General features: G+C 40.3%; 12 protein-coding genes and 1 pseudogene across 28 annotated transcripts; 7 read left to right on the top strand and 6 right to left on the bottom strand.

Moving 5' to 3' along the window:
• Positions 1-1,870: 1,870 nt before the first annotated feature.
• On the bottom strand, positions 1,871-4,091 carry LOC135594456 (transcription factor BEE 1-like). The gene is made up of 6 exons (XM_065084838.1): positions 3,741-4,091; positions 3,526-3,639; positions 3,291-3,356; positions 3,142-3,210; positions 2,974-3,051; positions 1,871-2,260 (listed from the first exon to the last, which is right to left on the bottom strand). Exons 1-6 carry the CDS (start codon positions 4,089-4,091, stop codon positions 2,192-2,194), a joined length of 747 nt encoding a protein of 248 aa, XP_064940910.1. The 3' UTR covers positions 1,871-2,191.
• Positions 4,092-7,155: 3,064 nt separating this feature from the next.
• Positions 7,156-15,275, bottom strand: LOC103996585 (uncharacterized). Of its 10 annotated transcripts, none has more exons than XM_065081601.1 (12): positions 14,504-15,272; positions 14,292-14,355; positions 14,055-14,189; positions 12,333-12,772; positions 11,786-12,242; positions 11,180-11,224; positions 10,953-11,100; positions 10,816-10,885; positions 10,663-10,711; positions 9,995-10,092; positions 8,112-8,250; positions 7,156-7,526 (listed from the first exon to the last, which is right to left on the bottom strand). In XM_065081601.1, exons 5-12 carry the CDS (start codon positions 12,152-12,154, stop codon positions 7,368-7,370), a joined length of 1,077 nt encoding a protein of 358 aa, XP_064937673.1. In that variant the 5' UTR covers positions 12,155-12,242; positions 12,333-12,772; positions 14,055-14,189; positions 14,292-14,355; positions 14,504-15,272; the 3' UTR covers positions 7,156-7,367. The 10 variants fall into 10 exon arrangements, with proteins under 10 accessions (XP_064937673.1, XP_064937676.1, XP_064937678.1 ...); XM_065081604.1 differs by having other exon boundaries at positions 14,117-14,189; XM_065081606.1 differs by having other exon boundaries at positions 10,816-10,855; positions 14,117-14,189; positions 14,504-15,270.
• Positions 14,293-15,145, bottom strand: LOC135594455 (uncharacterized). Its single transcript, XM_065084837.1, has 2 exons — positions 14,504-15,145; positions 14,293-14,355 (listed from the first exon to the last, which is right to left on the bottom strand). Exons 1-2 carry the CDS (start codon positions 15,143-15,145, stop codon positions 14,293-14,295), a joined length of 705 nt encoding a protein of 234 aa, XP_064940909.1.
• A 954-nt stretch (positions 15,276-16,229) lies between the features above and the next one.
• On the top strand, positions 16,230-20,345 carry LOC135592253 (uncharacterized). 7 transcript variants are annotated; one of them, XM_065081592.1, is made up of 6 exons: positions 16,230-16,803; positions 18,649-18,725; positions 18,936-19,127; positions 19,427-19,494; positions 19,778-19,829; positions 19,939-20,261. In XM_065081592.1, exons 3-6 carry the CDS (start codon positions 19,021-19,023, stop codon positions 20,054-20,056), a joined length of 345 nt encoding a protein of 114 aa, XP_064937664.1. In that variant the 5' UTR covers positions 16,230-16,803; positions 18,649-18,725; positions 18,936-19,020; the 3' UTR covers positions 20,057-20,261. The 7 variants fall into 7 exon arrangements, with proteins under 7 accessions (XP_064937664.1, XP_064937670.1, XP_064937667.1 ...); XM_065081598.1 differs by lacking the exons at positions 18,649-18,725; positions 18,936-19,127 and having other exon boundaries at positions 16,230-16,599; positions 16,716-16,803; positions 19,427-19,499; XM_065081595.1 differs by lacking the exons at positions 18,649-18,725; positions 18,936-19,127 and having other exon boundaries at positions 16,230-16,647; positions 16,716-16,803; positions 19,427-19,499.
• A 335-nt stretch (positions 20,346-20,680) lies between these two features.
• On the top strand, positions 20,681-21,524 carry LOC103996584 (18.1 kDa class I heat shock protein-like). Its single transcript, XM_009417511.3, has one exon. It carries the CDS (start codon positions 20,710-20,712, stop codon positions 21,277-21,279), a length of 570 nt encoding a protein of 189 aa, XP_009415786.3. The 5' UTR covers positions 20,681-20,709; the 3' UTR covers positions 21,280-21,524.
• Positions 21,525-24,444: 2,920 nt separating this feature from the next.
• Positions 24,445-25,353, top strand: LOC135592252 (16.9 kDa class I heat shock protein 2-like). The gene has a single exon (XM_065081591.1). It carries the CDS (start codon positions 24,648-24,650, stop codon positions 25,119-25,121), a length of 474 nt encoding a protein of 157 aa, XP_064937663.1. The 5' UTR covers positions 24,445-24,647; the 3' UTR covers positions 25,122-25,353.
• A 5,162-nt stretch (positions 25,354-30,515) lies between these two features.
• Positions 30,516-31,323, top strand: LOC103996582 (16.9 kDa class I heat shock protein 2). Its single transcript, XM_009417509.3, has one exon. The coding sequence runs from the start codon at positions 30,688-30,690 to the stop codon at positions 31,159-31,161; it is 474 nt and encodes a 157-aa protein (XP_009415784.2). The 5' UTR covers positions 30,516-30,687; the 3' UTR covers positions 31,162-31,323.
• Positions 31,324-32,028: 705 nt separating this feature from the next.
• Positions 32,029-40,638, top strand: LOC135592251 (putative metallophosphoesterase At3g03305). Of its 2 annotated transcripts, none has more exons than XM_065081590.1 (4): positions 32,029-32,887; positions 37,220-37,461; positions 38,674-40,215; positions 40,312-40,638. In XM_065081590.1, exons 1-4 carry the CDS (start codon positions 32,587-32,589, stop codon positions 40,444-40,446), a joined length of 2,220 nt encoding a protein of 739 aa, XP_064937662.1. In that variant the 5' UTR covers positions 32,029-32,586; the 3' UTR covers positions 40,447-40,638. The 2 variants fall into 2 exon arrangements, with proteins under 2 accessions (XP_064937662.1, XP_064937661.1); XM_065081589.1 differs by having other exon boundaries at positions 37,190-37,461.
• Positions 40,639-40,936: 298 nt separating this feature from the next.
• Positions 40,937-45,083, top strand: LOC103996580 (uncharacterized). The gene is made up of 8 exons (XM_009417504.3): positions 40,937-41,237; positions 41,386-41,511; positions 41,591-41,749; positions 42,688-42,806; positions 42,921-43,112; positions 43,196-43,286; positions 44,199-44,315; positions 44,710-45,083. The coding sequence occupies exons 1-7, from the start codon at positions 40,986-40,988 to the stop codon at positions 44,289-44,291; spliced, it is 1,032 nt and encodes a 343-aa protein (XP_009415779.2). The 5' UTR covers positions 40,937-40,985; the 3' UTR covers positions 44,292-44,315; positions 44,710-45,083.
• A 3,025-nt stretch (positions 45,084-48,108) lies between these two features.
• On the bottom strand, positions 48,109-52,942 carry LOC135592249 (protein cornichon homolog 1-like). The gene is made up of 4 exons (XM_065081588.1): positions 52,663-52,942; positions 49,494-49,675; positions 48,495-48,617; positions 48,109-48,410 (listed from the first exon to the last, which is right to left on the bottom strand). The coding sequence occupies exons 1-4, from the start codon at positions 52,726-52,728 to the stop codon at positions 48,377-48,379; spliced, it is 405 nt and encodes a 134-aa protein (XP_064937660.1). The 5' UTR covers positions 52,729-52,942; the 3' UTR covers positions 48,109-48,376.
• Positions 52,943-55,251: 2,309 nt separating this feature from the next.
• LOC135592248 (uncharacterized) lies at positions 55,252-57,988 on the bottom strand (annotated as a pseudogene).
• A 51-nt stretch (positions 57,989-58,039) lies between these two features.
• On the top strand, positions 58,040-61,164 carry LOC135592247 (probable ribosome biogenesis protein RLP24). Its single transcript, XM_065081587.1, has 5 exons — positions 58,040-58,175; positions 58,583-58,691; positions 60,409-60,522; positions 60,621-60,757; positions 60,876-61,164. Exons 2-5 carry the CDS (start codon positions 58,611-58,613, stop codon positions 61,045-61,047), a joined length of 504 nt encoding a protein of 167 aa, XP_064937659.1. The 5' UTR covers positions 58,040-58,175; positions 58,583-58,610; the 3' UTR covers positions 61,048-61,164.
• A 2,306-nt stretch (positions 61,165-63,470) lies between these two features.
• LOC135592246 (uncharacterized) lies at positions 63,471-64,691 on the bottom strand. Its single transcript, XM_065081586.1, has one exon. It carries the CDS (start codon positions 64,594-64,596, stop codon positions 63,625-63,627), a length of 972 nt encoding a protein of 323 aa, XP_064937658.1. The 5' UTR covers positions 64,597-64,691; the 3' UTR covers positions 63,471-63,624.
• Positions 64,692-67,659: the final 2,968 nt, after the last annotated feature.

The following is a 67,659-nucleotide window of genomic DNA, read 5'->3' as shown; positions in this document are numbered from 1 at the left end:
GAACAAAGTTTGGGGTCCCCAAGAACATTCCTGCCAACACTAATTGCTCCGTGAAGCAGCACATTGGCTCACCTAACAACAAGACCTCTCACTCTTATCCCGATCCATCCTTTCCTATTGGATTCGAAATAGTGGCTTTATAGATGTAGCTCTCGGTGACAGCAATTAACGACGCGGCTTAAAATATTGTTCTTAGCGTACATCGGTGTCCTTTATGTAATAAAAGCATTAGTGTGCATTGGTGTCCTTTCTCTAGAGGAGGTGGAAGTTCCCTTGGATGCAATTCAACATCGGTTTCCATCAGAATTGTGCTCGCTTTACCGTTTGGTAAGACCGACTGCAACGAAGGGCAACCCTGTTGCTTTATTTTCCGAGATCACCATGTTATGAAATGATATGGATCCAAATAGCATTCACGTGTGACGTGCGAGACGGAGCGATAGCGAAGAGGATCTTTTACATACAGTCTTCGTTGATGCAAAGAGTGTACATACAGTCTTTTAGGTGAGCAGGTATAGCGATGAGAGGTAAAAAGGACAACGCAGAGTAGCTCATACATCCGATGCCTTGGAGTGCTTCGCATTATAACCAGCTTTTGCTGTGAATTTAATCGACACGGCAAGAGTTCCACGAACGCGAAGCTTAATGGGCCTTTGCAAAGCATAAAATAGGCTTTAATTGACACAAAGGTGACAAGCTATTGATGGATCAGCGCAACCGGTTTCCGATGATACAACATTAGTCTCCAATCATATGATCGATCAACACCACGTTGGCAAGAAAATTTTGTTGAGAAAATGACCCAAAGCTTCGCATTACATGAAATATTACGCTGCATATCATACAAAGGCTTTATTGTGCATGCCAAGGACAAATTACTTAACCATTTCTGGCATATCAACTACTCTCAAGCTAAGAGTACCACAAATTAAAGATGTACCAAAAAAGTTGAGTTACAGTATTCCTGGAAAGAAAGACAACATGGCGTGGCGCTCTTATGTGAATAAGACCTCATGCTTTGGATTCTAGTGTAGTCCAAAATAGCATGTTGACGCTCTCTTGACTCGGTCTCCAGGATTAATGAATAAATCTGGAATTGCATTCATGATGTACTGTGTTGGAGCAGCGACAACAGAGTGCTGTCTTCCTCACCGCGCGTTCCCCACCGCGGCCCGCGCGCCTGCACTCGTGCCGCCCCGTCCACTATGCTCCCTGCCGCAGTGTTCATCGCTGTAGCCGTCCGCGTGCTGCTCGCCGCAGACCGCCCATATGCAGCCGTACCTCTCCGCTCGCGGGTAGCGAACCCTCCAGCTTCCCTCACTCCAATAAATAGAGCTTTGGGCGGAACGGCAGAGAGAAGGAAGTGGGAAAGAAGACGCAAGGAAGAGTGCAGGAAGACTTGAAAAGGCTGTGTGAAGTCTCACTTCATCACCCAAAATCGACCAAAGTTTCTAGTCCTCGTTTCCAAAGTCCGGTCGTCGATCTCCGTCGCCGACCGGCCATGTGCTCTCGACAATAACCGATAAGAGAAAGAAGAGAAGTTAACTAGTCAACAGGTCAACATTAGTCAATAGAAATAATTATGTAATTTTCTGTTTTATTATATTTGAATAAATTTTTAGATTTTCTTCGGAAAAATCATTATCGACTCCCTTATTGCTGTATAATTTAAAATTTTTATTAAGATTTTTTTCTTTTCATAGATGTAGGAACAATATTTGTGTCGTAATTTGAATCACGTTAAATTACATATGTTTGTTTTGTATTTTATCATCGATTCGATAATATTTAATCTATGAATTTTTTATTATATATATTTATTTAGAGAGAGCGAGAGATAGAGAGGGCGGTCGTGGGTGGGTGGAGAACGACGATGACAAGAAAGAAGATGAAACACAATCAGATGAAACCGACGGAGAGATTGACTACAATGATAGACTGACAAGACGACAAAGGAAAGAAAGGAACAGATTGGGTAGTGTTCGTATTTGGCTGAGCCCCACACATGTGCGTAGGGAGAGCATATAGCCCATATGCACGTGCGCCATGCATGGGTGCCTGCCGGGGCACACACTTCCTGAGCTGGATTTGGGAAGGGAGTGAGAGGTGCAATGTATGTGGTCAGAGACATGGCAAAGCCAAGAGCCGAAAGCATGCATGCAGCTGTGTCAAAAAGGAGGCATCGACCAGTCTACTGCAATCCCCATATCCCTCCCTCACCACCTTCTCTGCCACTCGGGCAAGCTTCGTATGCTTCTGCCTGCACAATCATGAGAGACAAACATGACATGATGATCCCTCCAATTATTGACCTCCGTCACAGATAAACATATTGACATTTCAAACATTTCATCATATATATATATATATATATATATATATATATATATATATATATATATATATATATATATATATATATTCTATTTTTTTTTCTTTTTCTATTAAGGCAAAGTGCTGTTGTACCTTTTTTTTTCTCTACTTTACATCTTCCACGGATCTTCTTTCTTTAATACTTTTGGCTTAAGGATACATGAAAGAGAATAAAGCATGATCGAGAACTATGTGTGTATCGTGCAAGCCCCATCTTCCATGGTGTTTGCTAGGCCACAGAAGAGTTGTGCCGTGTCCATTCAGCTTCAGGTCCAGTTATGCTTCCTCCTATGGATACTCGCAAGATTTGAGGATTCACAACCTCCATAAGTTCACTTTTCAGCATTTAGGTGTTTGGTGATTTCGGAACTAATTCAACTTCCTTCACATAGGATTCTTAGTATAGCAGAAAACTGACAAGACGGTGAGAATCTTTCCCTCTCCGACCATTCAAACTGGACTCTATCTACGCCAGATTTCGTGAAGGAACAGTCCTTCGACTGTTCTATTAGCTTAGGCAGCATAAGAACAAGAACAAGCTCCTCCCCTATCGACATTGCACATGAACAGACAATTTAAATGTTCCGTGCAAGGGTTCACCTGATTTGTTGTGATCGCTTCGACTCCCATGCCGTAGTCATAAAAAGAGCTGGCGGCAGAAAGTCTCATGGAAAGAAACTGTATCGTCAACACCAAGAATTAGATATCTAAATTGTGCCGATCGATTGCGAAGAAAGACGAAAGTTTGAGGAGCGAGAGATGGCTTACCTCAACTTGGTTCTGCAGTGACTGCACATAGTTGATTATCTCATCCAGCACCCCTGCCATGCCCATCGTCTGCAAAGACAAGGGTTTATTTCAGAGAACCGAGGAGGAAATAACCGAAACCTTGGTAACTAAGCCATCGCCAGGAGTACCTTGTAACATCCAGGAACAAGGTCTTGTAAGCATCGCATTCTTTCATTGATCTTCTTCCTTCTCACCTGATACCATATCTCAAGTGTTACATCCTAATGAATTTAGTCTGTTAGTAAAACAAGTTTGTCTCAAGCGAAAAGTTACATTTAATCTTTACGTACGGCAAGAACCGTTGGCACAGACGCGAATAAGATGATCTATCAAATGCAGTCATGTTAGTGTTTGCTTACGTACCCTCTCGGCTAGGCTGTGGCTGTCAGTGGCTTGCCCTCTTCTCGCCCTCACGTGAACCACCTCCTTGGAATTGCTTTTGTGTGTCTTCCCACTCTCCGAGCCCTGAAAGCCGAGCTTCGGTAGAAAATAAGGCAACCTTAGACAGGTATAATCTCCATGTCATCCATCGTATGCAAACAATCAAACCGTTCGCTACGAGATACAACCTTACATACGTTCTTCTTCCTCCTTGTGACCGAGCAGAGACCTGCACAGTTCACGGAACTTGTATCGGGTGCTGCGATCGCCTTCCTTTTGCTGGCTCCATGACTCTGTTCTTCGGTAGGGCCCACAGGCTGCGGCTCCGCGACCGGCTTTTGGCATTCCGCAGGCACACCGGACGAGTCCTCCATAAATGGCACCGAGAAGTATGGCTGATGAGGCAAGTAGTAATCATCGGAGTTGTCCATCAACAATCCCATGCTTGGGCTCTCCGTAGCACACCCGTCGAGCTCTGCAAGCTGCCTCATCAGCTCCAAGTCGGGGTCCATTTCCACGAAAGGGAGGATAGGCGCAAACTCCCCCATGGATGCGGAATAGCAGACTCCTATAACGGAATCAGAAAGAGGGTTTAACGAAGAAATGGATGGGAGGCGGGGGAGGGAAAGACTTCCCCGGAAGATCCCCTATATATCCTGGCAATTCCAACGTGAAGCCGTGAGGTATATGAACCGTATCAGCAGCATCTAGAAATTAAGCGGGGCACGCGGCACCTCCTGCTCGGGTCACTACTTCTCATGCGGGCCCTCCTCGTTCCTCCCCGAGAACGTCCACCACAACCGTCGGATTCATAATATAGCATTTTGCAAGCCACTGTGGAGAGTTGAGGCGGAATGGCCTGTAGAAAATTTCCCAACAGTAAGCATGCAGGTCATAATCCCAAATCGACATATGTATTATCATTATTAGAAAAAAATTATTAAAAATATAAATCATGATAAAATTATCATGATCTTTTTAATATTTTAATAATATATTTGATAGTGTCATGAATACTATCGATCAGTGAGTTGGTCCGATTGGTTCACTGTTGCTAGGGATGATTTTATTCTATGTCAGCTCAACCAAGATCGATACCTAAGTAAGGCTCTAAGTCACCAGCCTCAAATAGCATCGTAGTACGTCCCGATATACCACACATCAATGATTGACGATAATAATTTTTATTAAGATTAGAAATCAGAATGATCAAATGGTTAGCCTGATCTTATCCCCAATCAATCAGTAAGTAGACTTAGGGATTAGGTATAAAAAGCTCACGCTAAAGGGGGGGTTGGGGAAGCTCTCTACACACTAACTTAGTCATATAACTTATACTGTTGTCTTTTCTCCTTCGCTAACTTAAGCATAGGAGGGGTTATGTCGGGCAACCCCTAGCACCGGCCTATCATGTAGGGTTATCGGTCACCTACAGACACTCAGACGACCTAACCCTAAGGAGAAACCTCGCAACCAGGAAGATCCTAGTCCGCCTACGTGGCCATCCTAAGCCGGGTCCTCACCAACAAAATGACTTCCAACTAGGGAGCCTATGCGGTCTCACCTCACCAAGTTTCCCATGTCAGCCAGGAACATACACCCGAATGAGCTTGCACCTTTGGCAGTGGACCAACCGTGCTGACTCAGTAGTCGACAGTACTTATGACATCATCATTTTGACACTAGAAGGATGGCTAAATGTCGTAGGCATACCCTTCTACCGCTCTTCTTAATGAACGTTTTGGACAAGGTGAGCAATATGCTTACCTCATTAGAAGTGCCCCTCAAGCTTCGACGTCAGGCGGCTAGGCATTTGTGACTTTGCGCTCTTGTCGCACCCTTGGCAACGCCAACCCATAACCCCTTCAAGCCAGCACCCAGCCTCCCTCGCCTATGAGAGAGTTGGAGCCAAACCCTTAACAACTCTCCGAGAGATGCTTCGATGACAACCAAGACTTAAGGGCTCCTGCCCCACGAAGTAGTAAGATGAATCGAGGAAAAAAGATTCCAAAAATTATCAACCCTGTTCAAGAATCATTCCAAAGGCAAATAATATATTCCAAAGATGTTTTTATTAAACCTGACAAAACGAGTTATAAGCGAGATGACTTTGATGGGAGAAACTTTTCTAATTACTTATCCTAAACCCTCTACTCTCGTCTATAAATAGATAGGACATCCTAGGGACTAAAGACAAGAAATATAAGATGGAGACATAAGACCACGAGACAGTGGATACGTGTCAGTCATTGAGAGATTATGGTTCCTTTCTCATATTTTTTTTTAATCGATCGATCATTGTGATCCGATGAAAGGATACAAATGTGAGTCTAGTTCTTTTTGCACATCGATATCACTATGATTTTCAAATCCAAGGACGGTGTCCCTGTATATCAAATAAAGATTTTTTGAAATAATATGGAAAGATATGCATCGCCAAATATGATCTATTACTATTTGATTTTAATTTAGATATTAAAACTTTTCAACATATTATAGTTTTTTATAGTTACACAGGTTTGATCTCTATAAAGATACAAGTACAGGTATTCGAGAAAGAAACATGAATCAGTATAAACTCACGAGAAAAAAAATAATTAGAAGGTGAATAGTAACAACTTGTCTTCTTGGGTTTTAATCATGTTCATGAGTTTAGAAGTACTTATTCTGCTCCTCTGTCCGACACACCAGTCAAATGTCTGAACAAGTTGCCCACAATCTTATTCTGGTGGGAAGGGCTCATTACACCCGTAAGACATGCATGTAGTGCCTGAGAATTTGATGAAAAAAAGAGTCCAGTTTGGTGAATCTCAACGAAAAATATTTGCAGAATTCCACACTAGCTAGCTGTTCTCTTTATTTTATTGTACAGAGAGATGCAATTGGAAATTGAGCTCTCACAATTCTGCCATGACTAGCCACTAACTGCTGCGTATCAAACTCGCTTCATCCACATCTAATTTGATGAATGATTGCTTTTATTCAGGTGGATTGAATGGAAAGAGGCAAGCACGAGCGACAGGACTTCCCATAGACTTATTATTGAGTGGGTCCCGTGTGAGTATATGAAACATTTCGGGGTGGGGTGGGGTTCGTCTTGTCACCTAAATGTCATTTTCGATAGCGTAATGCATGGAAAATGACCGCATTACTTACATACACTTACACAGGACGATGTGTTAAAAGTCCGCAGCAGCTTTCACATCTTTTGCACAACCTTTAGAAACCGAGACATTTTCCACAGGACCCGTTTGGCATTATCGTTTATAAGAGCGTTAAATGTTCATAAACTGCACTGGTATGTCTATTTCCATTTTTGGTTATTATATAATTTACTCAATTAATTTATTAATTTTTAGGTGAAGAAATTGTTAAAAAGAATTATTAATTTGTTTGGTGAAAATTGAAAGAGCCAATTAAGAATTAGCTTTTATATATATATATATATATATATATATATATATATATATATATATATATATATATATATATAATCTTATATAGCATAAATGCAAGCAAATAGCAAACTCAATAAAACAGGTGTATACTCTAAATAACCTTATTTTAGCAAAAAACAACCTCGATCATGATAAACATGTCGGCGACTAGAGATTGCAGCTCGAGGTTTGAAAGTATACTAGTCATGGAAATTTTCAACTGTCATAACCACACATGAAACAACAAAAGAACAATAATAGTTTGGCTGAGAGGTTTGAGCACATTTTAAGAGGTACATTGAGGCAAAACTTCCAATAGTTACATTTTTTTAGAAGATTCTTTCAGTGCACTGAGATGAAGAAGCTTCTGAAGATTCATCAAAAGAATCAAGAAATCTGATCTCTTTGCAATTCCTGCAACCACGATAGAAACTTTTGTGCACCTTTCTCCCACCTAGAGTCTAGCATCACATCATGGGCGACCCCTTCCACGCAAACTGCTTGTACACCATAAAACGTAGCCGTCTCCTGGAGCCCTTCTGTGTCCTGCAATTAGGAAGCTTTACTTATAAAAACATAATGGATTCAACTTAATATGTTACTAGTATGACAAGTCACAAATTTTCTTTGTTTTCCTTTACTCTTAAAAAGATTATTCAAGGCTACAGATAACCAGGATCATAAGCCAAAATTTCACTGTTATGTGCTCCTACCCAGTCATAGAACGAAAATATAAATTCAGAACAGATTAATTACAAAGCACTTCTTGTGTAATAATGTGTTTCTAACCTATCATCATCATTGTGAAGTTGTTTCTTCAGAACATCTCCAGGGTAACATTCACTTAATTATCAATATACGATCGAGCCCATGCAACAAACTCCCAATAGGATTCTATTTTCTCATCAATCCAATCACCGTTCACCTTTTTTCTTTTTCTTATCAATGCAATTCATCCCATTGAATTTACAGGAATCAAATTTCTCATCCCTATGGGATTAGATCCTGAGTTATTGCGAAGTAACATGATCCTTCATACGATTTCCTGTTCGAGTTAGTAAAGTTTTATAAAACAGGAAACAAAAATTAACATCCTTCAACAGAATAACATACACAAATCTAATAACTCACAACTATAAAGTCATCACTTGCACCCATTATGAGGAGCTTCACTGTGCCTTTTGCTGGTGGAGATACAGGTAATGATGCATTAAGCTTCCTCAGGTCAAATAGTGGTAGCTTTGAGCTAGCTTTCATGAGCTCCTGATACCTGTAATACTGGGCCAAATTACAATACGGAACTAGCAGCAGAAGAAGTGTCAGAAATTTACATTACTGATAAATGACTGATATTCCTATTCTTTGTAGAACTTGAATTCAACAAGAATATAGACAACCAAGAAATCATGAAACCAATTTAAAAGTTAACATATATTGTCTATTATGCATATTACTCTAAGCTTGTCATTATGCTTATGCTTAATTGATTGTCCAAAATAGTAATATTATGATATCATGATAATTTTTTCTCCTTGTGTCTAAGGAGATGGTTTTCCTGTGTGTGAGAGTTTGTTTGTGGGCATTTGTCAGTGTTGCTATACATGTCCATAATCCAATATTCACTTTAGAATTCGTCATTATTAATTTTCTCTCTTACAACTATGGCAATGCTGTAAAAGAAATGGCATAGAAGATCGGTAGTAGAATGTTGAGCCAAGTTGTACAAGTCCAGTCATGTGCCAGGCATGCTACATCAGACATCAGAAACATGTTGTGGACAGTGCAGGCATACATGGTAGGAACAATACAAAGTCATGCATCCCTGTATTATGCTTGTGGCCTACATGTCCATTCAGATATTGACAGCATGCTACAGTAACAGTCAAGCATTGATGTATTGGTGGTGCATACCAGTTTTACAAGTGAATGCCTGGTGCCTATCATACTAGACACATATTGGTTAAGGTACTGTATTTATGGTCGATATAAAAGTTTTGGCTGAAACCCAATAGTTTTAGTTGCATAAAGATCAACATTCCAGAGTTTTTTGACTGGATCTAAAGATACATACTCTTGGAATCCCACATGAAATTTGGATCATCCATAATCTCCCTTGTCGTAACTCAGGTAAATGTTCTGTCTAGAGATGTATTCAATCTTAAACTCAAAGTTTAAGGCTTAAGAACTCAGGTAACAGGGATCCATTGTTTATTCTCTCTCTCTCTCTCTCTCTTTCTCTCTCTCTCTACAATTTTACCTCTCTTCTCTCCTTTTCCGTCAATATAAGGCTTTGGGAGGGCAAATATATGCAGTCTTACCCTTGCAAGATGTCATAGCCATAATATGAAGGCTGGTCACTCAAGTCACAAAGGTAACAACTTTTCCATTGTGCCAAGATTCGCTCTCTAATCCTTTGTAATATATATTTTATTCAATTTTTATCCTACACTGACAACTAAATGATGCATGTTTACACAAAATACTAGTTTCAAGTATGTCAAGTTGTCAACACAAAATATTAGTTTCAAGTATGTTTACACAAATACCAGTTTCAAGTATTTCCAAGAAATTTACATGGAAAGATTCATTGGGACAATCCATATTAAGCCATGTTAACACTTGATGCTATCTACTGCTTTGTACACAAAGATAACTTACAAACTTGCACAAAGATACCCTAGTCAAATGAAATGTTACAAAAAATGATGCAATTTGAAATTTGTCAATAATAGTTTAAACATGTACACAATTTCAGACAAGGTAATCTTCCATTGTCGAAGAGAAATGAGACTCCTTTGGGCATATGACCGTGTGTATTTTGTAGGTTAATGAATTAAGCCAATTAGAGGTTTTTCTTTCATGAAATTGGAGACTTGAATTACTACAAACTTGAAAATATAAGTAAACAAACATTATCCAATATGCAGGAATTATTTTAATCATGCAGTCAAATGAAATGTTAACTGAATGATGCAATTTTAAATTTGCCAATAATAGTTCAAACATGTACACACTTTAAGACAAGGTGATCCTCCATTGTCGATGAGAAAAATGTTTCTTTGCACAGTGGCAATGAATTTGCAAAAGCTTTGGCAGCCAAGCTGAGTGTCACCTGGTAAACAAGGCCAAAAATAATTAAAAACCAGTTCAGCACCAAAACTAAAGCCATGAAGAAGACAATTACTATCCATGGAATATATGATGTAGTAGTTAAACTACAAATAATTTTCATTGTCCATTCATAATGCATTTGCTTTAAGCAATTTTATGAATGCACAGGCTATATCTGGAAAACCTGCATAAGATGTGTATACATGTGCATATTGTAACTTAAGTAAAACGGACAGCACTAAGGTTGCTAAAAAGATATCACAAGGGTTTCGGGACATGCAGTCTTGAACATTAAGGTTCCATGGTTTAGGTAATTCTAAAAATATGACAAGTCAGTTGTATTTGAACGTAGTGTAATTAAGGAGCCGATAAAAGGTTAATGCAAACCATTACTTCCATGACGGCAATATCCTTTGTTCTAACAAAAGAAAGGTAAGATCACCACACAAGGTCACAATCAACTAAAATGGTAAGACAATACGATAATATAACTGCATCTTCACTTCAGATAAATTTATGATATGCGCATACAGAATGCATAAATGTCGCAGATTAATTAGACATGTCATACCTTGATAGCAGCAATTGGCTTGGTTAAAAGATATCGCCAGACAAGACCACTGGAGACAGAAAGAATCAAAAGACAAGTCACATAGTTTCACATGAACAATTAAAAAAATTCACAAGTAGATTAGATGACAACGTAGCTGCTTCGGATATTTACCTGTTGCCTGTAGGAGGCACAGAACATACAAGTACAGCTCCTGCAAGCAGTGGATGTGCAATGAGATTCTCTACAATTGACAGTCACCAGTTAAAAAAAGATCAGGAAATTTAGCATGGAGTGAGGTGTGTACAAACCAGAAAGAGATGGTTGTTCGGAGGAGTAGCTATATGTCATGTTTGAAATATAAGACTGAACAATGAGGCCACCAAACGAATGCCCAATTAAAACAGGTGGTGATCTGACTTCTTTTCGGATAAAATCAGCTACGTCACTTGTATGTGTCTACTGCAAAGATTTTTATTGGCCCTAATAAGTTTGCATTAAACTAATTTTAAAAAAAACATATATTACGAGAAATCACCTTAAGAGTACCAGCGGCCGCCCCTGATGGAACATCACTTTCACCCTGACAATGTAAAAAAAAGTGAACATAATCAGCACATGTGACGACTTATTAAGCTGTACAAGATCTTTGGGCATATGTTGCCAGTCACTATAAATGAGCACCAGAATTTTCCGTTGGCAGTGAGAATACAATAATCCATAAAGAAATGGCAATTAGTTGCTCATGGAAGTATATGCATCCCAAAAGAACCTAGAATTATCTAGATTTTATAAATTACTAGAAATTGATTTATCTAAGCAACGAGTAGCCCGAACAGAGGGATGGTTTCAAGGACAATAAGGATATGTGATGGGATCATCCTCCGAACTATCCCATTCTTGTCAATTCTACACGAAAAGATTCAATATTAAAGACACAAGCACAACAAAATACCAGTTGCACTCCATCCAGCATTCACATTGTGAATCTATTCACTGATGTTCCTCTTACTCAAAAACAAAAAAAGAAGCTGTTTTCATGAACACTTTCAGGGAAATAGCGTAATTCATAACAGCAAGAACCCAAACGAAATATCAACTTGTCGAATAGTACATCATTCAAGCAACACCGCAGGTGATTTACCTGACCCAAGAGACTGAGGGCGTAGCAGTCGTAACCGGAGTCGGAAAAGAAAGGCAGCCAATGCTCGACCCAGCACCAGGCCGCGTGGAAGCTCCCATGGATGAAAACCAGCGGCGGATTCCGGAGACCTTCTTCTGCCGCAGCCGCGGCCTGAGCCTCCTGGAAGATGACCTCTATGGCCAGGCCAGAGGGCAGGCGGTGGAAACGGCGAAATTGCCCTTCCCTCAGCTGGTACGAGCAGGCCTTGGCTCTCGCGGAGGCGGAGGCAGAGACGGCGGCTCGGGGCACCGCGGATCGTTTTCTGGGTGGTGGGAGGAGGGAAAGGAGCGGGGATGCGCCGACGAGAGGAGGAGAAACAGCTGCTGCCATGGCGGTGGAAAGCAGTCGCTAATCCCTACTACCCTGCGCCGTCTCCCATGGCCGTATGCTGCTTCAAGACACGGGCAACTGTCACGTGCTGAGGGTAACGTATAACGCGAGATGTTTAGCCCAATGGAAAACGGGGAGTGGCCCATCATTATAAGCCCATCTGTAGTCGGAACCCCACCTTGAGTTGTTGTGGTCACTCAAATTAGATCTTTGCTGCTAGAATATGCTACCAATCCGATGCTATTATGCATGCAATGACACTTAAAAATAAATCTCCATCACTTTGCACTATGATCCCTGTTGGAAGCATCTCCCAAATTCCATGTTAAGATGGAGGTTAATAATAATAATCCTTGACTATTGATAAAAAATAAAAAAAGTCATGGGATGGAATCCTATACTCACCGCTTATCATGTGTGAAAGAAAAAAAAAAAAAAAAACACAGTATTTCCCATCAGTATTCAAGATGAGTTTTCATGCTTACAGCATATTATTTCCTGCTATGACCATTGTGAATATTTATACAAGTATTCTTTAGCTCTTTTCTTCTTCTCATTCCACAAAACTTTGGTCCATTCACCTGGTTTCGAAATGCTGCAGCAGCAAGTTGTCAATCCCTGGAATCGAATTAAGAAAGTTTTCTGTAATGTCAGAGAAACTAATTTTCCTTGGAAGCAGAGAATAGCTCCACAAGAAAACAATAAATTTAGTGAATAGCATCAAAGAAGGTGCACTAACATATAGGTATCATAGGAGTTTGAAAACTATGGCCTTTTTGTGTGTGTGTGTGTGTGTAGCACATTCATAATTAGACCTCAGGAAATTTAATTACTTTTGTACCTGCAACAGGGAAGAAAGAGATGGATCCGGACAAGAGTATTCCTTTTTTTTCAAAAAACTGTATGTTAGAAGCTAGAACTACTAAAACACAATATAGCAAACTCAATATCAAAAGTCAATCACCGGAACTTCATTAATTCTTGACAGGCATCTTTAAATAATGTCCATTTACAATCCAAGTTGAGCCCAACTGAAGAAAGCCATAAAAACAAAAAGAACTTGAACATGCACTAGTAAGAAAGCTAGACATTAGAGCAACCCTCACCTTAAAAATACTGAAGCAACAATGAGTTTGTAAGAATGAATAAGGCAGTCATATAAATCATTATAACACAGAACCAACAATCCCACTAGGTGTCACTCAGCAACAAAGACAAAGCATTCAGATCCTAGAACTCAAGGTAATGGTAATTTTCCTTTTCACAAATAGTTTTCATTTAAGTGCTAGTACCTGTTCCTCTGGCTGTGACCCATAATTACATAGTAACAAATAATTGGCATCCCATTGATTAATCTTCCTAACAAATTACTTACCATGTCGACTCATGAGCAAATACAATAAAATATCTTGAGCATTTTCATTTTGCAAGATATCATCATGGAGTTTAGCGTCACAGGTTTGAATATCCCAAGTTTCTAATAATGAACTTGGCCTGAGGACATCAGAAGAAAGAAAATTCACGAAAGAAAACTACATTCTCAACGTTAGAGAATTGTCTTAGATTAAAACGAACCCACTAGGAAAACATTCTTACCATCTAGCATCTTTGATAATGGCCTCATTCCTAATCTTTACGACTCTTCCGAAATAATTGAACAATGAGATAGATACTCCGGTACCAATGAGTATGAACTCACACTATAAAGAGCTAAAGACAAATTTCATCGAACAAGAAGTGGAATACATTATACATGATTCCTAACTGTTCCATGATACTTTTTTCTGTTAAAGCAAAACAATTTTAAAATTTCAAAGAAAGCTAATAAAGAAATAGATTGAAACGGACAGCCTTGCAACGTAGACAAAAAATAATAATAATAATCATCATTTAATCTAACCGTATAATTTACAGAGTAACAAGGTGTGCTACATAACCAAGTTGCCATGATTGCAAGCGTACAGGATTAGGCAGCAATTGAAAACCTTAAGGGTTTTCCCGGAAAGGCGCCTCTCTTCATCAGGTTCTTCAAGCTCTGCAGGAAAGCAATTGTAGCTTCTAGCTTGAAAATTCAAATATAATTGAAAAAGACATTGTCTTTGTGGATGTACTACTACCAGAAAGGATTTTGCACGACCTTATTCAACAACTTCGTACGAGTCGGGGGTTATTTCTGACAACGACAAACCAGGGAAAAGTGACTGCAGATGAATCCATGGGCGATGGGGAATCAGAAATTAATTAATAGGACAGAAAGCACAAAGAAATGATCGAATGATTACCAAAAGGAAGAAGTCGATTAAAGATCAAATGAAAAAAAAAAATATTTCTCCAAGTAGAATCTCTTACGTCTAGTTCTCGCTGAACAATCTTAGCCCTTTTCTTTGGTCGCCGAGAGGGCTTCGTCCCTTTGATAGCGAAAAAGTCCTCCTCAATCTCCGAACGAGACAGAGAGATCGAGAACTTCTCCATCCCACCCTTCTTCGACTCATCCGATTGCAGCCTCACCGTCTTCATCGGAGGATCAATCGTCTCCATCGCTGTAGCCTCATAAATAGAACCATGATTACCATACCGGTCAGCTGGGAAATTACAAGCGGCCCTTCTCGTCCTCAAGTTCCAGGGTCTTGTGGCCTCTGCCACGGTAGCCGCACAAGAGGATGCCTTGTCCGCCTCCTTTCCTTCCCTCCCTCTTCTCGCCTCCTCCTTCGGATCCCGGGCGACCGGCAACGGCCTCTGCGGGGAAGATTTCATCTGGGAGGTCCGGTGGTCCTGATCGGCCGATCTAGCGGGCTCGGTTGTGGCGACGTCGGAAAGTTTGGAGCAGCGGAGGAAGCGCTGGCCACGCCAGCTGAGAGTCGGGAACGAGAAATTATGGAGACGTCGGTTTTGGGAGAGCAGCGGAGGAGAAGGCAAGGCGGCCCGGGGATCTGCCGCTGCCGGGTCTCCGGCGTCTTCGGCGATTCCTTCCTTCTCTGCGGCGATCATCATCAACCACAAAGGTTTCTTTCGTTCTCGATCCAAAGAAAGAAAGAAAGGGAGACGAAAGCAATTTCGAGGGCTTCCCCTAAAAACGAACGTTCAGATGAGCTTTCCGTTTCCTTCTCGCGGGTTTATATAAACAGACAACTTGCACAAATTAGAAGGAATTGGGAATGGGAATTAACGTAAGGGGACCACCCACCCTCCCTCACTTGGCTCGTATCGTCTCGGACGTACCTTTGCTTTTGTTATATTTTGGGGAGTTGGGTACGATTGCAGGAGTTATTTATGGGGTAAAGCCATGGATCATTGTAGAGAAGGGTCACCACTTGACGGTACTAATTAAACGGCACCCAATACAATACCTGCCTCATGATTGGATCCCGTACACTTGTCATGAGTAAAACAATTCCTCTCGATTGTAACGCGATTAGTTTGTATTTGGTTGAGATCCAGAAATTGACAATGTCAAACATGTTAAATCATTATGTACTTTCCGTTTTTGCGTGCCACTTATAATGCACACACGAAGGGCTTCCACTTCTTCTCACGTGTAATTAATGGAAGCTGACAGCTACGAGCCTTAATAGGCCACGTTAAGCTGGTGGACTACTTTTGTGGATTATTTATCGGCAAATCAAAACTGTCAGATAATCGTTATGGATTCTTTTTTTATTATTATTTTGTTTTAAAAAAATAAAAATTATATTACTTCAATGAGTTCTAATGCCTCCCAAACCTAATTTCTCGGAGCTTAACAATAAACATAAAATTGTTACCTTCGATATGCCATTTCAATGATACAGGAACCCAACACCGTAAAAGCTGTTTAGCCTAATACTAAGCCGAGGCTAACTTTAGTGTCGGGTTAAAACCCATTTCCGAACGTGGTGGTCAATCAATTAGTCCGTCCTCCTTAACGGATCTACGTTCGAAATGGAACAGGGGTTCAGGCTTTCAGACCCATTACTTGGTTCCATCTTTGCTGTACACTGTGCAGTATTCTGTTCGGATATTATTGGGTCGGACCCGATAATCTGATTATCAGCACCCGAATTCGAACCACAAGACGAAACCAGGTCCTGTCGAACAACCTTCTCAGTGCTCCTCTTACATCTCCTTCCTCGGCCCCTTCGCCTTTGTCCGACTACGATAATGAAACTCTAATGTTCCTCGATCCCGAGGACCCTAATTTCCCTCTCCCCTCTCGGTCTCCTCCGACGAGCCTTTCGGAATCTCCCTCGTCATTAGCCCAGCCAGCATTCATCTTGCCCCTCCCTCTATTGGCGTTTTCTTCCTTTCCCGCCAACGTCGAGCCCTAAACCTAGCCCTTTCCCTAATGATCCTTACGCTTGTCCTCTGGAAACCTCATCGGCAGAATTTTCACCCCTCCGAGCCCTTTCAAGTTTTTGTCCTTCGTTGTGATCTCTGACGTCAGGCAACGGCGCTTCTCTTCTTCTCCAGTTAATAAGTCATCTGCTGCGCTCCTCCCTCTTGACGCGGAAGCCACTGCAAGTAACCGTGTTCAGTAGAAGAATCTTCATCTCGTGTTTGTGACTGACAAAGTCTCCTTCTGCAGCAGCAAGAATTTGATCGCTTTCAGCAATCCTTCATTCTCCTCCGGAGGCCCCCTTCAATGCTGCAGGAACTTTTGTATGTTGGGCCTGGTAAGCAAGTTAGCACTACAAACAATTTCTTTATCAACATAAGATGAACACTTCCTTTGTTTATTGAGGTCTTGGAGAGAACAAAACGTATGCCATGCAAGTACATACGGGATGGAAATTGTTGTACCGTGGTCGTCCTCGGCGGATTCTAGAGTCGAGGGGGTTCGGTGCCAGGTTTGGTTGGGGCGCTGTCTGCTGGGTCGACCCAAGTTAGGGCTGGGAGTCAGCTTTTCCATGTTGGGCCTTCCTGCGCCGGAATCCTGTACACAGGCCGAAGTTAGGGGTTCCGGCTTGGCCTCTCTGAAGTCGAAGTCAGTGTAACGTGGAGTTTTAGGGTGTTGTTTAGTGTTTGAGCTTCCCTAGCATCGGCCGGGGGTCGGCTTTTATACCTATTGTCGGACCGATCATACGTGATTCATTAATGGCCGCCAATGTCTCGGGCGGTTGACTCGTACAATCCATGCAGCACGGGTCGGTCTGCATGGTTCCGTGCTGTGCGGCAATGCCCGTGCATCCTCGCGCGGTGCAAGAATCGTCTACTCTACGCCCGTATGTCCTATTTACTCCGAGGTGCCATGTCGGGCCGAAGCGCTACGTCGGCTCTCAGGCGTCATGTTCGGTCTGAGGTGTCTGCCAGTTGTTGCGTCGGAGGTGCCAAAACGTTCCCTATTAGAAATTGTCAAAACTAGGAAATTATGATATTGCAACAACTCCGTTCAATGAACCGTTCGTCGCTCTCATCTTCATGTACAGTTGCTTGGCAGCATGTTTTATTTATGGTTTTGAGTCATTTTGCTTGTAAAAATATAAGTTCGAACAAGTTGCAGTGCTACAAAGCGATCGCTCACCGAACCGAGCAAAACAACCCCAAAACAGCTCCGTTTTTGTATGCCACGGGCTGTTTTCTGCAGTCCGCCTCCGCTCACAAAACGTCAGCCATCTCAGCCCCTTGGAACCACCCGTGTGGCACAAGGCTGGCTGGATGGGGCTTCAGTATAGTGTCGGGCGTTGAACAATCTTTCGCAAGTTCCCACGTTACTTTGACGGGAACTTGTTGTCGTGTCCGGCACCCGGTGAGCAGCTGTTTGTAGACTTGCAACTGTTCGTTCAACCTTCTAAATGCCTTGTTTTCTCCCTCTCCCTCTTTTCTCTTGTGCACGCAAGGTGCTTGCTGAATTGCTTGTAAAGCTTCCTCTTTTCGCGAGACGTCGGGACTTGTCCGTCGCTCGTTCTTCGAACTAATCAACTTTCTCTTTTTACAAGTCCTTCGGGACCTACGAGAGGTTGCAAGTTGGCTGATCTTTGCGGACGCAAATCGCAAGGGCGAAGCGCGACTTAGGCAACGCAAGCTAAGTTCGCGTCTTTGCCGCAAGGGTGCCTCGTGACTTAGGCAACGCAAGCTAAATTCGCGTCTTTGCCGCAAGGATGCCTCACGCCTTAGGCAATTCCAGCTAAGGCCGTGACAAGTTGTTACGTCGGAGGTGCCAGAACGTTCCCTATCAGAAATTGTCAAAACTAGGAAATTATGATATTGCAAGCATAAATATTTGATGTTTTATTGCTTCACAATAATCTATAGGCCTGATCATGGTTGTGATGAGAGTGGCTCAGAGTAGCACTTCAGGCTATCTGTCAGTGCCACCTGAGCAATATGATGATTTGGTTACTGTATAGAAAAGAAAGCAAAGAGAAGCAAAATTACTAGGAATTTTTTTATCATAGAAGGAACTACATACTTTAAAAGGCTGTGACTATATGAAATTTTCACAAATAAGTATGATTTGACAAACACTGTAAACAAATTTAACACAATGTATATACATGATCTTTTCTTACATCCTACAGGTGGAGAGGTTTGTTGTGGAAGCGGCTGTTCCATGAACACTGGCTTTGACTTCATAAGATTGCATCAAGTCAGACCTGTAAGTGATATGAAAGCCATTACATAAGCGAACAAAGGGATCAAACCATCTTCTTCTCGGAACAGAGCTCTCGCTTCCCCTCCTTCCATTCTGTCTCTAGGCACTTTACTACGTTTCCTTTTTTCCTATTTGTACATGTCCTTATTCTATTCCGGCTGTTCCCTATGAGTAAGTCTCTGACTACCCTCCCTACTACCTACCTACCTTCAGATTCCCTGGTGCCCCAAAGAGCTCTTCTAAACTTGTGCATTTCCAAGACCAATTGGAACCCCCTCAGTCTCCATTCCATCTCTCCATGGAGAAAGCACCAACGTTGGCAGCCAATAGGTTTCATGACGACTCCAACAAAGAGCCTGAAACCTTGGAGGACAAACTGATGTGTCGCCTATCTTCATTCTCGACGTAAGTAATTCTAAGTGCCTTTTTCTGGTGTCTGCTGAATGGTTCTTTGTTACAAGAGAGGAGCAAGAATTCAAAATCCATGTTATTGCAGATTGTTGTATGAATGAGTTGTTAATGTGTGATTTAATGATGAACAAAGAAACTCTCAGATGACTTCTGATTTAATTTACATTGAAGCTTTAGCCTAAAATGAATTTTCAGCAAGCTAGTCCTACAAAACTCATTTTGTTGTGTTTACCATGCGCCAGTTCTTTAGAAATGATATCGATGGTTATTAACCTCCCCTTTCCTTTTGACAGGGTGATCAGAGAGGCTGCGATGACAAAACCTCTGCAGAACCTTTTCGGAGCCACTGCTTTGCATGGTGGTATGGTACGATGGAATATCTCTCAAGGCATGCTAATATCATGGCAGTATTTAGACTGATCACATTCCTGTGATTAATTACTCCATGAAAACTTCATGGATTTCTGACAGCAGGGGATCGGTTATTGTCATTACAGTCACCAAATGCTATCACCCCATCATCCTATTAATAGCTAAAAATCGAAAATGTCCATAAAAATAACAACAAAAAATTATGACAGTATTATTTGCTTATTTAGTGCAAAGGACCTGAACTAATTATTTGTTTTTCTCATGTGAATTAGGTGCAAGAGGAGGTGGAATGAGGAGTATTCACAGCTTGCGCTCGCTTCATAGGTAAGAGAATGTGTGTATGGAACTACAGGGCTTGGCTGATTCAACTTGTAAAATTTAATCCTTTTTCTATTACAAAATTAATCAATGCCAATAACATGTAATCTCACAGGTTGACAATTAGGCCTATATCTGCTGGGTCCAGCTCCAAGGCAAAGACTAGACGAGTCTTGTTGTATCTTGGACGTTTTGGCCTTCAAACTTTGCCAGGGTCTTCATACTTTGCTTAGGAAGACACACACCTTCCTAAGCAATCCTGTCCAGGTGATTATGAGTTTGTTCCCCCTTCCTCTCTTAACGGAGATGCATAGGGAGATTTCCAAATAGATGAAGTATCAAGATTGTATATTTTCCAAATCTCTAAGCTTTGGCAGTCGTTGCTGGGTTTGAGGGTGTAGGTACTCCTCCGTGCTCATCATCGGACATCCATGGAAGGCAAGTTGTTGAAAGTCACATCAACTATAATTTCCTTATATATTAAAGCTTCATTGAATACGATTAAATGAAAGTTTTTAGAAATACTCCTGGGTATGTGCGTGATAACTTACAACTGTGAGACTACCACGGCACGAGTTTTTGCTCATCTATTTTGATCAGAATATTGAAAGAACTCAATATAGTGTGACTGATTGATTCTATTGAGTGTGTGTATATATATATATATATATGCAGATAAATGGGGCAATCTACTAGTATTATTCGATATCTGATTCAAAGAAATGAGCACGGTGGAAGAGGTTGGAAGCTGACTTCGCATTGCTTCTAGAGTCATCCCGACGTGTCCAGGCACCTTCCGGTGATATTTTCACCTCAGAAGCGAGGAGAACAGTCTGGAGACTTCAAGCCCCCCCCGTCCCACCCGAGAGAGACATAAGTATTCCACATGACCCTCCTTTTGCATCCTCGTCAAGAACGGGAGGAAGAGACGATTTGCAGCTTACAGCTTCTCGACAGCTTCCTGATCCTTAAAGGCCCATTTCCAACCATGTCGATCGTGAGGCGCAACATCTTCGACCCCTTCTCCCTCGACGTCTGGGATCCCTTCAAGGGCTTCCCCTTCGATGCCTTCCGTTCCCTCTCCGAGACGCGCCCCGGCTTCGTGAGCGAGACTTCCGCCTTCGCCAACACCCGCATCGATTGGAAAGAGACCTCCGAGGCGCACGTCTTCAAGGCCGACCTGCCGGGGGTGAAGAAAGAGGAGGTGAAGGTGGAGGTGGAGGAAGGCAGGGTCCTCCAGATCAGCGGCGAGAGGAGCAAGGAGGAGGAGGAGAAGAGCGACAAGTGGCACCGCGTGGAGCGGAGCAGCGGCAAGTTCCTGAGGAGGTTCAGGTTGCCTGAGAATGCCATGGTGGATCAGGTGAAGGCGTCAATGGAGAACGGTGTCCTAACCGTGACAGTGCCTAAGGAGGAGGTGAAGAAGCCCGAGATGAAGTCCATTGAGATCTCCGGTTGAGTTCCGAATGTAGCACAATCCTCTGCTTTCGGCCAACTGATCCGAAAAATAAGCGTGCTGTGAGAGTTGGGTGTCATACTAGCTTCTGTTTTCTGTGCGAGTGTGCTCTCTGGTGTGTGTGCTATTAGCCCATAGTCAACGATGGTCTTCTCGTCAGTCTGATTCCGGAACTGCGTCTGTTTTTGTATCAATCACTTATGTAAGTGAAGCATTCTATTCCAAAATACAAGTTGGTGTGACGCCAAGCATAGAGAATATTCTTCTTCTGCCTTGCTCTCTGCTATTGCTCGCAGAGGTCACAGATCTTTTGCATGATGTGTCTTCTTGATTGCTCTTCGCCGGCAAATTCTCGAATGGAGCCATGTAGACTCTTTTCTTAGAGGAAAAAAGTTACATATTTTTGCAGGAGCTCTGTGGAAGGTTCAGATGTCTGAACATGCCAGAAAAATTGATGAGTCTAGCAGTCATCAAACCGGTTGGCTCGTGCTCGGATATTGTTTCTGAGGGTTGGGCATACATCACGAGCGGGGTGTATAAAATAATCAATTTTATTAATGGAATTATCAGTTTATTATTTATTTTAATATTTAAAAACTAATTTGTACGAGAATTTGAATAGTTTTGACTGAAAATTAAGAGGGTTTTGATATATCTCAAAACTAATGAGATAATGATTCATATATTTTTCTCATGTAAACCTGTGTTCATTTTATTAAACAAGAATGATAATAAATAATAATTAAATATTATTTAATTATAATATATATTATAATTATATTAAAATATATTATAATTATTTATATATTACTAAGTATATGTAGTTATATCCTCTCAAACATACATACCAAGTGTTTATAAATTTTACTTACTTTAAAATATTGGTCAAGATTTTTTTCAATATATCATTAAAATAATTTATTGGAGGAGATAAATATTAAGTCATAAAAATTTATATTTAATTTTATGATATATAATATCTTAAGTCCGCATCACATACTTTTTAACTAGTTGGATCTGAAAATATCGATATACAATTGAAACTAGTCTTGCCCTTGTACACTAAACCTTAATATAATCAATCTTTTGGTTAACAACCTTATATACTAATCTTTTGGTTAACAACCTTATATACCGTTAGAAACGAGTTGGCACTAAAAAGAGGGGGTGAATTAGTGTAACGGTAAAACCTACGTCGATTCTAAAAATTCTTTCGTTTCGTACGATTAAAACTGAATCGTAAAGATACTTAGATTAACTTGAAAGTGTATGTGAGCGTAGTCATGGTAAAAGCATAGTAAGAAGGAGAGACAGTTTGCTATAAAAGTAAATTGCTCAAAGTAAATGTAAATCAAGTTTATAGAGGTTCGGTCGTCGTGACCTATATCTACTCCTGATTCCTCCTTCGTCGAGGCCATCGACATCCACGGTCTTCCTTCAATAGGTGAAGACTAACCACCTTTTACAGCTATTTATCTTTTTATCGGGTTTAGGAGATAACCCTTACACCCTCACTTACTTCTCTCTTAAACTATTCTAACACAGTGAACTTTGAGAGAAGTTTCACACAATTACAATAGAATTTTCTTTCCTTTTTGTTCTCAGTTATGTATTGTTCAATTAGGGATAAGAGGGGTATTTATAGACTTTAAGTGGATTCAAACTTGGAGCCTAAAAAAGTTTCATCCCGGGTTTCCCGGGTACAGGCGGTACCACCACTTGGCACCCTGCCACTAGGCGGTACCACCACCTGACAGTCTTTCGGAGATTGTGTCTAGACGGTACCACCGCCCAAACGGGTGGTACCACCGACCGATAATCTCGGAGACTGTGCCACGACGGTGCCACCTCTTAGGTGCCTTTTCATTGGGCCCAACATAGTTCATACATGGGCCCAACTAGCCCCTAATTGGGTTGACCCAATTCAAATCCCAATTACGTGTAAACTACGATTTCTAAGATATTTACTAAGCTAAACAAGTCTGTAAATCTAGTTTCTTCCAGCGAACTTCCGACGATCTCTCGGCAATGTTCCAACGGACTCCCGGCAAGCTCTTGGACTTCACGACGATCTTCTTGGCAAGTTCTGACGAGCTTCTTTGGCAAGCTCCAGGACTTCTTGGTCAATTCCTGTAAAACTTTCGATGAACTCTCGAGCTCCCAACGAAATCGCGTTCTTGACTTCGAAACTTTATTTTGCTTTATATCTTGTTATCGTAGTTAATCCTACACACATAAAATCTACTTCGATCTAGACAATTAATACTAAGCTAATCAGATGTTGTCCAACATGTCATTGTTTCATCGATACTTCGTGCGATTCTTCGGCACATCGTTCTCTCTTGTGGTCTATTACCCAATCGGTCAGAGAACCTTTGCAACTCCGATTTCCTTGGCATAATATTCGCTCTTGTTGGTTTGATGCTCGAACTCATGGCCCGAAGCCTTCTACCGATATGTCGACCGATCCTTCGGCGTGACATCCAATCTTTTGACATATTTTTCTCCAGCCCAACATGATTATTCCTGCTTTAATTATCTCTCACCGATCGAAGCATTCTACGTCACTCAAAACACAGATCAAATCATAAGCACTTATTAATTAGTTTCATCATCAAAATTTAAGATTCAATATAAACTATAATCTATCTTATTAATCATATACTATAATAATATATTGAATTAAGAAAGAAGTCGCTAAAGATATGATCTTTATTCGTTGAGGTAATAAATATTTATATTGGAGGGTGAGATTTTTTTCAATTAATCACTTAAATCACACGATCAAATCAGTTATTCAAATATGAGATTATTTTTACGTTATTTAAATTTAAAATTATGTCTATTATGACCTTCGATCTTCTATCATCATGATGATTTAAGGTAGATAGTTACGAGTTATTTTTTTTTATTGTCCGCATGAATAAAAAAACTAAAAAAAATTATTGAAGGTGATTAGAGATTCTTTTAAAATATTTTTTTTAAAATCATCTTAAATTTATCATTAAAAATAGAATTTTCGTTTTCTTTTCGGTACACGACAAACAATATCTGGAGTCTTCGAGATGATGGTGGAAAGATCATGAGTCTTCGAGAACATGTGGCCCACCGCGCATTTCAGGGATTCACTTCTTCTCCTCTCATTGGAGCTTCCTGCGTCGTCGAGCAGCTTCCGGAGGCGAGAGGAGACTCGGAGCCCTCTGCATCCGACTCTATAAGTACTCCACACCAACCTCTCGTCGTCGTCGACCAGCAACACCGCGCCATCAGCAACAACACATACCACCAAACTCGTCCGATTCCCTCTCCTTTACTTTCGTTTCCTTTTCTTCAGCCAGCCAGCAGCAGCGGAGCATCATCTCATAACAGCAATGTCGATCGTCAGACGCAGCAACATCTTCGACCCTTTCTCCCTCGACGTCTGGGACCCCTTCCAGGGCTTCCCCTTCGATGCCTTCCGTTCCCTTGCGGAGACGCGCCCCGGCTTCGTCAGCGAGACCTCCGCCTTCGCCAACACCCGCATAGATTGGAAGGAGACACCCGAGGCGCACGTCTTCAAGGCTGACCTGCCGGGGGTGAAGAAGGAGGAGGTGAAGGTGGAGGTGGAGGAAGGCAGGGTCGTCCAGATCAGCGGCGAGCGGAGCAAGGAGAAGGAGGAGAAGAGCGACAAGTGGCACCGCGTGGAGCGGAGCAGCGGCAAGTTCCTGAGGAGATTCAGATTACCAGAGAATGCCAAGGTGGATCAGGTGAAGGCGTCCATGGAGAACGGTGTCCTGACCGTGACGGTGCCCAAGGAGGAGGCGAAGAAGAAGCCGGGGATGAAGTCCATCGAGATCTCGGGCTGAGCTCGTATTGGAACACACAACCTGTGTTGTCAGCCAATCTACGTAATGTGATCGGAAAAATAAGCTTGCTCGAGACTTGTGTGTCCGTATGTCCAAGTCAGCCGTCCGATTTGTGTGTTGTTGTCCGTAGTCGACCTTCTCGTGTGCAGTCCGCTTGGAATTGAAGTCCTCATCAATCGTCTTTGTTAAAAGTATTAATGGTTATACATCATCATCATCATTATTATTATTATTAATGGTTATACATCATCATCATCATCAATCGTCTCCGTTCCATCTCATCCTTACTAGTAATTATTAGCATCATCAGCAGAGCCTGGAAGGATTCCTTCTTTTTGTTTGGAAGACAAACATGATTTTACCCTCTTAACTCTTTTAAGTCTTTGATGATGTAACATTTATATGCTCGCTGGATATATTTTCATAGACTTATTTTATTTTTAAAAAAAATCTTTAGCTAACGTATATACACATCAATCCAGCATAATAAAATGATTAGATTTTAATTATTTTTTTATTTTAGTATTTGATAAGGAATATATCGTCAACTTATTCCACATATGATTATCAGATAAATATATATATTGTTAGGATCAAGAGCACTAAGAGGGGGGGGGGGGGGTGAATTAGTGCAGCGGAAATCTTACAGCGATTTTAAAAACGAAATCTGCGTTCGTCCGATAAAAAACGATTTCGATATAAAAGCAGAATCACAGTGCAGTTTGCGTCTAAGCGCAGTTTGCGTCTAAACACAGTTTGCATCTAAGCGCAGTTTGCGTCTAAACACAGTTTGCGTCTAAGCGCAGTTTGCGTCTAAACTCAGTTTTACGTCCAAACGCAGTTTTACGTCTAAACGCAGTTTTGCGTCTAAACGCAGTTTTACGTCTAAACGTAATTTTACGTCTAAATGTAGTTTTGCGTCTAAAAGCAGTTTTGAAACTTGAAAAGCGTTTTACGTAGAAAGCAATTTGCAGTTATAAATGGAATCCGAATGTAAGCGTAAACTGCAGTGTGAAGATCGTACGAAAACACGATTTACGTTTGAATGCAGATTCTGAAAGATCAGAGCTTAGAAACTCGTTCGTAAAGGCGCAGAGGGCAGTAGCAATGTAGGAGGTTTGCAGTAATGATAAAGTGCTCAAGGTAAAAGCAAACCAGAGATTTAGAGTGGTTCGGTCAGTCTTGACCTACTCCACTTTTGGCTTCCTCCTCCGACGAGGTCACCGACGTCAACTAGCTGCCTTCCTTCAATGGGCGAAGGCTAACTGCCCTTTTACAGTTTCTCTCCTTTTGACAGGCTCAGGAGACAACCTTTACAGATCCTTTCTCTCCTCTCTTTACAACTCAAGACTTGAAGAACAGAAGGAGGAGAACTTTAGGACTTTACACAAATTTGAGCTCTTAGAATCACTGAAAAGATCAAGAATTCGGTGTGGATCTGTATCTTTTCAGTGCTGAATGGGTGGGGTATTTATAGGCCCCAACCCAGTTCAAATTTGGAGCTCAAAACGATCAAATCGATCAAATCCCAGAATTCTGGGATCAGGCGGTTGCACCTCTTGACTGGAGAGGTGGCACCGCCTGGCAGAGCTCGACGACTGAGCTCAGGCGATTGCACCTCTCTGCCAGAGCTCGAAGACTGAGCTCGATGGTTGCACCGCCTGGCAGAGCTCGAAGACTGAGCTCGGTGGTTGCACCGCCTGGCAGAGCTCGAAGTCTGAGCTCGGTGGTTGCATCACCTGGCAGAGCTCGAAACTGAGCTCAGGCTGATGCACCTCTCTGCCAGAGCTCGAAGACTGAGCTCGGTGGTTGCACCGACTGGCAGAGCTCGAAGACTGAGCTCTGTGGTTGCACCGCCTGGCAGAGCTCGAAGTCTGAGCTCGGTGGTTGTTCCGCCTGGCAGAGCTCGAAACTTGAGCTCTGGCGGTGCTACCTCTTGACAGAGGAGGTTGCACCGCCCAGTCTAGCTCGAAGACTGAGCTCTGGGCGGTTGCACCTCTTGGCTGGGGCGGTTGCACCGCCCAGTCTCGCTGGGAGACGCAGCCCTGGCGGTTGCACCTCCTGGCCTGGGCGGTTGCACCGCCTGGTGCAATCAGGGTCCGAATGGTTCGCTCCATTCGGCCCAATTTGAATCTTTTCAGGGGCCCAATTGCCCCAAGATTAAGCTAATGGGATCACTTCCCATTTTCAAGCTTAATCATCGTGCTAACTACGATTAACTCTAAGACAACTTCTGCAGCTTTGCTCCGATGCGTCAATCGCTTCTTCCGGCGAGTTTCCGGCGAACTTCCGTCGATCATCCGATAAACCCTCGGTGATCCTTCTGCGGACATCCGGCATACTCCTGGACTTTGCGACGATCCACTTGGCGAGTTCCGACGAGCTTCGCTTGGCAAGCTTCTGGACTTCTCGGATCTGTTCTCGCTGAACCTCCGACGACCGTCCGAACTTCCGTCGAACTCTCGAACTCCCAACGTGATCATGATCTTGACTCCGGCGCAACACCTGCTGCTTGTCTTACTCTCATCGTAGTTAATCCTGCACACCAAAACAAAACTTCGATCGAGACAATTAATCCTAAGCAATTAACCAAGTTGTCCGACATGTCATTGGTCCCTCGACGCTTCGTCCGATTCTTCGGCGCATCGTCCTCTTCTGCAGCCTATTGCCCAATCGGTCAGTTGACTCCGCAACTCCGATGTCCTTGGCACAATACCCGCTCTTCTTGGCCCGATGCCCGAGTCCACGGCCTGATGCCTTCTGTCGATACGTCGACCGATCCACCGGCCCGACGTCCAATCTTCTGACATGTTCCTTCGGCACAACATGATTTTCCTGCTTTAATTGTCTCATCCTGATCGAAGCATCCTGCGTCACTCAAAACGCAGATTAAATCATAAACATATATCAAGTAGTTTCATCATCAAAATACGAGATTCAACATATATGTCATCTCCTCCCTTATTGCTAATCTGGATAAGAGATTAATGAGAAGCTATTAAACATGATTAACGGCTACTCCTCCTCAAAATATTTTATAAATATTTGTTATATTTTATGATCAAATATAAAAAATATCTTTAATATAATAAAAAAGATATCATCTTTTGATTACTTGTGTCCATGTTCACAAACCTTAGATTATTAACTTAGGTGTAGAAATTTCTTTCAAACTTCGATTTTTATACAAGTGATAGATTGGAAGCTTAATATTTTTATCTTGAAAATATTTTGAATAATCTTACGCATATATGTCTGAATCACATTCAACTGATCAAAATATTAATACCTTTTTCCCTTAAAGATTTTATGTGCCTATCATAATTCAATGATGCATCGTAGTTAATTAAGAGATCTAATATACAATTTAGAAAATATCCTATTTCTCAATCAACATGGGCTTACATGTCAGATTAAGTCACATTTAAGTTTCATTGGTGCGATGGCCTTGCGAGGGATTATTTACTTTGGGCGATGAGTATATGATTTTGTCCTTTCGAAACTCGTAAGTTTTAAAAAACACATTTAAGGATAAATATGACCCGATAGACTTAAAAGTCATTGGTTCTCCTACTCAATCAATGTGAGACTAAATATATTTATCTATGCTCTCTCTCGTAGAGAAACCAATGACTTATAAGTTTACCGGGTCACCATTACCCTTAGAGGTGTCTTTTGGAGCTCACGAACTCCGAAAGGGTAAAATTGTGTGTGTACATTCATCGTACAAAATGAATAATTCTTCACGAGCTTACAGGCCGCACCAATGATGGACCGACAAAATGTTGACTTATCATGTACTAAAATTCTAATTATTTATTAATATCATTTAAGTGCTAAAGGTAACATTGAAGAAGGTGATTAGAAGAAATGGTGGCAAACTAATCCAACTCAATTAGATAATTAAATAATATACAATGAAATCTCAACTGACCTTTGTTTACTTGTAAATGTCATGGTTATGCAAAGGCATACCACTAATATGAACATAACAAATATAATATCTAAAACATATATTTGTTAGATTACGTCATCTATCTATCTAATTAATAAGATATATTATAGATTTGATTTGGTTATAATAAAAATTATAAACAATAGAAAGGAAGTTTATATTATAGTAGAATTTCTTAGGAGATGTTCTTGATCGGAGAAACTCTCTTAATTGCTTATCATAGATCATTTATTCTCGCCTATATATATACATGACTCATTAGGGACTAAACGGTATATGACACAACGTGTGACGATACGACATATGTGATAGTTATTGAGATATTATGATTCCTCTTCCTTTCTTAGCCTCCTTAGTCCCTAAAATATCGATCTAAAGGATAGAAAGAGAGGAAAAAGAGACTCTAGTTCTTCTTGTAAATCGTCATTATGATTTTGATGATGCGCTTGTAGATTAGGTAAAGTTCTTTCCGACATCGAAAAGTACATGTCATAAATCGGATCCATTGTTATTTGATTACAATTCTAATATTAAAAAAATTTCACATAATATATAGCATATTATGATTTTATGTTTCCAATATTATGTATATCATATAAAATATAATACGTATGGTGTGGCTTTTCCATAAAAACTTTTCATTCTGAGTTTTTTTTATTTATATATATTTTAAAATTTATTTTTCAGTACTCTTATTTTTTTCTTCAAAACATCCTTCCTTCTTTTATTATTTATTAGGGATCTTATATATGTATTTTATGTGAGTTATAATGTTTTTTAATATTATTATGGTGCTTTTGTCACATGTATAAAAATACTATAAATTGATAAAAAGTTGGTGGAATAGAAAACATCCTTTTTGTGGGTTTCAAATGTTTACTCTTATTGATTTGAGAACAAGACATAAGCACTTGATCCTAAAAAATTTGCTATTAACCAGACTAGTTAGTATCTTAGAAAATATGTTGGATGAGATCTTGAATTTTCAACCTTTAATATATACCATTATCAATATATAGAAAACTTATATGTCAATTATATTATTTTGGTATCTTCCTAAAAATATTATAGACTTCTGTAAAAATACCAATCTTATTGATTGATCGACTGATGCCATACCAAGAATGGAATACTACTTTAGATATTCTCTCAAAAATATTTTCAAGACCAAAGAAAATAAGATCATAAGGGAGAAAAAAAAAAGCACCTTCATGCAAAATCCAATAAAAAAATTCGTCCATACAAATTTTTATAGGATGAAAGTAATCCTGAAAAACTAGAATACCTTTTTCTATCCAGATTTTTCTCCGTAATTAAATATTTTTTTAAAAAAATATATTATTCTTAACATATCCCAACAAGATCGCGATCCTTCGAGAAAGTGATAGAAGATGATAAGCCATCTTCCAAAACCCAACAGGACTACTCCTACATCGTCGAGCGACTTCCAGAGGCGTGACGACACTTGCGGTCCTCTCCATCCCGGTCTTTATAAGTGCTCGACACCGGCAACGGCGACGAGTCATACTAGCAAATTCTTCCGATTTGTTCGTCCATTCGTTTACATCTCTGCATTCAGCAGTAGTAGCAGAACATTACCTCATAACAGCCATGTCGATCGTGAGGCGGAGCAACATCTTCAACCCCTTCTCCCTCGACGTCTGGGACCCTTTCCAGGGTTTCCCCTTTGATTCCTTCCGTTCACTCTCAGAGACGCGCCCCAGCTTCGTGAGCGACGCATCCGCCTTCGCTAACACACGCATCGACTGGAAGGAGACGCCTGAGGCTCACATCTTCAAGGCCGACCTGCCGGGGGCGAAGAAGGAGGAGGTGAAGGTGGAGGTGGAGGAAGGCAGGGTTCTCCAGATCAGCGGCGAGCGGAGCAAGGAGAAGGAGGAGAAGAGCGACAAGTGGCATCGCGTGGAGCGGAGCAGCGGCAAGTTCCTGAGGAGATTCAGGTTGCCAGAGAATGCCAAGGTGGATCAGGTGAAGGCGTCCATGGAGAACGGTGTCCTGACCGTGACGATGCCCAAGGAGGAGGCGCAGAAGAAGCCGGAGATGAAGTCCATCGAGATCTCGGGCTGAGCTCGTAATGGAACACACAACCTCTGTTTTCAGTCAATCTATGTACTGTGTGATCGGAAAAATAAGCATGCTGTCTGCTCTTTGGTTTGTGTCTTTGTAGTCTGTCGTCGATCGTCTTGTGTTCAGTCTTCTTGAAATCGAAGCGTTAAGTTGGTATGTCAATTCTTCATCCTCGCCATTCGTTTTGCCAGCATAATAATTGTAAGTCGGTGTCTGCTATCTATACTCTTTTACTTTCGTTTTACCCATTTGATGCGTTATAATGTTAATTGTTCGATGCTTCATCCCCATGCGTCTGCCAAGACAGGATGCAAAGTAGTTCGTTCGTCCCGGTCGCTTATGGTTGGTTGAGCAAAAGCACACGGACAGTGTGTAAGGAGATCCCCATAAACATAAAGAACCGCAGAGTTTGTCATATTAATCATCGTACTCGTGATATTATTTAAAACTTCAACTTGATTTTAACATTTTAAGTATTTGGAGAAATTTAAAAGGGAGGGTGCTATCTAAGAATTATTAATTAGTTTAAATTTTTATTAATCTTATTATATGATTTGATGTTCCATAAGATGGTTTATCTTATAATTTAGATTGTTTTGGATGAAAATTAAAAAAAAGATTTTGATGTGTTGAAAAAATAATAACAAAAATCTTTTTTTTTATCACATTTGCATTAATTTATAGTAGAAAAATGAAATTAAATAATAATCTTAAATAGGTAAACAAGTCCTAAATAGTATAAATCATTTTAATTATTAATTTTTATTATAAATATGAAGATTTTAAAATAATTTTCTTAAAAAATATCCTCATTTTAATTTGTTTAAATAATATCCCTAAATATAAAAAAAAATCCTTTCTTCCTTCTCCTCCTCTCCTCGCCCATCTGCCGTTGCCTTTCGCCGCCGTCGCCACCTGTCCTTCATCCCTTCTCTCCCACGCCCGTCCTTCCCCGTCATCTCCTCCTCCTTCCTTCTCTGTGCTCCTCCTCCTAGCCTTGCCCCTGCCATCTCCTCCGTTCTCTCCTACTCCCCTCACGTTCATCTCCACCAGCGATAACACCTTCGATCGGAGCAAGGCACGGAAACGGATGAGGCGACGATGACGAAGAAGGGGTAATTTTGGATATGTCGAGTTTATGGGTATCGTTTAGGAAAAGAAAAACCAAAAGAGGATACTGTTTAGAAAAAAAAATATATTTCTCTAGAAAAATCGTCTAAGATTTTATGAAGTAATGGATGTGGGAAAGTGAATGATCTTCGACGGAAATTTGGAAGGTCTCCTTTTTATGATACGATCGGAGGACGCGATTCGGAAACACTCGAAACGGCACGTGAGAAAATCATCAAATAAATTTCCGTTCGCCATTCGCATGTCAAACTCTCCGACCGCCCCTTGTCTCGTCGCTGTCGTCAAGAAAGAACGATGGCGTCTCCGATCTCCTCCGCAATCTTCTTCTTCTTCTTCTCCTCCTTCTCCTTCGCCTTTGCTCTCTCATGGTCGTCCTCAATCGAGGTGGACAGCAAGGTTGTCGGAGGGGAGGGGGCAGAACCGGTGGCGAGGGAGTCGTTTCCAATCGACGGCGACGTCGCCTGGGTCGTCCAAGTTTCCGACCTCCACCTTAGCTCCTACCATCCCGACCGCGCCGACGACCTCGTTCGCCTCCTCGCCCCAGCTCTTCGCGCCATCCGGCCCTCGCTCCTCCTCATCACCGGCGACATCACTGGTTTGCTGCCCCTCACCCTTTTCTCCCTATTTTGATTATTTTCCTAAAATTCTTTCTCGTCTGGTAGGTTCCGGAATCAGTTCGGCATAGAGTTTGTGTACTGCTGCCTATTCTAATTTGTTCTTTCACAAATAAGTTAAGCATTGATACTAACATCGAGGTTAAAATGCAGCAAGTCCTGCTTGTTTACGACTTCTTAGATGCTGCAATTGTTCAAATCTCCATTATCTTATCCTAGGTCCCTGAAACTTAATAATTATTGTTCATGATTTTTCATGTTTTGTCTAAAGTCATTGTACAATCTGACTAATTATTTAAACATATGTAAGAATGATCGATTAGGCTAGAACCCTGAACGTACTATGAAACTGCCTATTTACTAATTAATATTGTGATTTGCTGATTTATGTACCTCAACGTGTAAATCATCCAACTTGTTATGATCCACTTTCCAACAATATGCTTGGATGTTTGTAAGTGTTCAAATGAAGTTGCTCTGGCATCTTTATACATGTAGTTCTGTCGTGGGGAACAACCTTGAGCCGTGGCCCCGGGGCCGACGCGGCTTGGTTCGGGTCCGGATGATGGGGATCTTCCCAGGACGACCCTTGAGACCGCTAAGGTGGCCGACTATTGTGGTCCGATCGGTGCGGGGTCGCCTTTTCCTCCGGGGGGAACTCCTCGCCTGGATGTTTAGTGGGAGGCCTCCGTCTTCGCACCTGCACACAGGTCGGGTCGGGAGAGCTCGGCCCGACCCCTCCGACGAAAGTCAGTTGGTAGTCACAGAGGGTTTTTCTCTTTGTTTTTCCTCCTCTTTTTCCTCCGAGCACGAGGGTTTTTATAGTGAGAGTTACCGTTGCCTGATGTGCCTGCCTGCAGGGAGCAGGATCGTACTTCTGGTAGCGTCTGACATCGATGTTGGCGTGGCGTGAGGGATCGAATCTGAGCAGGATGTTAATGTGCCTCGGTCGGCGTTCCGGTCCGAGTTGACCATGTGCTGTCAGGTCAACAGAGGCGTGAGGTGTCATTTGGGGCAGCTGACGTCACCCGAGTCTTATCGCCATTATTACCCTCATCATATTCCCTCCCCAAAGGAAGCTATGCATCGGTTGTTGCAGAAAGTGGGGTCCGAGGCATGGCTTCAGTTTTAAGAAACTATCCCTGCCAGGCGGTTGCAGCGGTGGCCCCGGGCAGTATGCGGCCGAGGAGCGCGACTCGGGCGGACAGGCTGCGCAGAGGTAGTGGTCTCGGGCAGCACACAACTGAGGAGCGCGACTCGGGCGGGCAAGCCGCGCTGAGGTAGTGGTCTCGACCAGCACGACTCAAGCGGGCAGGCCGCGCAGTGGTGGTGGTCTCAAGCAGCACACAGCCGAGGAGCACGACTCAGGCGGGCAGGCCGCACTGAGGTAGTGGTCTCGGGCAGCATGCAGCCGAGGAGCACGACTTAGGCGGGCAGGCCGCGCAGTGGTGGTGGTCTCGGGCAACATGCAGCCGAGGAGCACGACTCATGCAGCCGAGGAGCACGACTCAGGCAGGCAGGCCGCGTAGAGGTGGTCTCGGGCAACATGCAGCCGAGGAGGACGACTCAGGTGGGCAGGCCGCGCAGAGGTATTGGGCAACATGCAGCCGAGGAGCACGACTCAGGCGGGCAGGCCGCGCAGAGGCGGTCTCGGGCAACATGCAGTCGAGGAGCACGACTCAGGCGGGCAGTCTGTTCGGTGAGGAAGGCCGTGTGCTCTTGGTCCTTGGGCGCCCTCCTCTTCTATGAAGCCCGCTGCTAAAAGTTGCCCCACCTCCTCACGGCCATCCAGGCCTCCGTTGCGATGTACTGGTTAGCCCGCTGGAGCATCTCCGGTACTGCAGTGGGGGGTCGCTCCGCGAGGGACCAGGAAAATCTGGAAGGTCGCAGGCCTCTCATAAACGCCTACATTAACAGAGAGGGATGAGCGTCCGGGAAACCCCGAATTTGTGTGGTAAAGCGATCCACAAAATGTGAGAGGGGCTCGTCCTCCCTTTGGTTGAGTCCGAGGAGCAGTGCAACGGATGGCTTCGGCCTGGCGTAAGCTAGGAAGTTAAGCTCAAAGTCCCTGGTGAGCTGGTCAAAGGAGGCGATCATCCCGGTCTTCAGGCCACTGTACCACGTGCGGGCCGACCCTCTCAGAGTGGTGGGAAATGCTCTGCACATCAAAGCATCAGAGGTTCCGTACAGCGCCATATGGGCACGGAAAGCGGCTACATGGTCCGCCGGATCGGTGGAGCCATCGTATGCGTTCAAGGAGGGGAGTCGAAAGTTCGGGGGGACTATCTGACCCTGTATCTCGGGTGTAAATGGAGATCCCTGGTGCGTGTCCTCTCCGAACTCTCCCCTCGACCTACGGACCTCCTTTTGCACCTCGTCGAGTCGCTGGCTAACGAAGCGTAGCTGGGCTCACAGGGAATCCGTGGAATCTGAGGAGAATGCATCGGGTTCCGGGCGGCCTATCGGATTTGCCGTCGCTTGGTCCTCGAGTGGGGCCGCTCGGTCCCGAGGGGAAGTCGGAAGCTCCCGGGGTGGAGTGCGAGCCAAAACGGGTGGCTCCTGTCGCCGCAGTGGTTGGATTGCAGGCGGGTTCAGCGGACGAGAAATGAGTGGGAGAATGGACTGCACCATACCGGTCAGAGTTTGGACTTGATGAGTGAGGTCCTGAAAGGCCTCGGACGACACGGGCGCCGGGCCAGCTGGGGCGTCGTCGGGCGGCGACAGGCTCGGGTCGTTAAATATCTGCCAATAGCGCTCTGAAGTCTTAGCGGGGGGTTCGTCACGAGGTTCTCCGCGCGAGGGGTGTTCCCCCGGAGCTCCGACCGGGCGTGACGCCTCAGTCGCGAGCTCGTCTGAGTTAATAGGGCGATCCCCTGACATTCGGCCCTCCTTCTAGGGCCAAAATGTTGTGGGGAACAACCTTGAGCCGTGGCCTTGGGGCAAACGCGGCTTGGTTCGGGTCCGGATGATGGGGATCTTCCCAGGACGACCCTTGAGATCGCTAAGGTAGCCGACTGCTGTGGTCCGATTGGTGCGGGGTCACCTTTTCCTCCGGGGGGAACTCCTCGTCTGGACGTTTAGTGGGAGGCCTCCGTCTTCGCACCTGCACACAGGTCGGGTCGGGAGAGCTCGGCCTGACCCCTCCAACGATCAAGTCAGTTGGTAGTCACAGAGGGTTTTTCTCTTTGTTTTTCCTCCTCCTCTTTTTCCTTGGAGCACGAGGGTTTTTATAGTGAAAGTTACTGTTCCCTGAAGTGCCTGCCTGCAGGGAGCAGGATCGTACTTCTGGTAGCGTCTGACATCGACGTTGGCGTGGCGTGAGGGATCGAGCCTGAGCAGGATGTTAATATGCCTCGGTCGGTGTTCCGGTCCAAGTTGACCAGGTGCTGTCAGGTCAACAGAGGCGTGAGGTGTCATCTGGGACAGCTGACGTCACCCGAGTCTTATTGCCATTATTACCCTTATCAAGTTCTTGGTTCTTTTAGCCTAGAACAAACTGTGATCTGAATGATATAGTAGACTGTTTATGCATGCTACTTCAACCATGCATAAGATCAGTAATGCTCTGTGCCAGACCTTCCAAAGTATCGGTTTTGAACATTCACAATCTAATACCCCTTTCCAGGTATGCTGATGGCATGTCATGCAATAATTCAAAGCTTGTTTGAAGTGTCATGCAGCAGATATAAAGTAAAAAGGAAAAAGGAAATCTGCACCAAGTTTCTAAATTCTGTGGTTAAAAATTAAAAGGATATTCTTTTTATAAGATCCTTAGCTGGTTAAGAATCAAATGTACAATGAACTTACAAATGTTACAATGTCATGCCATGTGTTAAATTTCTGAAGGTGACATATACTAATTACATGGTTCTTGGGAAATGTGTTTTTTTTTTTAATGTACCAGCATCGTTTCATGGCTCAGGAAGGCATTGGTTATGTCCTCAAACAATTGAATGTAAGAATTGATAAAAGTATTTCTGCATTATTTCACTATCACTTTTTGTATGATGCCCTTGGATTTGTTAAAGGTATTTTTCCTGTTTCCACCCTGATTTCTCATTGGCAGCAAACATATATAACATGTACTTAAAGGAAGCTTTGATGAGAAGTCACTAGATTTGTTGTGTGCTTTCCTTTACAATAAATATTGGTATGGGCTAAAAGTATCTTGAACGGTATCATTGTATGCTTAAATAAATTGATAAAGTTTTCTTAACCGTTAGGTGATTCTATATTGAGGATAAATGATTGAACAATGCTTCTCTGGCCTTTTCTTTATACAGTAAGACTTTTTCTTCATTTTCTGCAATCAGATGCCAAAAACAAAAGACGAACAAGCACAAGGCAAGATATATCAGAATGGATCCAATACAGTAACAGCATGGACGCAATTGTCAAATATAGTGGCATAGACAAGAGAAGAATATTTGATATAAGAGGCAATCATGACAAATATGGAGTTCCATATGTTGGTCATGAATTGGATTTTTTCTCAACTTACAGTGTTAGTTCGCAGCTAAGAAGGCCGAGTACTGTTCAGAGTATCTCTCTTGTGGTATTATTCCCAATCTGGTTCTCATTTTTTGGTTTGAGTAAGTGGTGATGTTGCTTTAGTGGTTAGAACAGAAATTAGGTGGAATTTCGCTTGCGAGTGGAATTAAAATTGAAATATTATCCCTTTAATCTGCATTTTAAACTGCCAAATCTGGAGCTTGAATGGGAGTCTAAATATGATTCTTCCCAGCCGGTCATTAAAATTGAAATTGCTCATTCTAGTTTCCAATCATTCTTATGCAGAAATCCCCTGAATTAAATACCTTATAGACAGAGTATTTGTCATGACTGATTTAACAATTTGCTTGCAAGTTCTCGTAAATCCACATTAATGCCATATCTGCATTTCAGTAATCACCATAAGATGACCATTATGCTATATCCCATGTAATGAAGGCATTTCAGTTATCCTTTTATCTTCTAACTTGTTGAAATTTATATTTTCTGGTTCATATGGAACTTCTGGGATTTTGTAAGATAAATGTTCAGCATGTTACGATGAGCACTAAATGCAAAATTTTATAAGGTTGTTGATGATGTTACAAATAATTGTTAATGTTTTGTAAAACGAAATTAATGTATAAGCAATTGATAGTGTTAGCACATAATTGTTTAAATTTTATTGTGATCAACATGACATTTATTGCATTATTCTGCTGTACCATATAAAATTTTTGACAGTTGTATGCTTATTACTGTGTTTTAATCATCATGCAAACCTTAATACATAATTGATCTAGTTGGTAGTAGTTTTCTCATTTTATGCATATTTTAAGGAGGTTCATGTATTACAGTTCCTTTCCTAAATCTCCTCCATCATTTGTGAAGGTTGCTCCATGTATTTTCAGTTAATGAAATGCTTTCTTGGTTAACAAATATTTGTTTTATATCCTTAATAATTTAATCAATAACTTTTAACATGTTTTTGGCCAATGTAGTGCATACGTAGTTATGAGTCCAGTTATTCTATATGGGTTATCATTATAGAAGGATTCCCAACCATGTTATTGTAGTTGGTTGTTACAGTTAGAGCTTGTTGACCAATTTGAGATTGATGCTGTATTCAGGTTATTTATCAAGTGACATCACTTCTAATGCTTATAGACAATTATTTAACATTCTTTATATGTTCTCGTATGTGTCTAGACAGATATTACGTATATCTATTTTTCGCATATAAAGTATGGGTTGACATTCTTTTGAGATTCTCTAGGGTGATGATAGAAAGTACATCTTCATTGGTATAGATGACACACTTAGCATTGGAATTCGTGGTCCATCAAATTTATTTGGTCATCCAACTGAGAAGAGAATGGCTGTTGTGGAGTCTGAACTGCAATATTGGGATGTTTATCCCAGTGATTCAGTAACAAAAATATTATTTGGGCACTTTCCAATGTCTTTTACAGCTTCATCTGAAAAAGGACAGCGTTATGAAAGTTTATTTGCAAGGCAATCAGTTTCCTCATACATTTGTGGCCACCTGCATGGAAATTTCAGCAGACAACTTTGGAGACTCCATCCGTCAAAATTGTCATCTGATGTTTTAGTTCCAAGAAAGGCTAAAGGCTTTTGGGAATGGGAACTTGGAGATTGGAAAGAGTCCAGATTGATCAGAATTTTGTCCATTGATGGAGGGGTGGTCTCTTTCCATGATATCGAGCTTCTGAGAAAACATGATGTCCGGGATGAATTCCAAACAACTATTGTCATAACATATCCTGCTGACTCAAGAAACATGAACAATATGGAGCAAAATAATCAGTCTTTTAGGAATGATATCAATGCTCTTGTCTTTTCTACTCAGCAAATAATTAATGTGACTGCTAAGGTTTTTGACTCATTCAGGGAGTACAAAATAATGGAAGAAGTGCCGCTGCAGCTTATTAGTGCAGTTGACAAGCCCCTCTTTCATGGAAAATGGAACGCTGAAAGTTATCGGAGCGCATCAGCAACACGTTACCTTTTGCAGGTGTCTGTGGTGGACTCTCAGGGCAAGGAGACTAAAAGCAGTCTCCGACCATTTTCTGTCGAAGGTAAACTGGCACATTATGCAAGTACTTGGCTGGCTTATTTAGTTTTCCAAGTTGAGTGGCAGAGTCTATATATGGTTCTTTTGTGGAGCAACTTCTCCTTTCTTGTTGTATTTTTGTGCCTTCCAAAAGTACTAAATTATCTTATGGAGAGAAATGCATCATATCAGAAGTGGGCTACGTCTCACGTCATTTCCTCGCCTATCAAGCGGAGGAAGAGCCTATTTGTGTTATTTTGGTTCTTGATGGAGGGTTCAAGGAATAGAATTTTGTGGTTTTCCATGGTGATGTATCTTCTTTGCCTGCTCAAGTTACCATGGTTCTGGGGTTATGCAACATCCGAGAATGAGAACATTTCTGCTATGTATTTGTCTGGCTGGAGGGTGCAGTCTCCGGATAGTCATGCAATTTTAGACAAGCTGGGCAGCCCTGATCTGATGGTTATCACATTGCCTTTCATGTATTTGGTGGTCACACCTATGTTTCTTCTCATTTATAGTCTCTTTGCAGAAAGATCATCATTTTATTTACAGTTCTGTAGGAAACTGAGGCACCAGAATGGGCCAGTGGCTTCTAATATTGAATTAGAACAGGTGACTCAATTTGTTCCACCGAATTTGACGAGGGGCATAAGTACATCTTCAACATGCAAGTTTTGTCAGGGTTGGACCAGAGGGTCTCTTCTGTTGGGGTGTTTAATCATTACTCTTGTTCATTTCAAGGTAATCAATTACCAAGTTGTGCAAAATATTTCTATATATTTGGAATTTTGTTGGTTGATGTGTTACATATGTGCTACATTTTCTGGTTCTGTACAGATATGTTTGGCCCTCATGCTTGCTTATGGAGTAGGACCTGTTTCCTTATCACCTGGCTTGTCATGGGCACCACCTTTATTTTTGGTGGCAACCATATATTCTACGAGTGCCAACATGAATACCGAACAAAGATGAGAACCAAGAAGGGATGAGTCTACATGTAAATAAATTGGATAGTAAATCATTCTATGATTTACATCTCGGCCTTGAATAGCTTTGGTGAGTGCATCACAGGACAGCCCGATTGGTTCCACCTGTGGACATGATATTGTAGAAGACGTTGTCCGTTTGGTACTTGGTGCAATGCTAAGACTTCGCTTAAGGCTATGCTGTGATGATTGCAATACTAAATCATTTGTTGTTTAACATTGGATTAATTAGGTTGTTTATTTAGCTGTGAGGTCTATGTTTTGGTCTATAAGATCATCCATGGATGATGCTGAATAGTAGTAAGCACACTGTCTTAGGATAGGGTTGGTTATTGTTGCCGTATCCTGTGAAACGGGTCACTCAGCAGCATCACCTCAATCACCTTGGTTACTACCGGCCAATTTTTCGTGGTCATCAACGTCGCCGCGTCGGCGGGTGAGGGACCCACTCAACCGCACAAGGACGCTGCAAGTCCGCACCCGCACCCGCACCCGCCCCCATCCCCTTTCCTCCGCATATCTGCCATGGCGCTCCCCGGCCTGACCCTCCGCTCCTTGTTTCCCTCCTTCCAACATCACCCCACCACGGCCGCCGCCACCAACGGAGCTTCCCTCTCCCCTTCTCCATCTCTTCCATCCCCTTCCCATCTCCAACCGTCCATCCGTTTCAAGCCAAAAAGTAATTTCTGTTCCGCTGGAAGACTCAGGTCGTCCTCTTCAGCAGTCCCTGCCGCGCTCGCACAAAGTACCAAACCCATCAAACTCACGTATCTGGAGGTGCTCTCTCTCTCTCTCTCTCTCTCATCACCCCTTTGATGCGTCTCCAAAAGATCTACCAGCAAGTCGTCCTCAACACCAAAACGTCAGGTCGTCCCCTTCGGCAGTCCCTGCCTCACGCGATGCTATCTGTACATTTTATGCTTAGGGCAACAGCTGGTTGTGGGATTTGGGCGGGGTCAACATCTTGGTGGACCCGATTCTCGTGGGCAACTTGGACTTCGGTCAACCTTGGCTTTTTGATGGAGCTAAGAAGATCCTGAAGAACTTTAAGGTGATGATGATTTCTTCTGCTCGTAGCAAATATTGTTGATATGACGATTAGGGTTGATCGAGTTGATTTCCTGAGGCAGCTGCAGGACCTTCCCGACCTTGATTGCTTGCTGATCACGCAGAGCCTGGACGACCACTGCCATGTCAAGACCCTGACACCCCTCTCGAAGATGCTTCCTGGCTTGCCCGTCATCTCCACTCCTAATGCAGAGGCCATCCTAAGCAAGCTATTTAAGAATGTAAGCCTCTCGACCTTTCTTGGATGAATTAAATTAGCTGACATGGTTCCATAATTGTTGACATATGCCTCGGTTGTAACTTTCACCATGGGTCTCTGGACTTACTGATGATGGACTTCATTCTTGTTGTTAGTGATTGCTAGTTTGCAAAGTAATGAGATCTTGATTCTGAATGATACCCGACAGCCAAGCTTGTAATTTTCATGATTTGTTTTGGTCGGGCACGTTGATGCAAGAACAAGCCAGTGAAGTCTGCCAAACCAATAGCCAATAGAGTTTAAAATTTTGGCTAATATCATCTGAATCCTTGTTTAAGTTTCTGGATGGGACGTCCCATCCAGACCAATTATTAGATCTGTGTTACATTAACGAGGCAGAGTGCATCACATACTGAATTCATACTGAAGTGGCATTAAGCTGCTTGGCTCTACTTAATTCCGTTGCAGAGCTTCTAAGGTCTCTGGAAGATTAATGGGGTTATCCACGATGGCTTTTGGGTAGTATGAAATGTCTGAACAGTTTCATGCTAACTGGTGGATTGCATTACTATATGTTTAGAATAATTTAGATTTACGAAATAAGGAACAATTATCATTATGATGGTTAACGATTGAACTTTATTTCCTCTTTTTTTAGCTTTTGCTGTTGAACAATCAGTCTCCTCTTTGAGTTCAGTACTATTATCCTTCTTGTCTTTTGATCTCCTGTAATTCTTCAACATCACATTCTCAAAATAGTTCGAAGCCCTATATACTTTGTGTAACCTGAATGAATTATATATTGCTATCAAAGTGAATCACCACAAAGACGATCTGGAGATGAAATGAAAGCAGTGGCACCATATAGATTAACTTCATCTATGGCTGAGTGAGCATCTTGTCATTGCATGCAATTTTTTTTTTGTGCTTATTCTAGTGCATTTGAATTTTTTTTTACAGGTTACATATTTAGAACCTGGTCAAAGCATTGATGTGGAAGTGAAAGATAGAGGTATGGTCAATGTCTGTGCAACTGCAGGTCCAATATTAGGGCCTCCTTGGCAGAGACCGGAAAACGGGCAAGTAGATTATATCTTAGGCTGATGGTTGCTACTCTTTTACAATTTCCTATAAATTTTTAGGTTTTCAAACTTCATTTTAGCAGGAGTGTTTTACCTGTAATTTGTGGACAGGTACATAGTTGAATCTGGCCAAAGTCATTTAACTGTATACTATGAGCCGCACTGTGTATACAACCATTCCTTTCTACAAAATTACCAGGCTGATATAGTCATCACACCAGTCATCAAACAAATGCTTCCTGCTTTCACTTTGGTCTCAGGACAAGAAGATGCAGTGCAGCTTGCTAAGTTGTTGAAAGCCAAGTAACTTACTACAACCGAAATTGTTCTTTTACTGTCATATACATCAATATTGACTAGCAGAAAATTATGTCTCTCTTTTTTAGGTACATTGTTCCAATGAAAAATGGTGATCTGGATACTAAAGGAATTATCACAAGTATACTCTATGATGTGGGTACAACAGAATCTTTCAAGGTAAATAAACTGAAACCTTGGGAGTCGAAGCATGCAAGACTATATTGCCAAATGTATGTTTGCACCTTTGTGAACAGAACTAGATATGACATCGAGAAACCTCCATAACAAACATAAATCATACAAATGAGATTTTAACTAGGCCATGAGCTTTTACATCTAGTTTTGTCTCTAGGAAAATTTTGCTTGAACTAACATTTTTTCCCTCAAGGAAGCTTAAAATAATATCTGAGATATGTAAAGCAATAAACTGCTATCAAAGCTGTCTCGAACCCTCGAGTAGTACCAGTCTGCTATCAATTCATAAGGAATTAAATAAATTCACATATTATGCTATATCTCGATGCTTAACCATTAGGGATCAGGTAGCACAGTGCTAAAATTTGAAACAAACAAGTGATGATTAAACTTCCAGGAAGCAAACTTGGCCTTCAACCTCTTCAATTTTGTTGTACATGAGAACTCCAATAGTGAGTATTAAGTGTTCTGTAGTTTCTTTATATAACACAAGACCTTTGTTGATACTTGTTGGTAGGCTCGTGATTTGGTTTATCATAGCAATAAGCTTATGCATGATAAACCTGGTACCTAACTTTGAAGTCCATGATGTCTGGGTTCAACCATCTGTGCTAACTCTATTTAGAGTTTAATTTTCTGGAAGATGGTGCTCTTTATTGAGCATAGCAAATTTGCCTGTGCTTAATAAATGATTACTACAGTAGTTGGGAGGAAGGATCAAAAGAGTTGACCTAGATAGATAATCCTGATTAAGCCAACATCAACCTTTTTCAGGTGTCTGTAACTAGCTATCTGGCAAAATGGAATTCTTGTTATACCCATGATGCACTTCTATCATTAATCTGAAACAATATTCTTTGGAACATGTTACTGATATCCACCAGAATCATGCAGGAATTGCTGTCAAGGGAGCTACCAAATGTCCGAGTGTTGGAGCCTACCCCCGGTATCCCTCTGGAGATACCTGTGGCTTCGGTTGTCTCATAGTGTAGAAGGAACTAACAACGACATGTAAGTGTCTTCAAATGTTTCATACCTCTGTCATATACTCCGGAAAGCTCTTGGTCAGAAGAGAATTAGAATTTTCTTGGCATCATTACTCTGACAAATAATGATAGGCTTCATCACTGCACCCAGCAATCTCATTTCTGCAAGTAGGACAACTGTGTGTCTGTTTTCAAACAACTTCCAAGTTTCAAGTAAATAACTTAATTGCTAGGATGGTTTTGCACGTTGCAAGTAGCCATTTAATTTGTATAAATACACAGAGATATCATTCCTACATAGGAACCTACAAACAAACAAGTCATCCACTGCAGAATTCTAGAGCTGTAATTTAATGTGTGTATTTTAATAACTGGAATAATCAGGTAAGGAATTCTAATGCAAACTTTGGTATTTGCAGCATCCGATGTTTTCAGAGCGTCGATCCTATCCTAATTCAAAGAAATATGGGAATTCAAATTCCAGTTACGAGTAACAGAGAACAGATGACCGGTCTTATGACAAGAAGCTGGATATTGAATGTGAAATATACAATTTGACCATCACTAATTGCATCATGACATGATCTATTGGTTCTACTGGCTCGAAGAATTTCTCTACCACCCAAGTTGTGGCAGCAATTAATGATTGTAACGTGTCATATCTATAAGCATTCCTCAAATTATTGAGCCTTTCAATTATACAATAATTCAACATTTTTGATGTAAAAATCCGACGTTTCTGAATTGTGAAAGGAAATGAAAATATAGTGCTAAAAAGCCATGCAGAGTTTCATTGTGACTTTCGTTGCAAGAACTCAAGTTAAAATAATTTTTTTTTAAAAATCATGATGACTTTCATGGTAATAATCATGAGTTAATGTCATCAAAATAGTTATACATCTTAGAATAAATATAATAAATTATCATTATTTCTCTTCCTTTGTTATAAGAAAAAAAAAAAAGAAATGTGTAAACTATTACTTCTTTCTCCTCCTTTGGCATCATAAAAAAAGATTTTGTCATCATAAAAAAAAGAGAAGGATCATGGTGCTACTTCTCTTCCTTTACATCAATTTGTCAATTATAAAACTATTTTGATATCATAACATCACGGTTATTAATATTAAAGATAAATTCCACCGTTCTCTTCCTTTACATCAATTTGTCAATTATAAAACTATTTTGATATCATAACATTACGGTTAATAATATTAAAGATAAATTCAAAGAGGTTAATTGATGATGGGGTATTAAAGTCATGAATATAAACGAGTCATATAAAATAAATAAATATGAATATCGAGAAATCAAGAGAAAGATTATGATTCATTTGGATAAATCTCCTCTTTAGTAAATAGCAAAAATAAAGAATCATAGAATCATAGAAGATCAAATAATAAAAGATCTTGATTCAATCTCAAGTAATGAATATTGAGAAATTAAGATCATGATTTATTTGGATAAATCTCCTATTTAGTAAATAATAAAAAGAATAATCATAGGAGATTAAAAAGTAAAAGGTTTTTTTAATAACATCATCAATACATTTAGGCTCTTATTTAAATTCGATTTATCAAATCTAAAATCATCATCAAAATTATTTTCTTAGTTAAAGAGATTCATAAAAGATAACATAAATAGATTCATCATTGACTAATAATCTTTTATTAAAAACTCGTTAAGCTTCATAGAAATTAAAAAAAAAAAATATTCCTGTTACAAGTTCTTTAGTTTCAATTTATGATATTGATTTCAAACTAACATGCCATATTCTTTTATGCCAAATCCATGCATCATCGTTTAAAATTAAAAAATAAGTTTCGTCATGACAATCATCAAGATTAATAGTACAACCATTATTGCTCCTTAGAGCGATCATAGATTTATTATTATGTTATATCTTTATGATATGAGATTTAAATTTAAATGTATATCATTTATCACATAATTGACTAATACTTAATAAGTTATATTTTAAACCATCTACTAACAAAAAGATTTGATTTGTTACCAAGAATTTCAATACCAATAATCTTTGCTTTATTTTTGTTATTTTAGTTAGTAAGCTTTGAAAAGTGTGTTGGATCTCCAATCATATGCCTTGAGCATCCAATATCAAGATATCATCTTTTTCTCTTAGCTCTTATTTAGAGATATACCTACAAAAAATGATATGTTTGTTTTAAGTAACGATTTAACTTTGGGATCTTCATGATTATATATATTTTTCTTGACTTTTGGCATCAAATCATTTATTTATGAACCCAAATTAATTTATGAGAACTATATTTTTTAAAAGAATATGTATAAGTATACTATGCAAATCTTTCACAAAAATTATATTTATCTTTTAGGGGGACATGTAGTGTAGGTCCTTTTATGAATTTTATTGTTTTTGTTGAGTATTACTATTCACAAAGTCGATTTCTTTCTTTGTATGCACATTATCTTTGTTAGCAAGAATCATATTTAATGATTTATTTCCAATTTAAAATTTTTCTAATGTTTATTGTAATAACATATTTTCTTTTTTGAACGAGTCTAACTCTTTAGATTTAGCACCAGATGTTAATATGCAATTGTCATACATTTTTTAATTTATCAAATTTATTAGAGAGAGAGAGATACATGATTATTTTTTAATAATTTATATTTTTTACTAATTATTTTAAATTCATCATATAAATTATAAAATATATTAAATAATTCATAAGGAGATTTTAGGTGAGTCACGTACCACGGTTGAAAGCCATCAATACGTAATTAGTCACTTCGTTTCGTTGGCTTGCTCTTTATCTTTTGATGCTTACTTTATAATCATGGATTACTAAGGAAGTAGTCTTTGACGTGGAACCTTGATCGGTTTTAGTTGGTAAACTTGTGGACTGAGACGTCATCATGGGCACTTTCATTTATCTACTCATGAGCAAATTAACTATTTCTAGGTGCTTGTAATGCAATTTTTGTAGTTATATATATATATTTTTTTTTACGAAATAACATCTATACTATTTCTCTATTGTTGTATTATTGTGCTGAAGAGAAATTCTACCTTTTTGAGACTATGCAGTAAAATAGCATTAATTTTTCACTTCATTTTGTTATTATGGTGTTTTTTCTAGCAAAACAATATATGTTCTTCTCTGTTAAATTTTCACCAAAATTCTACGTTGTTGATGGTATTGTCGTTGTGCTTAGAATTAATTTGCTTTTTATTTAATATGATACGTCAAAATCACACCAACTTTTCACTTTTGGTCATGTATTTCCGTGAAACGATCTAAGATTTCGCTCGTGTCATACTATTAAGTCAAAAAGAAATTGAAATCGTGCGACTTCTTATAAGATTTTTTTGGTATCTCGTTTTCTACTAAACAATGTGTACGACTTCTTTGGTAACGCATTGTTGGGTCAGGTGAAAATAGTATTATTGTTGCCATATTATTACAATTTCAAGTCGAGATTGCTTGAATTTTTCATTTTCGATAACTTTTTATTTGTCAAACTTTTTTTTTTTTCTGTAAAACAACATTCATACGTACTGAATAAATTTATATACGTACGAATTTTCAATCCATGCAGTTTAATTTCATAATTTTGTATGCATACCAAACGAAACGAAACGAAAAAAAGAGAACATAGAAGTTGCTGCACCCACAATTGTATAAAACAGAGGCAATTTTCGATCATAAAATTAGGAAAAATCACTGTTGAAACTTGTTGCCGAAGCAAGCTCTCGATGGAAAATGGTGAGTTTTACATCGTTCTGACGACGGAGATCATAAAGCACAATGGGCCATAGGAAAGATAAGTTCCCATGAAGAAAATAAAATCAGAGTTGCTAAAGAAGAGCTTACAAACCAATCGAAAGCTTGTCCTTGTTTCTGGTTTCAAAAGTTATTTAACACCAGCAAATTTCATATAGAACAAGAGATAAAGAAGCTAGCTTATCAAGGCTACTACAAAAGCAACAACCAAAAAAAAAATCTTCCCTTATGCTGACACATGGTATATGCATGAATGGCCAATATGATACCTAACAGTCGACCACCCTTGCAGAGGAAATAATCATCACGTAAGCACCGATTATTCATCATCCTCCAATATGCTCCAGATCATCCTACACAATTTTACGCAAGAAAGCAACAGTTAGCCTATTTTGCACTAGTCAGGATCTTATTTGAACAACATATTTCATTTTTACCAAAACAAAGTCAAGAACAGAAGGATAACAAGAGTGACGAGCTTGAAAAGGCGCCGTTTCTTTTCTCTATTGAGCTGATTAAATATCTCAGTTACATCTATCAGATGTTGCCGTCGCTGATACCTGTAAAATGGATCACAAATCAGTCAGTGATTCCAAATCTTTTTAATCCACATGATACATGCAGCAGCTTTGAACAATAATGATTAGATCTTCATCATTTTTATAGTTCATTTATTTAAAAATAATATAGGTGGAAAAGATAGTTTTGATTCAAAATTGCATAAAAGTAAGATATACAGCTTGTTCCGAATTGAAAAGGATATATTGCTTGTTGAGATGCATGAACGTGGACATTTCATCATTTTTTAGTCAAGTTACATGCTGGTGCCAAGAGTGTTTTACTGGTAAGATTCAAATATTTATCCAACCATTCAGACTGACAAGGAATCTAACTATGTTATATAAAATCCAATAACTTAAAATTTTTTTACCACTAAACTATTATTTAGGTTTAGTGACACATCTGTCTCGTCTCTAATATTGGTTATTTCACATAAGGTCTTGACAAGTTGATGCCTGAACAGTTCTAAATCTCTGGATCCTTCTTGACTTGGAGTTATGCTCTATGACAGACGTATATAGAACAAGGCTTTGATGATGATCTCCTATTTAATTTGCTCTGCATGGTTGTAGTCCATTGAGAAAAAGCCATCGCCTTTAGTCAACATCTATATCTGGATACTATCTATTAAAATAATCTGTACAAGCACGGAAAGGAACGGCATTGGTGCACAGCGATTACATTGTTCGAACAATGTACAGTACAACCACATACCACATAAAGAGGGCTTTCAGCCATCTTTTCAATATTACACTTGCACTATAAGATATTTAAGGATCATATGACATGGTTAACAATAAGTTAGGAATATTTTTTTATTTATCTTTCATGCAATGACATATTATATGTATAAAAAAAGTATGAGAGCAACTTACAGTCTCACATTGTAGTAAAGATTTGGAACACAAAGCAAGAACATCAACCAATTTCCAGATAAGAGAAAGAGTAAGCACAAGGCTCCTTGTAAGGCAAACTCTGGATATATCACTTTATTTATCCGTGAAGCTGAATCATATGGATTGATATAATCAAACTCTAGGTCTGCAAGGCACATGAGCTGCAAAACACAATATAAAATACATAATTATTCAGCAAAAAAGTGATTCGGTGTGGTATCAAAAGGTAAGCAAAGCATACCAAGTTATCGAACACAACTGGAATATTTTATAGAAGCTAACTACTACATGGACAGGCAAAAGCCACCTTATTAAAGGTAGGGATCATCAATGTCCAGTTCACAACTGATGTTTCAAAAAATAAAATGATACAGAATGTTATATGAAAATTATAATTATTCTTATGCTTTGAAACTTAATCTCAGCAGTAATAAGTTACCAACAAACTAGCACCTGTTAAGTTAATCGTAATGAAGCACAATATTATACAGAAACTAATCTCAATAGCTTACACTACTGGGATCCATCCTAATTTCCTGTGATCACAATTGCAAATGAAGCAGACAATGACAAAAACAAAGTCACATAAGGACAAGCACAAGATTTTTGTGAAATCTGGACTGAACTTAAATGGCTGAATCAGATGCTTGCTATTATTTCAACCTATGCAACACTATGAAATTAATTGTGGCTCTTGCGAATATGGAAGTGTGCTTGGAGAAGCCCATAGTGATGTTAAGAGCTAAAAGAAGATGGATGAAGTAACAAATTACAGTTTTTTTTTTAAAAGATCAAATCACTTGTCTACTAAACAATTTTGGGAAAAATATTTGGCTCTGTGAGCCCCATCAATTTTAGTGTCACATATGATCATCATCATTATCATAATTAACCGATTTAAGAAGAATACATTTGCAATCAGCATGCTAATCCTAAGAATTCTGGTGTGCATGATAAAAGATTATCCTTGTAACTTAAAGCAGCATTTTGGTCTTGTAAATATGGACAATTCATACTAGTTGTGACACTTGCATGACAGAAATATACGTTGGATACTTCCTGGATATGCATTGTACACTTCATTGTAAGTACTCAATATTTTAATTAATTTTTAAAATGCTTAATAATTATAAAATTTTATGATACTTTGGATACACTTTGTGGATCATCCTTGGAAAATATTTGTTTTCCTTTAAGTGTCAAAGTTTCAAGATAAATGATGAATAGGTATGTACTAGATAAGTTATTTCTAAGTTGTATAAGGTATCAGATCATGATCAAATCCATCATCAGTTACTATCTTACCAAATATAATTTTTCACAAAGAATTGTTTAGGTTGCTAGTTCATTACTTCTGACATCTAACTGCATGTTCCAACACTACAAAAGAAACATCAAGTTTTGTCATATAATAACTTCATATGTTGTGTCCATGGGGTATCTTACATTGGTTTTCCATGTTTTGATGTATCAATGTATTTATATTGTCATATCAGTATCAGAAATCTGTGTCCATGCCTCATAGTTTCGGTTAATCACATTCAAGGCAAAAATCATCCAAAACCACCATATCCAAGGAATCCTCCATCAAGGAAATGACACTGATAGGGAACGATGACAATGGGCATCGATATGAGGCTTAGGAGAAGGTAAAGGTAGACCCTAATAGCTGAGGACTATCAGATCCAAATCTTATAATAATAAGATAGTTGGAGGAGATGAGTAACTAATATTATGGATGTTGTTAAAAGCGACAAAAGTTATTAACTTCCACAAGGAAAAGATATAAAGTAGTTGTCACAATTATCAAGGATTGTTTGTAATGAAGATGTTTGATGCAATGTTTGTGCTTTTTGATTTTGTTCATGCCTTAGACAACATGTAAGGGTCTTGCAATAGGCTTGGGAATCCTATTTTGGTTGAGTTTTATGATCCTCTTTGCTTGTAAGTGTAACTTGTGTGTGAACATCATGTGAAAGCAAAACTATCCAAAGCGGAGCATTCAGCCCACAAATTGTGAGGTTTTTCATATGCAGAGAGTGGGCAAATATGTCAACCATCCTCGGGAACCTAAGATGGCATATGGTTCGATGAGGCTCCTCGGTTGTGTCTAGGGAGGGTTTGTTGCTTGGTTCCACAAAGATGTCATTAAGGACACTTATGCACGGGGACTTTTGTGAGCGACGGGCTGCCTTGGACTCTTTTTTACACTATGCTCAAAGCTTGTGATGTGATCTTTGTAACTTTGCATAACCTATAAAGTATTCGCTTTAATATCTATCTGCTTGTGAGATCTAGAGCAATGATGATTGTTTTCCCGTGCATTTGATCGTTCACTAACCTCTTTTCTCTCTTGTAAGTTCTTAGGGAACCGTTGAGATTACAAGGAAATTGACCCTTTACAGACATATGTAAAGGTGTCACATGACCAAGGCAACATCAACCAAGTCCATGACAGGATACTCCACAGATGTTTCATAAAATTGTCAAATAACTGAAACTCTCTCTCTCTCTCTCTCTCTCTCTCTCTCTCTCTCACACACACACACACACACACACACACATTATCCAGCATAAAAGACTTATTTGTTGCTAGCATATGTCACTAGGTAACAATAGACGTAGGGCTCCATAAAACGAAACTATTTCAAGAATTTCATTTGGATTCAAGAAAACAGAATCCTTTTGCAAGCAGTCCATATAATCACCGGACAACCAGCATTAACATTTAGGAATTTTATATCTTACACCCCAAACTAAATAGTAGATACCAAAGATCTGGCTCTCAATAATTCTATTGGGAGGTCATAGAAAAACTGAGCCAACTGATTCTTCTCGTAAGAAAACCCACTAATTCTGAAAAACCCAACTAAGTCGAAATCAAATTGACCCAAATAACATCGTGACTAAACCCAGGACATATAACTGACCTTGTTACTTTAAGGACAATCATTCGATTCCAAATTGACTCAAATTTGGCTGGCATCGAAGCGACGACGAACTAAAGATTACTTTTCGAGAAATCGATCTGAGAGATAAATTGAAGGATTCGGAGCTATCGCGTCAGATCGGCTTTTTTTTCTCTTCTTCCAAAGGTCAGAAAGGAGGTCAGTGGGGCTAATCGCCGGGGCAATAAATGGAGAGATACCTGATAGATGACGAGGGCGATGAGGACCACGACGAGGAAGAAGGCGGTGAGCCAAACGAACACCATCACCGCGCGCGCCCCTCCGCCGTCGATGTATTCACCGGAGACCGAGGCGGAGGCGGCAGCAAATCGGCCACTCGCTTCGATTCCGACGAGGGTTGGTTGGTCAAAACGGCAGCGAAATCAGCGTATTATAATACTCCCGAGAGAGCCGAGACCATCGTCGTTGCCTCGCATCACCGCGCAGATAAAAGACTCGGGTAAGCTATCAATCGGTAGGAGTTCTTTTTAGGGTTTGTCGACAAATTAAAGGGCAATTTACTAAGAAAAACCCACCCTTAAATCGTTTTCCCACTGAAAATTATCCAAGACACGTTGTTTTTGTTTGGACAAACATGTCATTATCCACGACACTTAGTTTTGTGGTCTGACATTAATTATCTTCACATCCTAAATTATGTTGGGGTGATTTGGTTGTCTGACATTAATTTTGTGGTCATATCCACCATATATTATTATCTTTTTGGGTGTGCATGTACAAATAATTTTGAGTGTAGTGTTAATAATATTATTATATACATATAATCAATCGTACGATAATAGAAGCTAATAATACAATTAAAGTAGATGACGAAGATTCATTAATCATTTACCTTTTTCTTCTATTACGATGCACGATTACTAACTTTCACTCAAACAGTTGAACTGTCAACAAATGCAGAGATGATTTCATATGAGCGAACATTTTCTTCTTTCAACCTTTGCTTGAAACGTGTGCCCGAGTAGTTCAATATATTATATCTTTACAAGGAATTGATCAAACCATGTGGATTGGATGATCAGTATGATGCTTGGACTTCAATTGTCTCTTCATATTCATATTCCTATTCATTGGGATGAACATTTGGAAATAAGTGAGAGAAAGAAGTTTAACTCTTTTTACATGTAATTAAATACGTTTGTTTTGGAAGCTACATTGGTTGGGTTTTATTTATTTATTTATAATATTCTTCTAATTTTATTATTCATCCTTTTATCCTTTGCACAAAGTATATTTTATTACAATTTGAGAAATAGATGGAGATATTGGTAATGTTTACGGTGTGCACTATTTTATTGGATTTACACTTTAGGAAAGAGGAAAATTTTTCTGACCTCATCATAATTCAACACATACTATACTAGGTGTATATTAGTTACCATGATATGATATTAAAGCTTGAGAGAACATTAGAGATATTATAAAAAAATGATTATCATAATTACTAAAAAGAAGGTAGCTTTTTAGAGAGTCTTTAAATTATTTTACCTAAGATATAAAAAGATGGACCAGAATAAACCTTTATAATGCTTCATGATGTATCTTTAGATAATAATACACATGAAATTGATAAAAATACTGAAAACAAAGTAAGCGAAAAAAACAAACACACAAGGGAGGTCCAAATGTAAAATACTATTTATTTGAGTTGAATGCTTCACTACGCATCGTTGACTTTAGTCAAACTATCTTTAACATAAGATTTTTATTTATTCGTCTATAATATTGCACACTCCATTACATTATATTGAAGAAGCTCTCAGCTTCCCTCTTATGTAATACTTGGGAGTGAAGAGGGCCAACTCATTTTCTCGATTCAACTTTAAGCACCCTAGAGATGCGGTGGTGTGAGTTTATCAGCACCTCTACGACTCCACCCAAATGGGCGTGGATTATTTTATTCAGAAAAAAGGGACCCTCTTGCAGTGAGCAAAATAATGATAATTAGCCAAAGATGAAAGAAAGGAGTGACTAATCCAGTTATACAGGGTTTGCGGGGGGAAAGCCTTTACCGAGAGGTGAGGTCTGCAAGGCTTGGTGGCTTCGATGACTCTTACAAAGATTGTGGTGGTGGAACCGACCGGCTTGAAAGAGAGGAAATCTCGAAAGCGTCGAAATGCAATAGGGGTTGAAACAGGATCCACCGTCTTCATTCAACAGGGAAAAAGGAAGGGTATATATATATATATGCTGCTGCATCAGCCTTCAAAGAGATTATTGCGGAGAAACAGTTCCTGGAGAAAGAAAACTGAAAAGGGAATTAAAGCATCCAAAGCAGAAGGAGTGCAGCATTTTATGGCGTAGGAAGGGGATTGATTGAACCCGTTGCTTCGTTTGCTCAACCCGAATAACGCTGGACCGCTTCAGCAGCCAGACCGGTCCAGTGCATTTGGCAAATAGATAAGATTTACTTTCTGCAAATTGAGGGGCTCTCTGCAGAAAAAAACTGGAAATAGAAGCCCAATCAGAGGAAAGTTATATGCAAAATGATGGAATACTACAATGAAAAGCAATGGATTGTTTAAACATGTTACATATGTTCATCCGATGAAGACAATGAATGGTGTAAGTAGATACACCTAGAAAAACTACATCGGATTTAACACTGTATCTGATTGGATAGTAATAAGTTATTAGGCACAAGTATTCACCTGTTGAATAGATTCATTTTTTGGGTTAACTATGGTGAGCAACCTTGAACGATCAGTCAATTTGGCCACAGCTTATACACAAGAGAGCCATGATGGCAGAGTCAACAAACACTGGAAAAAACATTGCAAAGTGCATGATGAAGTTTCTTACCCTTTTTTTCTGAATCCAACTCAAATAAAATGTTGCAAGCATCCTTAACTGGCAGTGAAGTGATTAGAACAAACCTCGTGCAGTGATCAGAACAAACATCAGGGAGGAAGCAAAGTGGCTGCTTAGAAGCAACAAACATCTCTATCTAATCGGATGCCTCTGCAGGTTTTGCAGTTTCCATTTCCTTCTGATTTTCCAAAGCTATGACATGCCTGTGAAGGGCCTTCATAGCATTCATCAAATTTTTCATAGATGCCTTTCACCTGGGAAAACAAGCATCTATTCATCATTATGAATAAATATAAACTATCATATAACAGGCAAGTTCGAGAATGAACTAAATAGACCAATAGCCATTGCAAAAGCAGCAGTTTTCTTTTGTAGTTACTGAAATTATTAGTCTGCAATTGAAAAGTAAATGAATAAATAGAATCTATGTTAAAAAAAACACTAAGAATTTAAGCATTTCTAGCATATCAGAGTACCCCTTTCTTAGGTCGGAATATCAAAAGCAAAATTGACATCACAAAGGTCAATTTTAAGTTATTAACATATCAAGAATATGCTAAACATAGCTAGCATGATCTTCATAGCAACACACTATAACATGGTTTTGAAGATGAAGCGGAAAATAATAAATCACTTGATGTCATGAATTTCCCATTCCTAGAGACATGCACTTCCACTGCTCAGTACTCCAGTTTGGTTTTTTTTTTTTTGTCAGGGAATAGGAGAATGTGATGCAAAAGCATAGGGTTCTTATAAGGAGCAAGCATATGATCTCTCCTCTTCTCTTTTTCACATCCTTAGCTTCAGATTCTGAACATAAAAAGAGACTGGTTAAATCAAAGCGTACAGAGCTTTTTGCGAAGATCTTTAGATATTTACCTCTCGTTCAAGCATAATGCAAAAGTTCCCACTTATCTTTATTAATTACCACACAAATGCATGTCATCATGTGGCCACATTGCATAAAATCTGATGGTCTCAATATATGCAACCATATATGCAGTCACATAAGCATAATAACATATTTGAGCATGTAGTTTGTGTTTACTTTGCATTACCATTTTTCTAATACTGGTCCACGATACCAAGGTTTTTAATCTCGACCAGTTCAGCACAATTTGGCTTGTATTTATTGGACTGATCCACAAATGGGATGCAGATCCTAAAGCAGGCATGAAAATTAAGTACTTCGGCCAATTTAGAGTATTTAAGCAAAAATATCTTATACGAGATTAGGGAAGATCAATTATTGTCGATTACTAAGGTACCTTGGTATCAGACCAAGGTATTAAATATTAGTTGAACTAATACATACATACAACAACAACAATTAAATTGTAAGTTCTAATTATTTGGGGATGACTATATGGATCTTTTGCCATCATTGAGATATGTAAAATAATCATATGTTTAGTTAAGTTAAGAGTATTTAAATATTTATTTATAGTTTTTATTAAGGTCTTTTTAGGTCATCCTTTACCTCTCCTCATGCCACTAACGGTAATCATTTTATATTTTCTAACTACCTCATTCATAGATCTCCTAAGCACATATTCATATCATCTTAAACGATTCTTGCAGATATTTATTTATCAATCTGACGAAAGATCAATAGTAAACCACATAGCTCACTACCATTTGATATACATTTTTTTATTTTTTTTAATGATGTTTAGTGTTATAAGTTGACATACCACCTGGTGTATTGTCCTATGCCAGCCCAACAAATTGTGAAAAGACAAGTATTTAAACCTTGAAACATCTAATATGGGGCTCATGGAAACAAATTTCACTATGTGAATCATCTCAAGAAGACATGAGAAGAACCAGAACATAAATGCACATAATCACAATGCAATTGCGTTGCAACTCCCAACATCTACCCATATAACCGTTGCTAAACTATATTAAATACGAATTATCAAGCACCAACTCGTTTTCAATGCCGTATAACATGTGAGGTGGACATCTTGCCAAAGTGATACAACCTTGCCTTTGGCAAGGTTTCACATCTTAAACATTTAGGTTCTCCTTTTCAATTATTAACTCAGGCACAAACTATGAGTCCTAACCTACGCTGATACAGAAGGAATCACATTAAAAGTCAGCCAACCGATTTCTCTATCACATTAAGCTCTCCAAGGCCTTCCAAACTAATCCTGCTTTGGAGTCAACCATTCTTCGTGATTGATGGATCGATAGGTAATGGGATGTTAAAACACGATTTATAGCATTCACAGAGGTCTTAGTGGAGATATAGAAACACAGGATTTTCGCTCTATCAATCTATCACCTCATAGAGTACGCGCGAGCAAAAGATCTGAATAAGGTGCGAAGACAAGAAAGGAGAACCTGCTGGGCGATGGCGTCGTGGGCGAGCATATAATCTTTGTCAAGGAGACAGAAACCAGCAACGGACGCCGAGGCGGCGCCCGCAAAGAAGGATGCCAACCTCACCCGGAAGAGGAATCCCATGTCTCTCGTCACGCCTTCTTTTCTCTCTTGGGATCGCCTTCCTCGCCCGCTTTGCTTTCCGCCGATTACCCCGACAACGACGGCGAATCCTCGAACTACGGTCAGCCAAATATTCTTGTTCTTATGGGTTCCTCTCATTGAGAGACACTCGACAGATCGAACCAGTTGGGGACGGCAGCGGTCTCTTTATGTATTTGGCCCATTCCGGCTCAACGCAGTTGCGCTTCAACTCGAACGAAACTTAAACCCGAATGGAACGGTCCAAGTGGCCGTGTCACCTGAACCGGTTGTTCGAAAACCTACTAGATGTACCTCGAGTCGCTCCACCTCGTCCGCCGCCTCCCTCTGCCCCCTCGGCTGCCGCGAGAGAGCCGTGCCCTCCGTCCTCTTGCCGTCATTCTCCAGAGTTACTTCTCTCCATCCTCTTCTATTTGTCTCCCTGTGTCTTGCTTTTGCTGTCTCTTTCCGCATATCCTATTCTGTATTGCCGTCACTGGGTTTTTTTAGGGTTTGCAATGCCGTTGGGTTATAATCTATGCTCGATTAGTTGATTGAGGTGGCAAAAATGTTTTGGTTTATGCAAATTCTTTCGTTCTCCCGAGTTATCGTGCTTTGATTATAGATCTCTAGAATGTTAGTTACTCTCAATTCTTTGGCGCATTGCTAAGTGATCATCTGTGAGCATCCTGGTTGGGAAGTCTATAATCTGGTTGATGCTATCTTACTTTACTATAAATGCAGTGGTATAATTCAGGCGATGGCTTAACCTTTGTTTTATTTCTTATGTTTATTGATTTATCTTTTGATACTCAGGAAAATTGGTCCCTGAGTTGGATTGAAGATGAGAATAGAAAAGTGTTGGTTCTGCTCATCGACCATATATCCGGGACATGGAATTCAATTTGTTCGAAATGATGCAAAGGTAAGTTTTTCTTTTCAAATTTAGACGATTAGTTTTAAGCCTTCTTTCATACAACTAGAAAGATGATTTTCATAAGCTGGAGACTTTCACCCCATGAGAATATGATTGTTATTCATGGTATAATAGAATTGGTTGTTTTGCCCTGGTGCTTTAATCTTCTTTACCAGCTGACAGACATACTTCTTTTTGGTTGTTTATTCCAAATTGGTAGTGCATTATTTGTGAAGTTATGTCGATGTTATTTGGATCTATTATGATCAAATGAGAATGGTCCTAAATTATCCTGGTCCAACCCTTGGATCATAATTACATAGAATCCTAACAATTAGGTCTCTTTTATGGGAAAAATAATATTATAGATGACAAAGTTCTGTGTGATTATTCTATATTTGTAGGTCTTAATTGCACCACTGATTGTTAAACCTTTCTAATGATTTTTATACTAGTTACTAGTTAGAGAGAAACTCTGATACTTGAAGTTACTAAAGTAGGGAAAATCGAAGTTGCTAGTTTAATTCTGGAGTCAGATTTGATGTTTGAGAATATTCTCGAATTTTGGCAAAATAGGATTTACAATGGTTTAATATATTGTTCAAAGAGGTTTTAGCTGAATCTGATCCATCAATGTGTGGCTGGTACTGAACATTTTGCCGGTAGCTCATCTTGATCCTGATTTTAAAAGATGGGCTTTTGTCAGAATTCTAACATGCATTATGGTCTTTAAGGTTCTCAGCAGTCTATGTCATTCCATGTACTCCATGTGGCAGTTCAGCACTTATAAAGATAGATTCTATTCCAATGAATTTCCTGTAAAACCAGTTAAATGGTAACATTTTATTCAGTTTTGTCAAAATAGATGCTATACGAAGAATTTCCTAAAAGATGAGTTGAAATTTGATGTTATCATGTTTTATCTTGGTGGTGCATGCTAATATGGGAGGTTTAGAATCTTATGTTTGTGAGCTTGGCCACCAGACTTTGAAGGAACTTCCATCCTTGGGTCCATATCAGGTTGTGGTTGATTTGGATCTAATCCGAGCCAAAGAAAAACTGATCGTATCCTATCCAATAATCCCATTGGATTGACAAAAACCAGTCAAGTAAGAACAGGAGTTCTAACTTGGAACCTGATCCAATCCGGTTGATCTCGACAATATTTGTATGTTTTTCCAACATTTGGATTATGTTGGCTATACTAAGATAAAATTTCTAAAACATTCTATGTATTAGTTCATCAAATTGGGTCATTAGTAGATCAAATTGATGTTGACAAGTATCCTGATCCAATTATATATTAGGTAATTAGAACAGATAATTAGTTTGGTAGACTATCGGATAAAGATTCAATCCATATGCAGTTCTTATTTGTTTAGATCACATCGTATCTGGTTCATTGGCAGCACATATGTAGGGGAACAATATGAAGAACAAACTATATAGGATCTTAGAGCTAACACATCCTGATGTTCTATAGCCGTTTTATGTGGAAAGCACAAGACTAAGGTTCTGCTGCTTGTGATTATTCATGATTCCCTTGTTTATACTCGTGTAGTTTGCTTCTGTTCTTGTGGAATAGCTTATGCTAGTGCTCCATGTGTTGTCCATTGCAGTTTGTCAAGTCTAGTCTAATGCACAATTAACCATGAACCTTTACTGCATAATGGTGAATTTCCTGTTTCTTAGCCTCCTGTGATCAATGGTGAGTATTTTTCTGCAGATATTCCGATTCTGCCGTTCGAAATGCCATAAGAATTTCAAAATGAAGAGAAATCCTCGCAAGGTGAAATGGACAAAGGCATATAGACGATTGCATGGGAAGGATATGACTCAGGTTAGAAATGCTAATGAGAGACACTTGTGTGTTTGTTTTTTACATTGAGAAAAATATATTACATGATTCACTATCAATGACTCTTTATCATTATCAAGGACTCAACATTCGAGTTTGAAAGGAGACGTAACAGGCCTGAAAGATATGATAGAAATGTTACAGAGATGACACTGAAGGCTATAAAGAAGATTGACAAAATCAGAGTGGATAGGGAGGTTAGACACCACAAAATGAGGTTGGTATCTGCTGCAGAGGCAGCATCTGATTTTTGTTGGCAGTTGATGCATGCATGATTTTTTTCCTCTTTCAATCTGCAATTCATATTTCTGATCTGTCATTTTCATATCTTGTAGGATGAAGGGTAAAAAGACATTTGAGCAGCAGGCAGCAATTAAGGAGTTGGAGAACAGTATTGATTTGGTCAAAGCGCCTGTTGCCCTGCAGCAGGATTCACAATTTACTCTTGCAAAGATTAAAGTCAAGGTTTCTCAATCACAGCCTGAGGGAGAGCGCATGGAAGAATAATGCATCCCTGAATCTTAGGAGTCTCGTTGAGTTTTGTTTTGTGTGCTCGACTGCTTGTCATGGTTAATATGTGGTTCCTTGAATATTCTTATGTGAAAAATGGATGCTTTGCCATTATTTTAGCTCACAAAGTTATTTTTCTTTTGGTAAACAAATTAGTCACCTCACAAAGTTATTTAATATAAATCACTTATAATTTTTGTGATGTACCAAAATTTGGCTGCTATTATATCTCATATCTAAATCAACAACTCACCTCTTCCAAATTCGCTGGTTCCATTGGATGGTGAGAACTCGAGCTGCCTCAACTCGAGATGCTGATGCAGGAATCTGTGAACTGAAAAGAACCATAGCTTTCCCATGCTAATGGGCAAAGAAACATCTGAAATCAATTTATTTGTGAACTCGAGCCTCAACCATGGCCTTCGCCATGACCTTGAGTTATATATGCAGCTGGCCAAAATATTTTAGCTCGTGCACTCCAATATTTTACCCATTATCTCGGATCGATCAATTGGTTAATACCACGTATAACTAGATTCGAGTGATACATGAGGATAATAAAAATACTTCTTTTATCATAGAAAATAATATATATTGCTATCGTATCATGCCCAAGGATTGAAGAATGTCGAAGTCACCTACCAACGAATGATAAATAAAATGTTTAAGTCATATATTAGATAAAATATGAAGGTTTATATAGACGACATGATCTTCAACAATTTGGTTGAGACTTACAAGACTCAAGAGATTTAGAATGTGCCAAAATATAACTCAGTGTACCTTTAAAGTCCAATCGAAAAAGTTCATAGAGTTCATCATTCACAACTATTTGCCACCCCACCATAACTCACCTCTCCTGACCGTTATCTCTACTTGGCTATCACCTCTTCCACAATTAGTTTGGTTTTATTTTGAGAAGTAGAAGGTGTCTAGAATCCAATCTAACATGTCAATCATATGGTGAGTGAGGAGGAGGAGTTGTATTTGACCTATGCCCTAATACCGGCTTGAAAACTTCGACCATACTTTCAAGTGCATACCATCTATGTGATGATCAACCAACCTCTTCGACTAATTCTTTCGAAGCTTGCTTGATGTCTGAAGAAGGCTATTGAAGTGGTTAATTAAGCTCGAAGAATTCAACACCACTACGCTCCAAGGATAATAATCAAAGCTCAATGCAAATCAGAAATAGGTTTTATTCTATAAGGACCCAACAAGCAGACCTACAAGCACACCCTCTACTTCGACTTCAAAGTCACCAACAACAAGGACGAGTATGAGACATGGCTGAGGTCAAAAAATTAAGTTGTCTTTTATATACGTACAATTATGATAGTACTTTTTTTTTAACTTAAATATCTTGGAAACTTATGAATGTTATTAATAGATAGCAAATTTTCAATTTAGTTACGTGGGGTCATTCTTAAGAGCAGCATCATACAGTAAGCACCTTTTTGCATGGAAAATGTGGAGTCGGGGAGGGCCTAACGAGGAGGTTGATATTAATTTTTTTATATTTTGATAATTAAAAAAATAGGCGAGTGACTGAACTAGATTATGAAGGATTACCCTTCATACATAATCTATTGTCTTTAGCTGATTCGAAAGGCAGGAAATGAGACTGTATTAGATGATGTTAAGGGTAATCCCTTAGACTATTATTTTTCATGGTATACATATTTGAACTAATCCGATGGAAATTCGAGGGAATGTCAAATCTTTATAACATGGGCTAATCTAAAAAACAAGTGGTTAGATGATCTTATGATTTGTGGGATGATGTAATCATGCCAATATTGGCATTGTCGAGAGTTGAGACCCAACTCGGCCCTTCGGGCCCAATCGACACCACCGCCGTCCGGTGAAAACGAACACTACTTTATGGTTTTCACTTATATGTTAATCCTATCGTATGTAATATTTAAGATATGACTCCAATAAGAACATGCAAATATATCCTTCTATATAGTATAGTACAGTACATGGAATAAATAAATGTAGAAAGAATTCATCCATTGTCTCCGTGTGAATTAGACGACTCGGTTGCGCACCATCATTAGCGTGTTGATGAAGTAGTCATGCTATCACCATCACATTACGTTCTCTGTGTGACCCATTGCGTGGGGAAGAATAGTTTAATGTACCTTAACACTAACTGTAGTACGTGGAGATCCAAATGCACGTAACGTGGGTGATCGGAAGGAAGTCGCCACTAAAACTAGTTTCGAGTCGAGTAATTCTTCGCTTTAAAGATAAGCTTACCAAATAATGAAGTAAAAGGAAGAGGGATTAGAGGTGGAAGTAAAAGGAAGAGGAGGGATTATGTTTCTTAATCCGTCCAAATTCAAGTGCTCATACCATACATCAACCGACCTCTACAAGCGCTACATCATCAAAATAAAAATATGATCACATCTCATTCAATTGTAGAACTTCACATTAATAATTATTATCATTATACATAAACATATGGTGTTGATCAGCAGCAAATCATACACTCTTTTTATCACACAAATTTTTATCTTCTTTTGAGGAGAAGATAGCAAAAAAGAAAGCAGTAGAAGCAGATTAATAAGAGATGGGTGGCTTCGGGGAGAGGACCCAGTGCTGACCGTGCGGCCGGACCTGCACGCCCTTAACGCCGGCGAAAAGCGTGACGGCGCGGCGGACGCCGTGATCGTCGGCAGCCGTGTGGTAATCGTGGCCGAAGAGGACGCCGCCCGGTCGGAGAACCGCCCAGGCCATGTTGATGTCCGCCCAGGCTGAGTGGAAGTCGTGCCCCGCGTCCACCTCGATCAGGTCTCCGTACACCCCCCACTCGCACAGAGCCGCCAGTGCCGACGCGGTGGAGAACGGCACCGGTACCACTCGCCCCGCAGCCGCTGTGCCTGCCGCCGCCACTCCGGCCATGAACTGGTGGAGCAGCAGCGCATCGCCGTGGCGCGGACGTGGCAGGTCGCGAGGGAAGCGGGCCCGGGCGCCCGGCCACCCCCGGAAGTCGTCCACGCAGAGGATGACGGCAGGGAGCGACAGATTGGCGGCCACGGTCGCCATATGGAGCGCCGACGCCCCGAGGAAGGTGCCGAGCTCGATGATGGTGAGGGGTCGGATGGACTCGATCAAGTCGCGGAACACCGGCATGGTGGAGCCCCACCCTCGGGGCCGCGCCGCCGGGGGTAGGAGGTGCTCCGACGTTTCCGGCGACGGGAAGCCGTCGAAGGGCGACTTCCCGTCGTGTACCCTCTCCAGAATCGTCTTAAGCACCTCGGACTGGGGAATGGGGTCCGCACACTGGGTTCGGAATCTTAGGAGATCATGCGGCGGAGGAGGAGGAGGAGGAGGCGGCGCTTTCACTATCCGCTCCGCCGTCTTCGTCGGCGCCGTGGGCGAGAGCGGGGCGAGCGGAGAGGAGTTGGAGGGGGCAGAGAGGAAGCCGAGGATGTAGCCAAGGGAGAAGACGAGGAGGAAAGAGATGGCACCGGAAAGGTGGCCCCGGAGCTTCTGCGGCAGGGCGGCGGCTGATGGAGGAGGGGGTTTCATTGTTTTCGGTACGGTGTTAAGCGATAGATAGATCAAAGTAGAAGAAGGGAAATTTGGGCGACTTGTAGGCGTGGACTACAATCGACATGTTTTAAGGATCATATGTGTGTGTATATTATTATGTTTTTACTCGTTGGATGGCGACTCTTGAGGTTATTATTATGCTTGGAAATATGATCCCGATAGGAAATGTTTTCCCATGTTTCCGACAACAAGCAGAATTATGCTGAACCTATAAAATATGAACGAAAACCGCAACCTAATAAGGGGGATGAAGAAAGATCGCGGGTCCTCGTAATCCGATTTTTGTGTAGCGTCCATCATGATCATGATCATGATCATGGTCATGTTAAAATTGATCGGGAGCCGTTCCCATGGTTTCAGGTAGACTACTACTACTACTATACGGGGCAAAAACCAAAACAGTGATGCTAAAAACGAAGACCAAGAGTTTTTTCTTTTTCTTTTCTCCAGGAATTCATCTTATATATTTTATCATTAATTCTCTTGATTATTATTTTTTAAATCAAAATCTTGTTATAAGAAAAGGGTCGTGTCGTGCTTATCTCTTTAGGTATAAAATCTCGGACATGTTTTGCGTCGAGTATTGTATTTTTTTTAATATGACCACAAGTCGTAGTTGGTCTCTCTGCTCATGTGTTTTTTGTAACATCTGTAGCTCGTTCAAGTGCGGCGGTAACGATTGCTCATCCGACCGGTAGCTCAAAAGTTCCGTTAGTTCGCTTACACCTATTTTATTAAGTATCTCTTCGTTACTAATTTATTGTGATTTAAAACGCCAGAGGAGTAGTAATAGCCACATTGTTTTTAGAACATGAGGTTCAATCTGAAAGTGAATCAAAAACATATTCAAAAAATATTCGAGAGTGACAATTTCTTAATTGAATAGATAAAACAAACATAACTTAGCTTAGAACGTGAGGAATTCAAGTTTCAAAACATTGCAAAAGTTGCTCTTTAAAATTCTGTTATGCACCTTTGTGTCGTGGCGTAGGGTCGGCCCAGCTTAGTCCCGTCTCGAAGACACAAGATCATGCGAATGAGTGACAGAGTGAGGTCAGATCGAGAGATTGACTATGAGATGGGATCGAGTCATGCTCGATTTATGTATCGTACAATGTCATGTCAGGAATGCTAGACACATTTGGACATTAGACGTACCGTACAACGACATCTAGGCCTCAAAAGCCATGATGTCTTATCTCGGGTCCGAGCTACTATCAAAAGCTTTTAACGTCAATAGGCGGAAGCTGGTTGGGATGGCTCCTCCTCGATATCTTAGACGAAGGGGGAGCTACTCGAGGTAGATCACTAGCCTTTCCCTTGGTTTGTTGGAATTCCCTTTGCACTATAGTGCTAATTTACTAGCTATAGCTGGGCCTTGAGCGAGTCATCAATTGAATTTGTCAATTGTGTATTTGTCTCGGGAAGAGTTGAGATAGCAAAGCGATGTGGGGGAGCACTATATTCCACCATCGGGGATCACATATCCTCGGGTTGCCCCCGGTTGATTGGGGGCAATCTTGGGGTGTTAGGGGCTGATCCGTCGAGGTGGCCCTAGGGGCATGGTGATGAGCAGAGGTTGGACCACTAGTTGTAATTACGGAGGGGGTGCTGCTTGCTAGGCCAGCTGAGATAAAAGGAGAGCGATAGCTTGCATCATCCCAGCCAAGTTCTACACTTGGTGGGTGAGACTCAGAAAGGTCTCGATGAGGATGACCAATGAGGATGACCAATTGCCCTTCATTGGCTCTTGGACGGGAGAGCTCGAGGTCATTGAACAGGCACCAATAGTGGCTTGAGGTCTGGGTTGAGGTGGTCCCATCTACTTGCATGAGGATAGGTAGTTGCCCTCCCTAGCCAAAGGCATGGTGTGGGGGTGGAACCTCCTCGTTGAAGTGCTCGTTGAGAGGATTCATCAGCATACGCTCTTACGATGTTCGACCCTTTTTCTAGCCCCAAAAATGTTATATACCTTTATGCCGTGGCCCGAGGGTCGACATGACTTGGTCTCATCCTAAAAGTGCAAGGTTGTTCGAATAGGTGGGAGAGTGAGGTCAAGATTTATGTCAAGATTTTGCACAACATGTTGATGTCCGAGGGGGGATTCCTGACTTGACCCCTTCGATGCTTAAGTTAGTAATTAAAAATGTGTGAAAAGTTCATCCCTCGTCCCGAAATGGGGGACCAATATTTATACCTATGGAAATGGCCTAAGGGTACGATGGTTAATAATGACTGCCAATACCTCCCATGGCGTAGTCATGGAGGCGACTGACTCGTACGTCCCCTGCGATGTGGGTCGACCTGTTCGGGTTCATGTGGCAGGGTACCGACTCATATAGTCTTATGCAACATAGAGCCGGTAGGTGGGGCACCGTTTGCCATGTCAAATTTCTTTTGTGTCAAACAGATGTAGGGTTATATTCAACGTCGACTGTCCACCGATAACTCGGGTTGATGTTGGAATATTCACTATCACTATATATAATAATACCTTGGTCTATGTTGTATAAGAAAAATAATGTATGTGTGAGATGTAGATTAGCTCGAAAGAGAATTTTCTTCCTTCTATTTACTATTATTATAGTTATTCTTGATGGATATAAACAAGCTTTTGAACATAAGGCTTACTATTATTATAGTTATTCTTCATGGATATTACTATTATTATTGTTATAGTTATTCTTCATGGATATATTTACTATTATTATAGTTATTCTTCATGGTTCCTCTGCTGTGAACCATGATAAGCGATGAACCTGGAAGCATAACTGGTCCCTCCCCTCACACAAAAAACCCACCTACCGCAACCCACCTCCCTTCACTGGTCTCATTGCCAACCTTTTTGTTGGATTGAATATGAAAGCAGAGCTGGTCCCTCAGGTTCGTTGGATGGTATATTAAATTGACCGGTGGGAAAAGTCCACACGGTGCAAAACGTTTCGAATCTCAAAGCAACAATTTACACAGATGTTGACCGTAAGTTGTGATCCAAATCGGAATAACAAGCAACTCCTCGCTCGGCGTTACCCGTTCGGT

Source organism: Musa acuminata, chromosome BXJ1-9 (genome assembly GCF_036884655.1).
Source record: "Musa acuminata AAA Group cultivar baxijiao chromosome BXJ1-9, Cavendish_Baxijiao_AAA, whole genome shotgun sequence".
NCBI classification, from domain to species: Eukaryota; Viridiplantae; Streptophyta; class Magnoliopsida; order Zingiberales; family Musaceae; genus Musa; species Musa acuminata.
This window is presented reverse-complemented; position numbering and strand designations above follow the sequence as displayed.

Excerpts from the sequence above, each read along its gene's own strand:
- LOC135594456 (XM_065084838.1), bottom strand. The coding sequence starts at position 4,091 with ATGGGGGAGTTTGCGCCTATCCTCCCTTTCGTGGAAATGGACCCCGAC. Across the intron at positions 3,640-3,740 it reads TCACAAGGAGGAAGAAGAAC|CTCGGCTTTCAGGGCTCGGA; the intron begins GTATGTAAGGTT and ends TTTCTACCGAAG. Across the intron at positions 3,211-3,290 it reads TTGTTCCTGGATGTTACAAG|ACGATGGGCATGGCAGGGGT; the intron begins GTACTCCTGGCG and ends TTGTCTTTGCAG.
- LOC103996585 (XM_018818685.2), bottom strand. The coding sequence starts at position 12,154 with ATGGCAGCAGCTGTTTCTCCTCCTCTCGTCGGCGCATCCCCGCTCCTT. Across the intron at positions 11,101-11,179 it reads CGGCCGCTGGTACTCTTAAG|ACACATACAAGTGACGTAGC; the intron begins GTGATTTCTCGT and ends TCTTTGCAGTAG. Across the intron at positions 7,527-8,111 it reads CAAGTGATGACTTTATAGTT|GACACAGAAGGGCTCCAGGA; the intron begins GTGAGTTATTAG and ends TCCTAATTGCAG.
- LOC135594455 (XM_065084837.1), bottom strand. The coding sequence starts at position 15,145 with ATGATGATCGCCGCAGAGAAGGAAGGAATCGCCGAAGACGCCGGAGAC. Across the intron at positions 14,356-14,503 it reads TTGTTCAGCGAGAACTAGAC|TCACTTTTCCCTGGTTTGTC; the intron begins GTAAGAGATTCT and ends ATTCATCTGCAG.
- LOC135592253 (XM_065081593.1), top strand. The coding sequence starts at position 19,021 with ATGGAGAAAGCACCAACGTTGGCAGCCAATAGGTTTCATGACGACTCC. Across the intron at positions 19,128-19,426 it reads CGCCTATCTTCATTCTCGAC|GGTGATCAGAGAGGCTGCGA; the intron begins GTAAGTAATTCT and ends TCCTTTTGACAG. Across the intron at positions 19,830-19,938 it reads AGCTTGCGCTCGCTTCATAG|GTTGACAATTAGGCCTATAT; the intron begins GTAAGAGAATGT and ends GTAATCTCACAG.
- LOC103996584 (XM_009417511.3), top strand. The coding sequence starts at position 20,710 with ATGACCCTCCTTTTGCATCCTCGTCAAGAACGGGAGGAAGAGACGATT.
- LOC135592252 (XM_065081591.1), top strand. The coding sequence starts at position 24,648 with ATGTCGATCGTCAGACGCAGCAACATCTTCGACCCTTTCTCCCTCGAC.
- LOC103996582 (XM_009417509.3), top strand. The coding sequence starts at position 30,688 with ATGTCGATCGTGAGGCGGAGCAACATCTTCAACCCCTTCTCCCTCGAC.
- LOC135592251 (XM_065081589.1), top strand. The coding sequence starts at position 32,587 with ATGGCGTCTCCGATCTCCTCCGCAATCTTCTTCTTCTTCTTCTCCTCC. Across the intron at positions 37,462-38,673 it reads TTCAGAGTATCTCTCTTGTG|GGTGATGATAGAAAGTACAT; the intron begins GTATTATTCCCA and ends GAGATTCTCTAG. Across the intron at positions 40,216-40,311 it reads TTACTCTTGTTCATTTCAAG|ATATGTTTGGCCCTCATGCT; the intron begins GTAATCAATTAC and ends GGTTCTGTACAG.
- LOC103996580 (XM_009417504.3), top strand. The coding sequence starts at position 40,986 with ATGGCGCTCCCCGGCCTGACCCTCCGCTCCTTGTTTCCCTCCTTCCAA. Across the intron at positions 41,750-42,687 it reads TAAGCAAGCTATTTAAGAAT|GTTACATATTTAGAACCTGG; the intron begins GTAAGCCTCTCG and ends TTTTTTTTACAG. Across the intron at positions 42,807-42,920 it reads TGGCAGAGACCGGAAAACGG|GTACATAGTTGAATCTGGCC; the intron begins GCAAGTAGATTA and ends ATTTGTGGACAG.
- LOC135592249 (XM_065081588.1), bottom strand. The coding sequence starts at position 52,728 with ATGGTGTTCGTTTGGCTCACCGCCTTCTTCCTCGTCGTGGTCCTCATC. Across the intron at positions 48,618-49,493 it reads CTTTACTACAATGTGAGACT|GTATCAGCGACGGCAACATC; the intron begins GTAAGTTGCTCT and ends TCCATTTTACAG. Across the intron at positions 48,411-48,494 it reads CTGTTCTTGACTTTGTTTTG|GATGATCTGGAGCATATTGG; the intron begins GTAAAAATGAAA and ends AAAATTGTGTAG.
- LOC135592247 (XM_065081587.1), top strand. The coding sequence starts at position 58,611 with ATGAGAATAGAAAAGTGTTGGTTCTGCTCATCGACCATATATCCGGGA. Across the intron at positions 58,692-60,408 it reads TTGTTCGAAATGATGCAAAG|ATATTCCGATTCTGCCGTTC; the intron begins GTAAGTTTTTCT and ends ATTTTTCTGCAG. Across the intron at positions 60,758-60,875 it reads GTTAGACACCACAAAATGAG|GATGAAGGGTAAAAAGACAT; the intron begins GTTGGTATCTGC and ends CATATCTTGTAG.
- LOC135592246 (XM_065081586.1), bottom strand. The coding sequence starts at position 64,596 with ATGAAACCCCCTCCTCCATCAGCCGCCGCCCTGCCGCAGAAGCTCCGG.